This window comes from Oryctolagus cuniculus, chromosome 12 (genome assembly GCF_051225735.1).
Source record: "Oryctolagus cuniculus isolate XC-2025 breed Fujian yellow rabbit chromosome 12, ASM5122573v1, whole genome shotgun sequence".
In the NCBI taxonomy this organism is placed as follows: domain Eukaryota; kingdom Metazoa; phylum Chordata; class Mammalia; order Lagomorpha; family Leporidae; genus Oryctolagus; species Oryctolagus cuniculus.
In genome coordinates this window covers 34,345,762-34,417,850 of record NC_142878.1, presented here as the reverse complement: position 1 = coordinate 34,417,850, position 72,089 = coordinate 34,345,762, and positions in this window count along the sequence as shown.

The following is a 72,089-nucleotide window of genomic DNA, read 5'->3' as shown; positions in this document are numbered from 1 at the left end:
ACTGCTTTGATTTACTTTATTTAAATGTAGAGTTATATATGTATATATATATATAGAGAGAGAGAGAGAGAGAGAGAAGAGACAGAGAGAGAGAGAAAAGAGATCTTCCATCCACTGGTTCACTACCCAAAATAGCCACAATAGCCAGGTCTGGACCAGGCTGAAGTCAGAATTCTGGAGCTTCTTCCAGGTCTCCCATGTGGGCACAATGGCCAAAGAACTTGGACCATCTTTTACTGCCTTCCCAGCTCACTAGCAAAGTGGAGCAGCCAGGCATCAAACCAGCACTCATATGGGATGTCAGCACCACAGAGAACATCTTAACCTCTGCGCCAAACTGCCTGCTCCATTTTCAATTTTCACATGATTTATTTGAATTTAAAAGAGTTCATTTAATGATTATATTTAAATTTGTGCTGTTTTTGTCATTTTTATTCCAGGATTCACACAGGCTGCATCACACAAGTTAATCTGATGAGATATTTAGCAGCAATGAGGTACATCAAAATAATCCCTTTCTTTTATTAAGTTTTTGAGTTATACCTTCATTTTTATTGTAATGAAAAATAATCTTGGCATATTTAATTTAAACTATATTTATAGTCTAATTTCTACAAATGGTTATTACTGCATTGAGCATTAAATAGCTGATTATCAAAAGCATTCGTACATTTTCATTAAATAAAAATTACAAAGTATTCAAGAACTTGAACAAAACATTTTTGAAAATAAGCAGTTCTATTTGGGGAACAGAGATCAAATGTAAGCTCTTAAGGAGGTGGTTAGTGTAGTTTATCTGTGGATGAAACTGCCTTTGTGCTTCAGGCTTCAATACATACCCTGAGGCACTAATCTCATTAGAGAGGGAGAAAATAGTGTCCTATCTCTCAAGTCAGTGCTTTGAAAATAAAGATCTCTGGAACCAAAGTTCAAAGTTTTTTTAGAACAGCTTTGTTTTGTAGTTAGAAAATATTAAATGAAATTTTATAATTCAAAGTTTACTTTCTGGTTGCACACTTTTAAATTTGTGAATGTCTTCAATGAAGTCAAATAAGACCAGACAGTACATGAAGTGTTATAGTTCTGCTGTTTTAAAAGTGCCAGTAATGATAATAGCAAATCTATTACAGCCTTGCTCCTGAATATAAATGCATTACAGACAAATCTAAACAAACAGTCAACTGAAAGCTATTTATCTTATTTTAGCAATTCAAGATTATAATTCAAATTGGTTTGTTAATATGTAAGCCAAATACAAGAACATTTTGATAGTTGAATACTTTAAGGAATATCAACTGCTAAAAATGTTCAGAACTGATATATGAGGTTCATAGTTTCTTGTAAACTTGCAAAAAAGGTGACGTTGGAGACCAGTGTTGTGGCATGGCAGATAAAACCGCAGCCTGCAGCACTGGCATCCCATGTGGGCGCCAGTTCAAGTCTCAGCTGATCTACTTCTGGTCTAGTTCCCTGCTAATGGCCTGGAAAAAGCAGCAGAAGATGGACCCAGTCTTTGGGCCCCTGGTCACTCATGTGGGAGACCCAGATGAAGTTCCAGACTCCTGGCTTCAGCCTGGCCCAGCGCTGACTGTATGGAGATGGAACCAGCAGATGGAAGATGTCTCTCTTTCTCTCCTTGTCTCTCCCTCTCTCTTTCTAACTCTGACTTTCTAAATAAATAGATAAATCTTAAAAAAAAATATGATGCTTGACCACATCTTAAAAAAAATTGCCAAAGTGCTGTTCCTTTGAAATTAAAATCCCAGTTGAACTGCCTTTTGCCTTCCTTTCAGGCTTATAAAAGCCTATCTTTTATGTGTCTGTCACTCCTTTCTCACAGCCCAAACAAATGCAAATGATTGGTCACCTTTGGAATATGTTAAATGTTCCTTACTCAATAACACTTAGTTATCACAATATGCATGCAATCATAATATTGGAAATTTCCATAATGAATGTTAAGCTCCAGGCACTGTGCTAAACTACTATATGTTTATCAATCAATTTTAATACTCACAGTAAACCTGTGAGCCAAATATTTTTCCCTTTAATTTACAAATAAAAATTGAGTAATTTGCTCAAAAATAATAATTGATATATTTGGTATTTAAAGGTGGGTCTGTTCTAATTACTGTGTTAGATTGCCTCTCTTTTATCTAAGAATAAAGCACTTTGCTGAACTGAAATTTATGAAAACTTGAATCTTGTCTGTCTATATCATAAGAGTATTTTTATATTATCAAGCAATGTGTAGTACCCAATAAATGCTTGTAGATTGAATAAGAATATCCAGCATATTAACAATTTTCTGCTTCTCCCTCTCTTGTATGTTTTCCCCTCTTTCTCTTGGATTTTCCCCTCTCTGACTCTGAGGCTGTGTCTCCTCCCATTTACTCTTCAATCTAATATCTTCTCTCTCTCTCTCTCTCTTTTTTTTTTTTTTTACAAATTCCTTCACCATTACCAATATATCACTTCTCAATGCTATAGAATGTAAGCTTAATTTTTTAAACTATACTATGAATCATTTAAATTACCTGTATTTCCCTATCTCTACATCCAGTGCATGATTAGGTTCTTTCAAAAAATATCCTTGAAACATTGTTATTTTGATTCTCTCATTTCAGTTGATTTCCAAGATGACATTAATTTCTGAGTTTCCTACTTTTTCTCTCTCTCTTCACAAGCTTCACCATCATCAATAACCTCTCAAAATGAAATGTTATTTTATATTTATTTGAGAGCAATAAAAATATGTTTATTTTTCAAGGGAGAAGACATGCTGGAGGCAAAAATTAGGAAGCTACTAAATCTGATGATGGATGTTGCATAAATGGGGAAGAATCTCTGTTTTTGAGAAAGCATATTCAAGATAGATTCCCAGAAAATCACTGCTTATGATATGGAAAAAAATGGGCCAATGACACAGATGAAAATATAGCAGGAAGCAGCAAAAAAGAGCACACAGTGTTAAGCAAAATAAGGGAACAGAGTCACAGAAAGAAGGTTATTATTAATACAGATAAAGGTCACAGAAAAATCAATGCATAGAAGATTTTTTTAAAGCCTTTAAATACATAGCTAAGTTAAATAATGTAAGAATGTGTATTTTCCTTCATTTTCAAAGTACATCCATTGATGACCCAAGAGAATGGAGCAGTAACTCTTCCTAAATGAATATTAGCACTGTGGCATGTAAAGGGTGCTCAATATGCACTATACTATGCTTCCTATTTGAAAGATACACAAGGCATTGGAAATAAATTAAGTTTAATGAGTTTAAGGGTATCCTATTTGAGTAGAAAGAACTACTATAATTGTAGGTAGAAATAACTATGTAACTGATTTGATGCACAAAAATGTGCACATACTATGACAAAAGCAGGGATTTTAGAAAGTAAAAGCCTTTATTGATGCAGTTACATTCTACCTGAGCATTAAAAACAAGCAGCAAGAAGTTAGGTAAAGCTTAGGCATGAGGTAAGGGTAGATAAACAGATAAGCATTAGATCATATAAATCACTGTACACTCTGTAATGCAGAATATTGGATTATTTAAAAGAGAAACATCTTGTTGAGTAATATTTTAAAATATTAGCTATTTCTTTTTTTAAAAAAAATTATTTATTTGAGAGGTAGAGTTACAGACAATGAGAGGGAGAGACAGAGAGAAAGGTCTTCCTTCTGTTGGTTCACTCCCCAAATGGCCGCAACAGCTGGAGATACGCCAACCTGAAGCCAGGAGCCAGGAGCTTCTTCCAGGTCTCTCATGCAGGTGCAGGGACCCAAGGACTTGGGCCATCCTCCACTGCCCTCCCAGGCCACAGCAGAGAGCTGAATTGGAAGAGGAGCAGCCGGGTCTAGAACTGGCGCCCATATGAGATCCTGGTGCCACAGACGAAGGATTAACCTACTGTGCAATGGCTATTTCAGCATATGATTTTCTCACTTGCCCATCTTCATTTAAGTAAAAAGAAAAATCTGTACATATTACCAAATTAATGGAGGGTGATTTCACTGCTTAGATAGGAACTGAAGAAGCAGCAGTATTCCAGAAACAAAACTGACTAGGATTTCAAACAGTCTTACTGAGATTCGCTGAACTTCTGCATGACACAGAGATGCAGATGTTTTGACATAGAACAGCAGAATGATTCTGAGTATGCAAGAATAAAACAATGATGTACACAAGGCTAAAAGGACCATGTAGTCAGGATCCTGAAGCAACTCCAATATCATCTAACTAGACATAAGATGTGATGCCTCTACCACTTATCGTTTAGACTTTACATAACTAATGTCAGCTAATGCATTTTAACTTAAAATTTTCAGTCAATGACAAACACCTTCCATACTTTTCAACAGTAAAAATACGACAACAGCTACATCCTCTTTTGACTCTAGATTTTCTTGAAGAATTTCAAAATTCAGTATGATTAGTTCCTAATAATTGCAACTGCTATATTTACTCTCTCACCACTCATTCAATTCACTAATATGTTCATTTGATGTCACTAAAATTAGAAATGAGGAAAAAGTCTCTTACAATGAATTAAATACTTCAGTAGAGCTAAACTATATGACTTTCTAAGTATGATAATTTGGTAGGCTTTTGAAAGGAAGAATGGATATTAAAATATCACTAATTATACAATATGTAGCCTTCTATTATGTTTCTCAATGCAATAACAATGTACTTGTGTAAGGAATTATGTTACAAGATTTCATTGAGTGAAATCCAAATTAAATATCTCAAAATTAATATTGAAGAGGCACTGTCTGTAAAAGATGTCCTAATAGTGAAATGGAAATGTCTTTCATACATTTAAAAAAAAAACCTTTGATCCTCATTTTCCTTTTTATGGCTTCCTTCACATTTGAAGATATATGGTAAGTTGATAATATGTTATAAAGTGACCTTCACTGATCTGTAATAATGACTGTCTAGAACAGATCATGGGATTATGGATTACTCAATGAATAATGATCAGTTTTAATGAAAAGGAATAGTGAAACTTGTTTGACCCTGCCAGTTCTATATGTCCTTCCAAAAAGTCATAGTCATATCTCAATCCATTCATTTTACTACTTGATGATTTCTGATTTTAGCATCTTTATATCTATAGGGGGTGTGGGGTTGAACAAAAAAAGCCTTCAAGAAAATTAATTCCTTTTTTATAAATTAAATATTAAGTCAAAGAAGTAAAATTTTCATGACGATATTTCAGTTAGAACCTGATTTATTTGTAATGCCAACCAAAGGTGAAAAATGATAGCGTAGCTAGGCACTATCTTAACAGAAAATATATATTAAGAAAAAAATGATGTTCACCAAAAAAACACTAAAATAATGGTATTTTCACCCAGAAAACTTCTTTTAAATGTAATTTCAACAGAAAGGAGAAGAAACACCTAGAAAAAGAGTTCCAATATTTTGGAGAAATAGATATGTAGGACTAAATAATTAAAGTTTATTTCAATTTATTAAAGCATCTGTTTGGATGAATTAACTATACTTTTAGATTGCGATGTTTTGTAGGTTTTTACCATAATCAAAGATATTAATGTATTTTAAAATTGTAGTGATTATACCATCAAATTAGAAATAGTCATTCTTTTTATACAGGGTCCTAAAAGTTAATGGACCATGTCAGACAAATTCCATTTGTGTGATTTTCCTAAATAAAAGTAGACTGTGGAGAACTTTTCTCTCTGAAAGGAGATAATATTTTTTCATTTTTGCTACAATAAAGCCCTATTCATATTTTAGCTTTCAATGTCATATTGCCAATACTGAATTTTTATTGTCTCTTCTGCTATAAAACATGTCCTCCTCTTGTCAAGCTCAAAAGGGCACTGTGATGAACCTTACATTGCATCAAATCATGATCATTTTCTGTCAACATCTATCACTACACTTCAGAAAGCGTGTCTTTCTTACAGTTTCCTCAATGAAGTTATTATATAATCAACACACATCATGCATCATGCCATGAAATCCCTGCTCAAAACTGCATTTGTCAGGAAAATACAAAAGAAATGTGCCTACTCTGATAAATGAAATGTAATAAGATATGTGTGTTAAGTAATAATTTTTCAAAAGAATCTCATATTTAAAAGCTGATTTGCTGAGTTATCCAAAAGTATCAATGAATAATGAGGACAGAACAGATGTGGGTCATCTGAAAACCTGAATGTAAATGTTGCTTTATAGTTTCATAAAGCCAGTGGGATTTTAACATCTTCAGAAGAAATTTATGTTTTAAGAGAATAATTGATAGAGAAAACTCAAAGAGATTATGATCTGCAAATGAACCAGATAAACAAATTCTTTGTGATGGAAGTATTAAGCGGGTACATTCTAAAAACAGTGAAATGCAAGTCCAAGAAACATAGCCAATCTGCCTAATGAATATTTTGAGGCAGAAATACAGAAAATCAGGGCTATTCTTTTTCCATCTCATTTTTTAGTTAACCTGCAAATGCTGTCTTGAAATTAGACTGCTCTGAGTTCAGTTTTGTTCTCTGCTGCTTTCTTACCAGTAAAGAGATACCATGACTATAATTTATAGTTTGTCCCTCAGTTTTATTATTCTTCAGATGATACAAGGTTGACAGTGAAGTCAAGTGATTTTTGCAAATATATATACATATATTTCAAATGTATACATATACATATATTGAAAATATAAATATTTAAACTTGCTGAGTTTTAATTTTATTATGATAATATATATGAAGACAGATTAAATAAAATCTTATTTAATGGTATTATCTTAGAAATTCCCATCTCACATGAGAGTCCCATTTTGATCCTAAATATATAGCAAAACCTAAAGAATCATCTGCAGACACTGTCTGAGTTTATTTAAATGGACTCTTTAGAACCATTACTTCAAAAAAGAAAAAGATTAGATAAAAATGCCTCTTATATACATGTAAAAGATATTTTTCTTTTATGCTTATGTAGAGGCTACATTTCCCACTTAGAATTCAGAGGAATTTCAGCCTCATAAAGTAAAGGAAAAGACCAAAGACAGCTAAAAGACAAACAACTCCAACTAAACTAACAGGAGTTAAATTGTCTTATGCAACTAAAATACAGCTTGAAGTAAAAGTACTTAGTCCAGGGACAATTATACTAAAAAGGGACATCTGAGCTCTGCCTCACTTCTATTTCTGTTTGTCCATTTTTCTCTGTTTGTCGAGCTTACATTTTTAATATCATTTTCTCCACAGAACTGGGACTGTGCTCACAAACTGTGGCCCTGTGATAAAATGTGTTTAGCAACATTACTTAGGAGAGATAGCCATTTTCAGGTTTACAATTTCTAAAGAGAGTTTCTAACAGGCCTCGGATGATTTTGCCAATCTTGTGTGATTAACAAGACAAGGTATTTAAAACAACAGGAATGTACCAGTTTTAGATCACTTGCCAAGAGTACTGTGAGTGATTAGGAATCTATTTTTCAGCCTTCAATAGAATAGTTTTGTCTGCAGGAGATTCAGCTGCCCTGAGTATAGGATACCAGTATCAACAAATAGGGGGAAAATACAAACTACATTAGAAGTGCAAAATGCTTTTTACTTAGAGTGGAAATCTTTTTGCTGATAAAAAAATTCATCCTTCAACTCAAATGCATTGAAGAACAATTCTGGCATAACTTACATAAATAAAAAAAAATGATCATGAAAGGGAAGATAGCAGGGGGAATAAGGAATACAAGGTAGGCATAGACAGAAAAAAAACAGGATAGATATATTGACTTTTACATCTAAAATAGACTTAACTCTTTTTGCCTTTTATCTCCATGCATTTATATATGTGTATATGGTTGAAAATGATCTCGATTACTTTTCTTATACATATAAACATATAAGTGATCCATACATCACATTTAATTCATTTTTTCTAATGAACAAAATGAATAATCCTTTTAGAATATTGACCTTCAAGAATGTATCTCTGTATGTGCTTGTCAATGATATGCTATACTCATACCATTGTTTGAGCATGTTCAGTCAAAATATAACAAACAGTAGCTTAGGAAAAATGAAAATTTATCTTAAACAACACGAAGCCTATTTTTCTTGCACAACAGGAATCCATACAGGTGAGTAGGCTTATTCTTGTCCACAGGAAACCAGGACCCTTCCCTTGTCCCCCTCTATCACCTTTAGCTTGTGGCTTTTACTCACATAGTCACAAGATGGCAGTCACAGTTCTACATATCAAGTTTCCATTTCAAAACAAAGAGGGAAAAGGAAAGATCCAAGAACAAACAAAGGGGAGTGAGAAAGATATATTTCTTTACATGGAAAATTTTCTAGATCCCTTATTAAACAACTTCTTCAGTCCTTTGACCAAAACACAACATAATAGTAGTCTCTCCCTGAATATATTGTATGTATTAAATACTTTAATTAGCGTATTTATACTCAAGGAAGATTAGAGTTCTTATTTTTAGGAATAGACTAGTAATTGGGTAGGCAACTACTTATATTGAGAATGTTGACTTGACACATCTACATACCTATAGATATGGGTATCCCTATCTATCCATCTATCTAATCTGCTATTTACATTCCCCATAGGCATTAGGCTGATAAATGATGTTGCAGGTAGGAACAGTATTCAAAAATCATGGCATCTATGGTCATGATTTTTTAGAAAACTCAAACTTTCTAAATATTTCTTTTAATTATCAGTTACCATGACCAATTTAAACTTGGTAAGAAGCATTCAATTTATTAGGAGTACCATGCACTTTTTTCAAATTTTACTAAGCTAACTGATGATTTAGGTATTTTTATAGGTTATACAGACAACTTTCAAAGAGTTTAAATAAAAGTCTCCAAGTCCTATAACTAGAAAATATCAGAATCAATGTTTTAACCCTAGTATTTTTAATATTATCTCTTTGTATACTGAATCTTGATTTATTTTCCATATGTACCTTTTAGGCTGAACTATTTTGTCTTTTTTTCTTCCCTCAATTATACCTTGATGTTCATTTCAACAAAACCCAACCCTTAAAAAAGAAGTACAGAGGCTACTGCTATGGCATAGCCAGCATCCCACATGGGTGCTGGTTTGTGTACTGGCTGCTCCTCTTCTGATCCAGCTCCCTGCTAACATTTCTGGCAAAGTGGCAGAAGAGTGCCCAAGAGCTTGGGCCTCTGCACTCAAGTGGGAGACCCAGAAGAAACTTCTGGTTCCTGTCTTTAGATTGGCCCAGCTCTGGCTATAGAGGCCTTCTGGGAAGTGAACCAGCAGGTGGAAGAATTCCCTCTCTCTCTGTGTAACTCTGCCTTTCAACAAATAAATGAATCTTAAAAAAAAAAAAAAAAGAAATACAATTAGGAAAGATAAATTATAAAATGATCCATTGAGTAATGGGATACTACTTGTTAAATATGGTTATTAAAAAATTTATAGCAATAGCTTCAACAGTTTTATCTTTATTAAAAATTCTTAATATAATGATAAATTGAGTTATGCATAAATGTATCTTATTAACTATGAGAAGCATTTCTGGATGGGAATAACAACTTTTGTAAGGAAATAAAACACAGGAGTTCCTAGAGCAGTTAAAATCCTATTTGACTAAGAGTTTTATATGTAGCTATAATGGTGGAAGTTCTTCAGAAATTTAAACTGGTCAATACAGTGCTTTCCATCAAAAAATAATTTAAAAAGGGACATTTCATGACACCATGAAATAATTAGAAAAGACAGAAAATTCTTCATTTAAAAAGTAAAACAGGAAAAACATTCACTGTGTTTAATATCAGTTACTGGAAACCCTGGCCTTTACTAGAGAATTTATGAGTACATTATGTAGTATTAACACTAACTGTACATCGTTGTTCTTAACATAAAGATGCAAAGGTGCTTGACCCTCCCCACTGTTATTGTGTTTCAGAAGAGACAGTTTACCACACGCATTGTCATATGACAAAAATTAGAAGTCATGTTTTATCTGCCCCAACAAAGATAATTATTTCAAAATTCAGATGTAACTGGACCTATCACCAACTTATGGTTATGGTAGTCTACCTCTACTTTTCATGACCCATCTTGTTTCTTGGTAGCATTATTTTTTTAATTTCTTCTTTGTTATAGTGCTGTTTGTTTTTTAATATTTGTTTATTTTTGGAATTTTATTCTTTTATAAAAATAATATATTTGAATGAGTCAATATGAACAAATTTTTAGAATTATTCTGGCATTAATAATCTTAACTCATTTTTTAAAAAGTATTTAGATAGCTGTTGTTTATTGACACCATCAATATGCATCTCCAGATATCCTTTATTGTCTATAGAACCAGTTTTGTAAGTAATACATCATACCAAAAGATGTTTCATTCCTCTTTTTGAGTATAAGATTTCATACTATAGTCATAGGATAGCCAAATGGTATTTTCTATTTCTATATTCCTTCTTCATAGACAATAAAGAATTGCTTTCACAAGAAAATGTCTTAAGAAGAGTACATTCTTTCATTTTGTAAATATTAATCAAATATAAACTATGTAACCAATATTTGTAACATGAAAAAATATCCCTAAATGAATGCATTCATACCATAACAAGAACATTCTTAGGTTTTGAAATAAGATCACCTAATGCATTTTGGTGACAATAAATTTTGTTCACAGGTTTTTGTATTTCTTTAAGCTGTCACTTATTTTCACCTGAATTTTTAATGTATGCCTCTCATTACAGAGTTCTAACAATGTAATGCTGAGCCAAGCATCATGGCACAGTCAGTTAAGTTGCAATTTGGGAAACCTGAATCCCATATCACAATGCCACTTTGAGTCCCAGCTGCTCAGCTTCCAATGTGGCTCTCAGCTAAGGTACCTGGGAAGCAGCAGGTGATAGCTCAATTTCTTGATTCTCCGCCACCCACGTGGAAGACCCAAAAGGCATTCCAGGCTCTGAGCTTCAAACTGGTTCAATCCAGCTATTGTGGCCATTTGGGGGGTGTTCTCATGGCTAGAAGAACTTTTCTCTACCCTTTCCCCATTTCTCTGTTGCTTTTTCAAATAAATAAATAAATCCTTAAAAATAGTAAAATAAAAAGGGTGATTTTTAGCTAGGTATGATAAATAATTCGGCCCTGTCAAATGTAGTGCCAAAAAAGATGAAATAAACATAAGTTTAAGATGTGTTTATATATCTAATCTACCAAAGCCTGACATGCCTAAAACATGCAAAAGAGAACTTTCATTAACTTACAGTTGGGCAAAATCTTGAATAAGAAGCCTATTACAGAAAAGTCTTGAATAGGTCATATAACTGATTCAGTACAGTGCAGTGTATAGCACAGCACTGGTTCTTACTCAGCTCACTGCTGTGGCCCAGCATCATAAAAGAGAGCACTGCAAGCCCAGGGGAAGAACAAAATTCACAATTTCCTGAACGTGTATCATTTTCACACCAACATAAAGCTAAAAAAATCTTGAATACAATCATACTTGGTAGTGGCCCATCTGTATGTGTATATATATATAATGGGATAGCTATGAGCATTGTTATTTTGAAAAGGTTTTGTTGCTTTGGTAACAATGACGGCAATTTTAGTCCTCCTTCTCCCAGACACAATCAGCTTATTAGTTTTGGATCATTAAAGGGATTGGTTGGAAGATGACATGTGAAAAGTTTGCTGAGTTGTCAGACATCAGGGTAATCGATTAGCACAGTAAGAGAAGCAAAATGTAACAAGTACACTTTTATTCTCTTCCTGTGGTGGTACACATTGCAGTCATCAAAAAAATGAAAATTCTGTATTAAGAATATTCCATCTCCCTTTCCACTATGGCATAACATTGGGCAAAGGTCTCTCAGATAACATACACAGCAGGTATGGGGAGTGTCTACTTGTGGGGAAATCCTGAACAAAACCTGCCTCCTGTTCTTTACACCTGCTGAAGTTGAGAAGGGAGACCTACAACTGGAAAAGAACCAACTCAAAACGGAGAAAATGTGTCCCATCAAGACAGTGCAAAAAGGCCGGAGCTGTGGCTCAATAGGCTAATCCTCCGCCTGTCGCACCAGCATACGGGGTTCTAGTCCCAGTCGGGGCGCCGGATTCTGTCCCGGTTGCCCCTCTTCCAAGCCAGCTCTCTTCTATGGCCCAGGAGTGTAGTGGAGGATGGCCCAAGTGCTTGGGCTCTGTACCCACATGGGAGACCAGGAGAAGCATCTGGCTACAGGCTTCGGATCAGCGCGGTGCACCAGCCACAGCACACCAACCGTGGAGGCCATTGGAGGGTGAACCAACGGCAAAGGAAGACCTTTCTCTCTGTCTCTCTCACTGTCCACTCTGCCAGTCAAAAATAAATTTAAAAAAAAAAAGACAGTGCAAAAGCCTTGGCAATTGCCTAGAAAGGTCCTCAGTGGTGGTAATTAAATAAAGGAGACCTTTGAAGTGAGGCTCTGGAAGTCAGAATCATACACATATACGAGCGTGTCTGGCTTGAGGTAGGGCAGGTAGCTAAGCCCTTGATTGCAGCATCCTGTAGACTGCAGTACACCACCAGCTGAGTACCAAGTCTGCTGCCAGAAAGGCAGTGTCCCTCAAGATGCCTGCCAGGGAAGATCTTCCTAATCAGATGCAGTCAAACCTGAAAGATCATACATATGTGGGATTTTGACCTGCAGCCACATTCCTAAAAGTTCTGGTCACCAAATAGTATGAGATGCCATATAAATGATACTTCAGGTTATAGGAAACCAAGTAAATTATAGATATGGAAGGACTTGTTTTTCCATCTCTGATAGCCTGGTAAACTGTAACATGAAGGATATGGGCTGACCCCATCATATTAGCACTCAAAGAACATTGTTTCTAATGTTCTTAAAGCAGGGGCAGCACACAAGGTGTGATTGGTACACAGGTTATCATAATAACTGTCCAAAACAGCAGCTGAATGAGTTGAGGGACAATGTTTTGCACACATATGAGATCCTGGAAACACAGTAAAACAACTTGGAGGGAAATTTTGTAGAGGTTATGATGATTCCAAGCATGAATAAGATGTTGGTTTAACATACTATTGGGAAGAGTAAATGATCTGTGAAAATAGCTTGCTGGATGAATTGAAGGAACTGTTTCCACAAATAACTTCTGCCCTTCAGGCCACAAGCCTTTTTGTTATGGTGCCTTCCACAAGGATGGGAGCTAGGTGAAAAGAGTGTTCTCATTTCATGGAGTGAGCAATGCCTACTCAAATGAACTAATATGTATTGTTACATTTAAACTGCTGGATATGAGCAAATTGTCCAAAATAGTTTATTTTTTATTGGTGTTGTTTTATTTTTTTTTTCAGTATAAACTATAAAATATTGGAATATAGGGCTCTAAACTTGGCAGATGTCTAGTTCTATTTTTGATGTGACACAAGAAGTAATGCCATCTGAGCGAACTCCCTGCTTGAGCCACAGGTGTCAGGGGTGCTTCACAAGCCCAGATCAACAAATGGGCTGGAACAGATTGAGAAAACTCATTATCAATGTTGACAGAGGGGCAGAAGTAACAGAATCTGCCTTCAAGGATTCATGTCTCATCAGATGTGATTAGCTAACAACAGAGAAATTCCAAAAGAGGTATTAATACTATAGACACTTGTGAATCATAGAAAAAGCCTGGATTTCTTGTTGTTGAAGATGGGAGATTTGCAACATACATTAGAAGAACCTAGAAGATACACTGAGGTAATAAACACCCCACCCCCGATCTTAGGGAGATGATAAAGTAAACGTTTGTTTGGGGTTTATGCATACTCAGTGTAGGCTGTCAGCAACTCTCCATGTCAACTGCTCTCTTTGCAGCAACTCAGCATTCCAGGCTAATGAAGTTTCCACTGCTCTCTGGATGCTCTATCTGGACTTTGTAGTCTCCTCAGTCTATGTTGAACAGCAAAACAGTGCTGGATGGTCTCCCACTAGTAATTAAAGGCTTTGGCCCTGAATGACACATTACTTCCATTCAGAAAGCCTTTGCCAATTCTAGTCACATGGCTGCATCTAACTGCAGTGGGAAGCCATGAGTGAAAAATTGGATCCTCTAATGAAGAGTATCAAGCTGTGAGATATTGTAAATGTGACCTATTTTCTACTCAGGGTGTCAGAGCTAAGAAAGACTTGTGTGTCAGCAAGTAGTCCCTTAAAATTAAAAATATTGGTTGCAAAATGTGTTTCAACTGCCCACAGGACTCCTCTACCAAATACTTTATTACTTGTGGTCACATATATATTATTGCTTTTTTAAAGAAATATTTATCTTCCACTATTTACTCATTTGAAAGGGAGAGTTACAGGGAGGGAGAATCAGAGACAGAGAGAGAGAATCCTCTGGTTCATTTCCCAAATGGTCAGGGCGGCTGGAGCTGGGCCAGTCTGAAGCCAAGAGCCAGGAGCTTCTTTCAAGCACTCGGAACATCTTCCACTGCTTTCCCAGGAGCATTAGCAGGGAGCTGGATTGAAAGTGGAGTAGCCAGGTCTCTGGTGCCCCATATTATGGGATGCTGGTGACTTAACACGTGAGGTCACAGTGCCAACCCTGATTTCTTAAATATACAACACTAAAGATTCTGATTTCATTTCCATTCATTAATCCAACTGATGCCCAATCATTAATTAATCTGAAATATAAATAGATTCATAACTACAGCTAACTTAACTATGGTGAACTCTAGTAAAAGTTGAATTAGATAAGAGATGTTCATTTATCTTCCCAAGAAATCCAAATATTTGTATAGTGTTTAGATTTTAAATGTTAATGAATGTGACTTTTTAAAATTTTTTATAGATGTATTTTATTTATTTGAAAGACAGTTACAGAGAGAGGTAGAGACAGAGAGAGAGGTCTGCCAAACGCTGGTTCACCCGCCAGATGGCCACAATGGCCAGAGCTGCGTCGATCCAAAGCCAGTAGCCAGGAGCTTCTTCTGGGTCTTCCACATGGGTGTAGGGGTCCAAATATTTGGGCCATCTTCTACTGCTATCTCAGGCTATAGCAGAGAGCTGGATCAAAAGACGAGCAGCAGGCCGGCGCCGTGGCTCACTAGGCTAATCCTCCACCCTGCGGCGCCGGCACACCGGGTTCTAGTCCCGGTCGGGGCGCTGGATTCTGTCCCAGTTGCTCCTCTTCCAGGCCAGCTCTCTGCTGTGGCCAAGGAGTGCAGTGGAGGAAGGCCCAAGTGCTTGGGCCCTGCACCCCATGGGAGACCAGGATAAGTACCTGGCTCCTGGCTTCGGATCAGTGCGATGTGCTGACAGCAGCGCGCCAGCCGCGGCGGCCATTGGAGGGTGAACCAATGGAAAGGAAGACCTTTCTCTCTGTCTCTCTCTCTCACTGTCCACTCTGCCTGTCAAAAAAAAAAAAAAAAAAAAAAAAAGAAGAAGACTAGCAGCTGGGACTAGAACCAGTGCCCATATGGGATGCTGGTGCTTCAGGCCAGGGTTTTAACCTGCTGCGCCACGTCAACCCCGACTATGTCTTGAATAATAATCGAATGATCATTTTACATATGGTTTCAACTATTAAACATTTTTACCCCTTTTTTATTAATAAGTGGATAGTAATATACATTGGGAAAAGCTGAAGAAAATTTATGGTCAATGTAAAGAAATATGGGCTCAAGGTTTTTAAAGATGGCATATTTATTAACTTAAATTGATTTTTGAGAAATCATTATTTATCCTACCTTACTTTGTGAAGGAAACTTTTATGGGAGTTATTACTGCACAGCTGTTATTTCCTCTCACTAATAATTAGCTCATTGTAAAATTCAATCTGTTGTTACTTTAAGCTTAGTTATTTCACTAAGTCAGCTGCCAAAAGAATTATGTAACTCACTTGTTCATCTTTATTTTTGAAAATGTTGTGGAATATATACTGTCTGATATCAGCACAATTCATTTCATCATTAATGATCGTTATTTACCTATGTGTTCCCTCAGTCTAATTCCTATTTTGATGATATATCACATTTGTTTAGCATCTGGGGTGGGCACTTAGTTTTGTAACTATAAATATTAAATTCCTTCTTCTACCTCAGCTCACAATCTTCCTTTAGTATTATTATATATATTATATATATATTATATATATTATACCTCAAGCTTGGGCAAAACTAGCACCTAGAGAGGTGGCTGGCATGGTAGAATGGAATAAATGGAGTCCTTCCAGGTAAAAAAAAAAGGGGGGCTTGGGAAATAACTAGACAGGGGGACGCAGGTAAGCATCATTTCAACAGCCAAGGGGAGAGGAAATTAGGTGCTATTTATGTTTAATCTTTGTTGCTAATGTTTCAATCTTTCTCTGATTATAATTATTTTATCTTTCCATCACAGACAGGAAAATATAACAGGACGGTATTTTGTCAAAAGTCAGAACTAGTTTAAGGATCTAAAAAATTAATTTTGAGCCTGTCCGGGAGGAGCGACAGGTGGCTGGGCATCCACATAAGACTGTGAGGTACCCTCAGCCTCCCAGCATACCATTGGCTCCTGGGATCAACATGCCTAGGTGGAGCTGGCTAGGGGAATGTCTGCCTTTCTGTTGAGTAGACAGGCTGGCAGGGCAAAGCGAAACCTCTTCACCCACTGACTGTTGGATCCTTGTGTGCTGAGACCACTGGGTCTTGGTGGTTACAAAAGAGGATGCATGATGAAGCTGGGTCTCTGGGCAGTCACTGGGTGTGGCTCCACATGCTTGGATCTCCTTGGTTGCCTGAGACCAGTCATTGCAGCAGGAACTGCGCTCATAGAAAGGACTGTGTTGACCATTTGTGCAGTTCATACAGTGGCACCATGAATGTTGAACATACTGGGGGCTGACACCTGGGCATTGCTAAGCTTGGAGGAGAGGAGATGAGGAGACAATCACACCAACAGAGGTGACCATTTCCCCCCAGATTTTGTTATCAAGAGGAGATCTACCACCCCCAACATGGGTGTTACCCTGGATACTCACCTCACTATAGAGTGCTGATAAGAACTCCTGGCCACAGCTACCACACACCTCTTGGTATTCACTGAAAGTGAAGACACTCCACTAAGCCACAGAGGTATAGCTCACAGATAAAAGCATTAAAGGAAAAAAAAATTAATTCTGTAAATGCCTAAAAATAAATGCAGAATTTCAAGAAACAAGAATAAGAAAGATACCATGACCCCCTCTCCAAAGCAACACTCAGCATTCCAATATTAGAATGTAAAGATGAAGAGATTCAAGAAATATCAGAAATGGAATTCAAAAAAAATAATCATAGGGTTATTCAAAAGCAATCAGAAGCAAATCCACAAACTAGAGAAAAGCATACATGCCATGAATGAAAAATTTTCCCATGAAATTGAAATTTAAAAAGAAATAGAAATGAAATGTTAGAAATGAATTCACTGGATCAAATAAAAAATGTGGTCGAAAGTCTAAATAACAGACTTGGTGAGGCAGAAGAAAGATTATGCAAGCTAAGAAAGAAATCTTTGGAAATCTTTCAGTGCAAAGCAAAAAAGAAGAAGAAGAAGAAGAAGAAGAAGAAGAAGAAGCAGCAGCAGCAGAAGCAGAAGCAGAAGCAGAAATTAGAAAACTTAAAAACAGTCTTGCAGATTTTTTGGATACTCTCAAATGACCCAGCATACAGGTCTTGGGAGTTTCTGAAGCAGTGGAAAGAAAAAATGAACTAGAAGTCCTACTTAGTGAAATAATCCCAGAAAACTTCCCCAATTTGGAGAAAGTGACCTCCAAGTACAGGAAGCACATAGATTTCCTAACATACATGATCAGAATTAACTGTAAAACTTGTTCTCAAAAAGTACTTTTGAAGTTGTACGTGTGTTTGGGGTGTGGGTGCAAACTGTTAAAATCTTTACATAATATAGAGTTGGTCTTCTGTATATAAAGTTAATTAAAAATGAATCTTAATGAAGAATGGGATGGGAGAGGGAGTAAGAGGTGGGCCAGGAGTCAGGGTGGGAGGATGGGTATTGGGGGAGGGGGGAGCCACTTTATTCCTAAAGTTGTACCTATGATGCATTCATTAAATAAAAGCTTTAAAATAAAAAAAAATAATGTTACCATACTCAAACAAAAACCAAAGGGACTCGGAGATGATAGCAACACTTGCAAAGTTTTCCATAAGCCGATAAAACGAGGTAGAAACTTAGGTAGTTGACTTCCAGTAAAGACGATGTGCTCAAGAAAATTGAGGCATCATGGTGATGATGCTTGTTCAAACTGCTTATAACTCTGTGTTCCAGTTTTCTTCCATTATAGCTAAGCTTTTATGAAAAGTTTGTACCACATAACGCGCTCCTTAATGATGACTTGTAGGATGGCATCCACTCCTTATCCTCAGGAAAATGGACAAGATGGTAGAAGGGACTCCAAAGTGATTGATGAAAGAAACTGAAGCAAATTATTAGAACAAAATGTGATAGGTGATCAATGCAAAAGAGTAAACACTTAAAAACACAGGGAGATGTGAATTCTTGAAACCATTAGTGGGTGCTGGTGCTGTGGCATAGGAGGTAAAGCTGTCACCTGCAATGCCTGCAACCCATATGGGCACTGGCTCAAGTCCCGGCTGCTCCACTTACCATCTAGCTCTCTGCTGTGGCATGGGAAGGCAGTAGAAGATGGCCCAAGTCCTTGGGCCCCTGCACATGCATAGGAGACATGGAAGAAGCTCCTGGCTCCTGGCTTTGGATAGGCTCAGCTCCAGCTGTTGTGGCCATTTGTGGAGTGAACCAATGGATAGAAGATCTCTCTCTCTCTCTCTCTCTCTCTCTCTCTCTCTCTTCCTCTGCATCTCTGTAACTCTGCCTTTCAAATAAATAAATACATCTTTGTTTAAAATAAGCCATTAGGATAAATCTGGATTGCTATCAAGACCATAGGTTTGAAACCAATGTTATTTAATATACACAAATTAAAAGAATGCGCCAATTACCAAGGAGTATATGAAGTCCTTTATGATAGACAGCTATACCATTCAGTGAAATCCATCTCAAATCCCTGTACATATAGGGAAAAATTTCCCAAACTCATTTGCAATTAGGAATGCCTGTATGGAATGCTTTCCCATGGAGTATGATCAGTAATGATGCAAACCAATTTCACACCCATTAAAAGCTTAAGCATTGCTCATCCGTCTTTTGCCTCTTCCACAAGCTTTATGTAAATAATTATATTCTCCTATGGGATGGAATAGTTACAAAATAAAGGATCTTTTCTTCCTAAATTACCCCATGAAGGGAAGCCATGCCTCCATCTTGACTACTCTACAAAGGCTATAGCAATAAAAGAGTTTCCATTGTATCATTATTGAAATATGGGATGTATTTCACTCCTGAATCCAATCAGTCCTGATTAAGAATTGGCATGTTGCTGGAAACTTAAAGAAGATTACAGGGATCTGATAAATAGGTGGTTACTTTGATTTCCTAGGTTTGACACATTTCTTAAATTCCTATATATTTATATTGCCTTTTTTATACCAAAAGAAATAAATAAAATGAACATGATAACCTCTTGATTTGAAGGTAAAACTTCCACCTAACAAAGATGTTGTTCTCAATCTGATTCAATAAATAATTAAACCTGTAAATATATTGTTAAGTCTGTGACACAAAAAGTAATCATAAGGGAAGAGAGAGGTTAGATATGAAGGAGAGGTATGATCAGAGATGAGTGAAGGGCATACATTCCAGACAGCAGGTGAAGCAAATATGAAGGGAAAAATAAAAAATACAAAATAAAGAAAAAAACTTTTGGAAATTGAGAGTAATTAAATAACTTCATATAGGCACCAATTCAATTTCTGACTGCTCACTTCTGTTCCAGCTCCCTGCTAATACTCCTGGGAAAGCAGTGGAAGAAGTCCCAAGTGATTGGGCCCCCGCACCCATGTGGGAGACCTGGAAGAAGCTCCTTGTTCCTGGTCACACCTTGGCCCAGCCCTGGTTGTTGTGGCCATTTAAGGAGTGAACAAGCAGATGGAAGAGCTCTCTCTCTCTCTCATTCTTTCTCTCTCTCTAACTCTTTCAAATAAATAAAACATTAAAAAAATGTGTGTAATTAGATCAGAGAGGCATTGACTGGGGTTGCAATGTGAGGCAGAGAGTGTATAATGTTACTCAGATTCTGGATTTTTATCTTGTAGGCTGTTGGAAGAATTGAGGATTTCAAACAAAGATGTGATATTTTTGCATTTTCTACTTAAGAAAGATCACTTCGGTGTCCAGAAAGAAGGCAGATTGGATGGAGGGACAAAATTAATGACAGAGAATGCCAACTAGGAGGTAGTTGTATTAACCCAGTCAATAGTTACTGACTCTTGAGCTACAGTGTGGCAAGAAAGGTGAGAGTGAAGTAATTTGGCAGAATTCATAATTTGCTTTTCAACTGGACTTATAAGATTTGAGCATCAACAGTTTAATTTTCTATGCCATGCCACATAAAATCTGATGAAAAATCAGATTATTTTGTTTTCAATACTTCTGATAACAAAATGTTTGTTATCAGACTTTTAAATTAAAGACTTTTTTAAATTTGAAAATCATATTTACAGAGAGAGAGAGAGATCTTCTAACCACATGTTCACTTCCCAGATAGGCACAACAACAAAGCCTGGGCCAACCTGAAGCCAGGAGCCCAGAGCTTCATCCGGGTCTCCCATGTGGGTGGCGGGCACCCAAAACTTGGAACATCTTCCGCTGCTTTTCCAGGCCACTAGCAGGGAGCTGGATCAGAAGTGGTGCAGCAAGGATGTGAACCGGCTCCCAAACGGAACGCTGGCATCACAGGTGGCAGCTTTACCTGCCACGCCACAATGCTGGCACCAAGACTTGTGTTTTGATTTTAAAATCAGTTGTATGAGGATGATATATCCAAATCACCAACTAAGCAAACAATTCATTCCCAACCTAACAGCTCAAAAAGTTTGATCTGTGGTTACACCAGAGTTAGATTAGGAATGGTTAGTTTCATTTTTTTGTTTAGTTTTTAGAATATCTGATTCTCATCATCTCCAAATAACATAAAGTCCAAGCAAAATCAGTGTTCTTGCTTTGCCACCCTCAGCTTAAATGAGTCTTATCAACAAATCCATCTTCAAGATATTATTCCCTTGAAATCCCTTCACTAGAGAAATGACACAGAAGATACAGTTATCCTACTGGAAATGATGGCCAGAACTCCTCTCTTGGAAAATTCTATAAAATAACAATATCCATGAGACCCTTGAGAATATAACTCACTTTTCTCTTTCTGCCAATTATCTTCTTCCATGTTTACTTTCTTACATTGTTCAATTGTTATTCCTATGACCTTACCATGCATTTTTTCTGAACTTCAACCCAGGCAAACTATACAGTAAAGGTTCATCTTGAAAGTGAATTTACCAAGAACATACTCTAAATTATCAAAGAAAACTCTGAGTGACACTTGGTATTGCACTATTTCAGGGAAACTAAGTTAGCAATAGCTTATTTAGTAAAAAGGTGGAAAAGAAAAAGCAATAATGTTTCTCATCAGTTTAGAAAGTTACTACCTTTATTGATATTTGAAAGATTCTTTATTTAAATTTAATTGTATACAGTTATGGGTTTCAGTGTGTTAACACAGTGTTCCACAGGCATGAACATCAAATCGGGTTAGTTAGCATTTCCAGCTCCTTAAAAACTGAAAACAAATACTTTTTGACTGATACTCAATAATTGTATATATTTATGTGATACAGAGTCATATTTCAATAAATGTGCACAATATGTGCCAATGAAATTAACCTTTCCTTCTCCTTGTCATTAGTTGATTGGAGAACATATATTAGGATATTGTGAACCACAGACACCCCACTGTGATGTGAAAAAACAAGAATTTATTACCTCTATCTGACTCCAAATTGGTTCCATTATCCAAACTCTATCAACCCCTACTTTGCAGCGTCTGGTAATTATCATTCTGTGTTGAGATTCACTTTCACTTTTCTTTTTTATCTTCTGCATATGAGGGAGGACATTTTTTATCTTTCAGTATCTGAGTTATGTCACTTACCCTTGTTAGTTTTAAAAGTACTTATTACTAAATATTGTGTTTACTTAAAAGTATCTTGAATTGTTAAATAGAAAATAGAAAATGATGAGGAAAAAATTTACCTTGAAAATATCTACTGGTATGAAACATAATTCATAATACAGCAAAGGCAATATGAAGGTACTTCAAAAGTAAGTTTGTGAAAAAATAGACTCAAAAGGTTTATTTTGTTGCCAAACTTTTTGAAATCCCTGCAGTGTTTTTTCATAAAATGCATTTTATGAACCTTTTGAAAACTTCTCATATGAAATCCATGATGGAAAAAAAGTTGTCCACCTGCTGAATGAAACATGTAATAGTCTTTCAATAATCATCAATTTGTTATTGCTGCTGTAACAAGTTATCAAGAATATAATGGCTTTAAACAACATTAATTTATCAATGTGTAATTCTGAGGTCAGAGCAGACTCATAGAATGGCAGATGCCCTAAACAGCAATCTGGCCTCAGAACCAGCCCTTAAGGCATTTGGATCTGGCTAAAAAGCCCATGAGAGTTTCTCAGGCGTGGAAAGCCAAGACACTGTGGAAAAAAAAAATGACCTAAATGAAAGATCTCTGTGAGTGAGATCCCAGCAAAAAGAATGGGCCATCAAAGAAGGTGGTACCTTTCTCTGAAGGGAGAGGGAACTTCCACTTTGACTATGACCTTGTCTAAATAAGGTCAGAGTTGCCAAACTCAAGAGGCTTCCATAGCTTTGGCAACTCATGACAAGAGCCTAGGGTGATTACTGACGTCATAAATAAGAGTTTCAATTGTTAAATCAACAACAAGAGTCACTGTGCACATACTCCTCATGTAGGATCTCTGCCCTTAATGTGTTGTACTATGTGAATCAATGGTAAAACTAGTACTCAAACAGTACTTTATACTTTGTGTGTCTGTGTGGGTGCAAACTGTTGAAATCTTTACTTAGTATATACTAAGTTGATCTTCTGTATATAAAGATAATTAAAAATCAATCTTAATGAAGAATGGGATGGGAGAGGGAGTAGGAGATGGGATGGTTATGGGTGGGAGGAAGGTTATGGGGGGCAGGAACCGCTATAATCCAAAAGTTGTACTTTGGAAATTTATATTTATTAAATAAAAGTTTAAAAAATTCTGAGGTTAGATGTCTAAAATTATTCTCAGTAGGTGAAAAACAAGCTGCCAGCAGAGGTTAGTTTCTGGCTGCAGTTCTAGGGGACAGTTGGATTCCTTGGCTTTTCCAGCTTCTAGACACAACTCCCTATGTTGGCCTCAAGGCTCCCATCCAACTATACTTGCACCAACCTGTGAGTCATCATTACATTCTTGTCTCTGATTCCACTGTTCTCCGTTTCTCACATAAGGGCCCTGATGATTACATTGGATCCACCTGGATAATCTCAAGATCATCGCAAAATCTTAATGCAATCATATCTAAAAAGTCACTTTTGTCACATAAGGCAACATTCATGGGTTCTGAAATATGGACATCCAGCCTACAACAATGATGATTCTAATCATCTAATTAAATGTTAACCAAGAAAAATGAATGTTATGGACTTATTATATTTTAAGAAAATAATCTTAGGTCTGCATGATGGTGCTTTTCAACAATAATTATTACTGAGTTTACATATTAGCCATTGAACACCATAGAGTTAGCTTTTAGTTTGTCTTCATCCTCTAAGCATAGTATGAAAAAAGGGTGAATATGCATTTGACTCACACAATTTCATACCAGTCATCTATTTTCATAAATGACAAACCAAAAGTAAAGTTAACTTACAAACATAAAACATGATATCATCCCATATTTGGTATAAAATAAAATTTGAGGACCAGCACTTCAATATGGGATATGGGTGTTCAAAGTGGCAGCTCTGCCCACTATGCTACACCGACTCCAATTTAAAAATTTTTGATATACATAAGAACTATTCATTTGGGGGCCGGTGCTGTGGTGCAGTGGGTTAATGCCCTGTGCTGAGCACCGGCATCCCATATGGGCACCGGTTTGAGACCTGGCTGCTCCACTTCTGATCCAGTTCTCTGCCATGGCCTGGGAAAGCAGTAGAAGATAGCCCAAATCCTTGGGTCCCTGCACCCACGTGGGAGACCCAGAAGCAGCTCCTGGCTCCAGATTGGCCAGAGTTGCGATCAATTGGAGAGTGAACCTTCCGATAGAAGACCTCTCTCTCTCACTCTCAGCCTCTCCTCTCTCTGTGTAACTCTGACTTTCAAATAAATAAATCTTAAGAAAGAACTAATCATTTCACCACAGCAATTGTACCAATACCCAAATAATTAATAAATTTCAAATAGTATTTGAATTATGTCATAGCTGACAGTTAATTTAGTTTTCAGGAACATGTTCATTTTATAAATAAATTATATTGGGAGAAACAAGAACCATTTTAAAACTCTAATATACTCTAAACATGAATTTGATAAGAAAATCATGTTAAAAACATTTAGAATTATTGATAACTGTCAACATAAATTTAGTTGGAACTGACAATAAAATATACATATTTTGAACCTGATATTTAGAAGATTTGGTATATAAATTCACAGAAAATATAAGGGAGTATTCATGATTCATATTTTATTTCTCAGAATCAGAAGGAATACCTGGAATGTAAGAGAATATCCTATAAAGATACAAAGGAAATGGTCTCAAGATAAAAATGATGATGATGTTGTTAAGGGCAATAACCTATACTTATTTAAGAATGGTTATGGTTAGCTCCTTTAAATAGTATGGCAAAGTAGAAATATCCCATTTAGAAGTTAAGTGTTTTGGTCAAAAACATCATATTTCTATCTTTCTAAAATGTTTGTTGAATAAAATGACTATATGTAATTTAAAAATATAAGAAACTTATCTTAATGTGAAAATGATTTGAATATTTTATTTTATTCCTTTTTCAAGATTTATTTATTTTATTTGAAAGGCATAGTTACAGAGACATGGAGAGACAGAGAGAGGGGGAGAGATAGAGAGACAGATCTTCCATCCACTGGTTCAATCCTCAAGTGGCTGCACAGCCAGCACAGGACCAGGCCGAAGCCAGGAGCCTGGAACACCATCCAGATCTCCTATATGAGTGCAGCGGTATAAGGAGTTGGGCCATCTTCCATTGCTTTCCCTGGTACATTAGCAAGGAGCTAAATCAGAAGTGGTGCAGTTGGGTCGTGAACCAGTGACCAGTACAGGATGCCAGTACAGCAGACAGCAGTTTAACCCACTTGCCACAATGCCAGCCCTGTTTTATTCCTTTAAGCAGTTAGGTTACTATATAATCTGAGCAGAAAAATTACTCCCTTTTACATCTTCACATCTGCATTTACAATAATGTAGAACAAAGCCATACTCTGAAATATTAATAATAGTAAATTTACACCATGGAGTACTATTAAGCTGTAACAATATTCATTCCACGGGTCGCTGCTGTGGTGCAGTAGGTTAATCCTCTGCCTGCAGCGCTGGTATCCCATATGGGTACCGGTTCTAGTCCGGGCTGCTCGACTTCCAATCCAGCTCTCTGCTCTGGCCTGGGAAGGCAGCAGAAGATGGTCTAAGTCCTTGGGCCCCTGCACCTGTGTGGGAGACCCGGAGGAGGCACCTGGCTCCTGGCTTTGGATCAAGGTAGCTCCAGCTGTGCAGCCATTTGGGGAGTGAACCAACGGAAGGAAGACCTTTCTCTCTGTCTCTCTCTCACTATCTGTAACTCTACCTCTCAAATAAATAAATAAATTCTTTAAAAACAAGTATTCATTCCTCTCTTTTGCAACAAGATGGACACAAACCATTTACCTAGTGAAATAAGCCAGTCCCAAACAACAGATATCAAATGTTTCCCTGATCTGAGGTAACTAATAGAGTACCTGGAATGTAATGGATTGGAGTGAAATGGACATTTGGAGATTCGCTGATTCTTTATGGTCATTGTCTCTTCCATTGAGAAACAGTGCTTTTTTTCTCCCTCTTCATACCATCTGTTGAACTCATTTACTTAGAGTAGGGTTAACCATATGATCATTTAGTATACTTAAAATAGATCTTTGTAAAAAGATTGGGAATGCAAAGAGAAGGGGAGGAAGGTTTGGAGTGTGGGCAGGAGGGAGAGTAGGGAGCAGTGTCACTATGCTCTTAAATATGTATATATGAAATATATGAAACTCGCTTAACTTGAATAAAATTAAAATTAAAAAAAAAAAAGAAACAGGGGCCAGCACAGAGGGTTAAAGTCCCAGCCTGCAGTGCCGGCAGCCCATACGGGCATAGGTTTGAGTCCTGGCTGTTCCACTTCTGATCCAGCTCCCTTCTAAAATGTGCCTGGGAATGCAGTAGAAGATGGCCCAAATTCTTGGGCCCCTACACCCATGTGGGAAACCCGGAAGAAGCTCCTGGCTCCTGGCTTCGGATCTGCTCAACTCTGGCAATTGTGGCCATTCAGGGAGTGAACCAGCACATGGAAGACCTCTCTCTGTCTCTACTTCTCTATGTAACCTGTCTTTCAAATAAATGAAATGAATATTTAAAAAAAAAGAAGAAACAATAGTTTTAAACTAATTTGAAATCTTTGAAATGACTTCTCCCTACATTCCCCCATAGATAATATCAAGGTCAATATCTTTTTACTATTTGACCCAATTTTCTTATCTTGACTTAGAAATGGGCTTGATAAAGACTCGGCCTTATAACTAAATTATGTCAGGAAGAATGTTCAAGTGCATTCACTATTCAACTTACCTTTTTGTACATGTGTCCCCAAATTTTATTGTCATGTAGCTAACGTCTCAATAGATAAATCAATGCAAAGAGATTCTGATAAAATATTTGATCATTTTGTATGGAGGTAAGATTCTGGAGAATATAATAAACATTTATAATGAACATTCAATAAAATATATTTTATACAGTTTTTATTACTATTTGGAAAGCTAATATACTTGTTTTAAAATATTTCCAATTTAGGCTTAGTGCAATATGCTAAATTGAATTGACACAGTAAGATCATTCTATACCTTCAGATTTCTTTCTAAAAGGGCCTCATAAAACACTTCTAGAGAGTTAAAGTTTGGATTATGCCCTATCTTTCATTTAGGATATTAAAGAGATATATACTCACTTTTGTTTTTAGTAGAGGTATATTTTGAAGATATCACTACTACAGTAATAATTGTTTAAAGCATCATATCATAATCAAAGTTCAGTTCTTACTAAGTTGCTATTCCAGAAATCTTGGGTTTAACAGCATAACTGTTTTACCTGCACAGTTATAGGTTCATATGTAGCTAATGTGTTTTTTTTTAACTTTTATTTCATAAATATAGATTTCCAAAGTACAGCTTATGGACTACATTGGCTCCCCCACCCCGATGACTTCCCTCCCACCCGCAACCCTCCCCTTTCCTGTTCCCTCTCCCCTTCCATTCACATCAAGATTCATTTTCAATTTTCTATATATATACAGAAGATCAGTTTAGTATACATTAAGTAAAGATTTCAACAGTTTGCACCCACATAGAAACACAAAGTGAAATATATTGTTTGAGTACTCATTATAGCATTAAATCTCAATGTACAGCACATTAAGGACAGAGATCCTACATGAGGAGTAAGTGCACAGTGACTCCTGTTGTTGACTTTACAAGTTGACACTCCTGTTTATGGCATCAGTAATCTCCCTATGCTCCAGTCATGAGTTTCCAATGCTATTGAAGCCTTTTGAGTTCTCTGATTCTTATCTTATTTAGACAAGGTCATAGTCAAAGTGGAGGTTCTCTCCTCCCTTCAGAGACAGGTACCTCCTTCTTTGATGACCTGTTCTTTCCACTGGGATCTCACTCACAGAGATCTTTCATTTAGGTCTTTTTTTGCCAGAGTGTCTTGGCTTTCCATGACTGAAATACTCTCATGGGCTTTTTAGCTGGATCCGAATGACTTTAGGGCTGTTTCTGAGGCCAGAGTGCTGTTTAGGACATCTGCCATTCTATGAGTCTGCTGTGTATCTCGCTTCCCATGTTGGATCGCTCTCCCCTTTATTTATTCTATCGGTTAGTATTAGCAGGCACTAGACTTGTTTATGTGATCCCTTGGACTCTTAGTCCTCTGATTATGATAAATTGTGAACAGAAATTGATCACTGGGACTAGTGAGATGGCATTGGTACATGCCACCTTGATGGGATTGAATTGGAATCCCCTGGTATGTTTCTAACTCTACCATTTGGAGCAAGTCAGCTTGAGCATGTCCCAAATTGTACATCTCTTCCCTCTCTTATTCCCACTCTTATATTTAACAGGGATAACATTTCAGTTAAATTTCAACACTTAAGAATAACTGTGCATTAATTACAGAATTAAACCAGTAGTATTATACAGTATTAGAACAGACAAAAAAATTAATAAGAGGGATAATGTATTAAGTTGTTCATTAACAGTCAGGGCTATGCTGATCAAGTCAGCATTTCCCATAGTGTCCATTTCACTTCAACAGGTTTCCTTTATGGTGTTCAGTCAGTTGTCACTGATCAGGGAGAACATATGGTATTTGTCCCTTTGGGACTGGCTTATTTCACTCGGCATGATGTGTTCCAGATTCCTCCATTTTGTTGCAAATGACTGGATTTCATTGTTTCTTACTGCAGTATAGTATTCTAAAGAGTACATGTCCCATAATTTCTTTATCCAGTCTACTGTTGATGGGCATTTGGGTTGGTTCCAGGTCTTTAGCTATTGTGAATTGAGCTGCAATAAACATTAGGGTGCTGACCTCTTTTTTGTTTGCCAATTTCATTTCCTTTGGGTAAATTCCAAGGAGTTTTATGGCTGGGTTGAATGGTAGGGTTATCTTCAGGTTTCTGAGGAATCTCCAGACTGACTTCCATAGTGGCTTGACCAGTTTGCATTCCCAACAGTAGGTTATGCTCCTTTTTCCCCACATCCTCACCAGCATCTGTTGTTGGTAGATTTGTGTATGTGAGCCATTCTAACCGGGATGAGGTGAAACCTCATTGTGGTTTTGATTTGCATTTCCCTGATTGCTAGTGATCTTGAACATTTTTTCATGTGCCTGTTGGCCATTTGGATTTCCTCTTTTGAAAAATGTCTATTGAGGTCCTTGGCCCATCTCTTAAGTGGGTTGTTGGTTTTGTTTTTGTGGAGTTTCTTGATCTCTTTGTAGATTCTGGTTATTAACCCTTTATCTGTTGCATAGTTTGCAAATATTTTTTCCCATTTTGTCGGTTGTCTCTTCACTCTCCTGACTGTTTCTTTTGCAGTACAGAAATTTCTCAATTTGATGCAATCCCAATAGTTGATTTTGGCTTTGACTGCCTGTGCCTCCTAGGTCTTTTTCAGAAACTCTTTGCCTGTGTCAATATCTTGAAGGGTTTCTCCAATGTTCTCTAATAACTTGATGGTGTCAGGTCATAGATATAGGCCTTTAATCCATGTTGAGGAGATTTTTGTATAAGGTGTAAAGTAGGGGTCTTGGCTTCATGCTTCTGCACATGGAAATCCAGTTTTCCCAGCACCATTTGTTGAATAGACTGTCCTTGCTCCAGGAATTGGTTTTAGATCCTTGATCAAATATAAGTTGCCTGTAGATGTTTGGGTTGATTTCTGGTGTTTCAGTTCTGTTCCAATGGTCTATCCATCTGTTTCTGTACCAGCACCATGCTGTTTTTATTACAACTGCCCTGTAGAATGTCCTGAAATCTGGTATTGTGATGCCTCCTGCTTTGTTTTTGTAGTACAAGATTGCTTTAACTATTCGAGGTCTCTTGTGCCTCCCTATGAATTTTTGCATCATTTTTTATAGATCTGAGAAGAATGTCTTTGGTATCTTGATTGGGATTTCATTGAATCTATAAATTGGTTTTGGGAGAATGGACATTTTGATGATGATGATTCTTCCAATCCATGAGCATGGAAGATTTTTCCATTTCTTGGTATCATCTTCTATTTCTTTCTTTAAGATTTTGTAATTCTCATCCTAGAGAGCTTTAATGTCCTTGGTTAAGTTTATTCCAAGGTATTTGATTGTTTTTGTAGCTATTGTAAATGGGATTGATCTTAGAGGTTCTTTCTCAGCCGTGGCATTGCTTGTGTATACAAAGGCTGTTGATTTTTGTGCATTGATATTATATCCTGCCACTTTGCCAAACTCCTCTATGAGTTCCAATAGTCTCTTAGTAGAGTTCTTTGGGTCCCCTAAGTAAAGAATCATATCATCTGCAAAGAGGGATAGTTTGAATTCTTCCTTCTCAATTTGTATTCCTTTAATTTCTATTTCTTGTCTAATGGCATGGCTAAAACTTCCAGAACTATGTTAATTAGCAGTGGTGAGAGTGGGCATCCCTGTCTGGTGCCAGATCTCAGTGGAAATGCTTCCAACTTTTCCCCATTCAGTAAGATGCTGGCCGTGGGTTTTTCATAAATTGCTTTGATTATATTGAGGAATGTTCCTTCTACACCCAATTTGCTTAGAGTTTCATCATGAACGGGTGTTGAATTTTATCAAATGCTTTGTCTGCATCTACTGAGATAATCATATGGTTTTTCTTCTGCAGTCTGTTAATGTGGTGAATCACATTGATTGATTTGTGAATGTTGAACCATCCCTGCAGACCAGGGATAAATCCCACTTGGTGGGTGGATGATTTTTCTGATGTATTGTTGTATTCTTTTGGCCAGAATTTTACTGATGATTTTTGCATCTATGTTCATCAGGGATATTGGTCTATACTTTTCTTTCAGTGCTGCATCTTTCTCTGGCTTAGGGATTAAGGTGATGCTGGCTTCATAGAAAGAATTTGGGAGGATTCAATTTTTTTCAATTGTCTGAATAATTTGAGAAGAAATGGAATTACTTCTTCATTAAATGTCTGGTAGAATTCAGCAGTGAATCCATCTGGTCCTGGGCTTTTCTTTGTTGGGAGGGCCTTTATTACTGTTTCAATTTCTGTTTCATTTGTGGGACTATTTAGGTTTTCTATGTTTTCATGGTTCAATTTAGGTAGATTGCATGTGTCTAGGAAACTATCCATTTCTGATAGATTTTCCTGTTTGCCGGCATACAAGTCCTTGTAGTAATTTCTGATGATTCTTTTTATTTCTGTGGTGTCTGTTGTTATGTTTCCTTTTTCATCTCTGATTTTATTGATTTGGGTCATTTCTCTTCTTTTTTTTTTAGTTAGTTGGGCCAATGGGGTGTCAATTTTGTTTATTTTTTCAAAAAATCAGCTCCTCGTTTGGCTGATTTTTGTAATTTTTTTTTTGGATTCAATCCTGTTAATTTCTTCTCTTATTTTAATTATTTCTCTTCTCCTACTAGATTTGGGTCTGGTTTGCTGCAGTTTTTCTAGGTCCTTGAGATGCGCTGAAAGCTCATTTATTTGGTACCTTTCCAATTTCTTGATATAGGCACCTATTGCTATAAACTTGCCTCTCAGTACTGCTTTTGCCATATCCCATAAGTTTTGATATGTTGTGTTGTTATCCTCATTTACTTCCACAAAGTTTTTTATTTCTCTTTTGATTTCTGGAATGACCCAGTGTTCATTCAGGAGCATGTTGTTCAGTCTCCATGTGTTTGCATACTTTCTGGGGTTTCCTGAGTTTCTAATTTCCAGCTTCATTCCGCTGTGGTCTGAGAAGCTGCATGGTATGATTCTAGTTCTTTTAAATTTGCTGAGACTTGCTTTATGACCTAGTATGTGATCAATCCTAGAGAAGGTTCCATGCACTGCTGAGAAGAATGTAAAGTCTTTAGATGTAGGATTGAAAGTTCTGTAGATATCTGTTAGATCCATTTGGGCACTAGTGTCGATTAAATCTGCTGTTTCCTTGTTGATCTTCTGTACGGATTATCTGTCTATTTCTGAGTACTATTGTATTGGAATCTAAGTCTCCCTTTAAGTCCCTTAACATATCTTTTAAATAGACCGGTGCCCTGTAATTAGGTGCATATACATTTATAATAGTTACATCTTCCTGTTGAATTGAACCCTTAATCATTATATAGTGCCCCTCTTTGTCTCTCTTAACAGTTTTTGTATTAAAGTTTATTTTGTCTGATATTAATATGGCTACACCTGCTTTTTTTTTTGGTTTCTGTTGGCATGGAATATCTTTTTCCAACCTTTCACTTTCAGTATGCATGCATCTTTGTTAGAGAGATGTGTTTCTTGTAGGCAATAAATAGTTGGGTGTTGTTACTTAAGCCAGTCAGCCAATCGGTGTCTTTTAACTGAAGAGTTAAGTCTAATAACGTTTAATGTGACTATTGATACATAGTGACTTTGCCCTGCCATTTTCCCGGAGATATTTTCTAGTATTTGCTTTCAGCTTCCCATGCTCTTTTCCTGGTAGGTTTTCTTCCTTTACCTTCTTTCATATTGATGACCGTGTTTCTGTGTTTCTGAGTGTAGCACATCTTTAAGTATCTTTTGCAGGGCCAGACGAGTGGCAGCAAACTCTTTCAATTTCTGTTTGCTATGAAAAGTCTTTATTTCACCTTCATTCACAAATGAGAGCTTAGCAGGATATAATATTCTGGGCTGGCGATTTTTCTCTCTTAGCACCTGTGCTATGTCTTGCCATTCCCTCCTAGCCTGTAGTGTTTCTGATGAGAAGTCTGCTGTGAGTCTGATTGGAGATCCTCTGAGAGTAATCTGACGTTTCTCTCTTGCACATTTTAGGATCTTTTCTTTATGCTTCACTGTGGTGCGTTTAATTACAACGTGTCATGGTGAGGATCTCTTTTGGTCATGTTTACTCGCGGTTCCATGAGTTTCCTGTACTAGGATGTCTCTGTCCTTCTCCAGACCCGGAAAGTTCTCTGCTAGTATCTCACTAAAAAGGCCTTCTAATCCTTTCTCTTTCTCCATGCCTTCAGGAACTCCTAGAACTCGAATGTTGGTTTTTTTAATAGTACCCTGTAGATTCCCCACAATATTTTTTAGATTTCTAATTTCCTCTTCTTTTCTTTGGTTTGACTGTATGTTTTCCTGTTCTCTGTCTTCTAAGTCTGATATTCTCTCTTCTGTTTCACTGACTGTTTTTTAGACTTTCTAATGTGTTTGTCATTTGATCTATTGAGCTCTTCATTTCATTTTGATTTCTCTTCACTATCACACTTTCCTGCTCTACTTGTTTCTGCGTTTCATTTTGATTCTTCCTTAAAATTTCATTGTCATGAGAGAGATTTTCAATCCTGTCCAATAAGGATTTCTGTAGTTCAAGGATTTGCTTTTGAAAACTTCTAAATGTTCTTATCATAAATGTTTTGAAATCCGTGTCTTGCATTTCTTCTATCTCATCATCTTCATAATCTTGGCTTGGGGTGTTTTGTTTATTTGGAGGTGTCATAGTGTCATCATTGATCTTGTTCCCTCGATTTTTGTGTTTGTTGCTTGGCATTGTTAATTCTTCTTCCCTCACTGTGAGGGTTTTTTTTTTTTTTTTTTTTTTTTTTTTTTTTTTTTTTTTTACTATGTCTGTGTTAAGTGGACTGTCTGCTGTTGGAGGAGCCTTGGAGGCTTGAGATGGGTGTGGCCTGAGAGCTCTGCTTGGTTCTTCCGGGTTACGGTGTGCAAAGGTGACACCCTCAGGTTATGCGTGGTAAATCTCTCTCTATTTATTTATTTATTTATTTATTTTTTATTCAGGAGGTAAGTAATACCGCACAGCTGAGCAGAATTGATGGTATTTAGCTTCCGATCTCTGGCTTCTACCCAAAGAGTCTGTGCCAGCTCAGTTTCTCCTTCGGACTCCCACTGTGTTGCCTATGCTACTGAATTGTAGCCTTAGCGCTCCCCTGTTGTTATGTAAATCCAGAGAGGGGGCCTGCTCTTTACCTCTTGCTTGCCTTTGCAAGGTTGGCAGAGAGAGAAACTTGTCTGTACCAGTACACCCCACCCCCTTTTTTTTCCCTTCTCTCCTGTAGTCAGTCTGGTGAACTTTCCCGCTTCAAAGCCCGCTTCCCTCTAGATTCTGTCCGCCGTTTCCCCGCCAATGTCTCCAGTTACTGAGCTCACCTCCCCTTCCAGCGCTGATGTGTGGACTCGGAGCCCTGGGCGTCCCTCCTCTCCCCGCTGGTGTCTGTGTCACATCCACTCCCCTTCCCGCACTGGCGCGCAGACTTTGCGGCTCCTGTGGCTCGGCTTCCGCGTAGTGGGCGACCTTGCTCTCCCATTAGGTCCTCCGAGTCACAGCCACTAGATCCGGAAGAGTTTCCTCTGCAATTTTTTCCCGATCCTTTTTCTGAGGCTACCATAACTCCACTTTTATTAAAATAAATTTTCCCAGACAATCGGTGCGCACCTTCACTATTCCGCCATCTTGGCTTCGCCCCGCTAATGTGTATTAAGATACTATTATGGGTAGGCCGGCTCTCGGGCTCAATAGGCTAATCCTCTGCCTGCGGCACCAGAATCCCATATGGGCGCTGGGTTCTAGTCCTGGTTGCTCCTCTTCCAGTCCAGCTCTCTGCTGTGGCCTGGGAAGGCATTGGAGGATGACCCAAGTGATAGAGCACCTGCACCCACGTGGGAGACCAGAAGAAGCACCTGGCTCCTGGCTTCGGATTGGGCAGCACCGGCTGATGGTGAGAGAGAGAGAGAGAGAAAGGTCTTTTTTTTCTGTTGGTTCAGCCCCCAGTGGCTGCTGCAGCAGGTACACTGTGGCCAGCGCACCACGCTGATCCAAAGCCAGGAACCAGGTGCTTCCTCCTGGTCTCCCATGTGGGTGCAGGGCCCAAGCAGTTGGGCCATCCTCCACTGCATTCCCGGGCCACAGCAGAGAGCTGGCCTGGAAGAGGAGCAACTGGGACAGAACCAGCACCCCAACCAGAATTAGAACCTGTGTGCCGGCACCGCAGGCAAATGATTAGCCTATTGAATTGTGGCGTCCGCAGCATATTAGCATTTTACCTGCATTATTGCACTGAATACTTGCTGCTATGCACATGAAAAAATATGATTCAAATATTAGTGTGAATAACAAAAATTTCAGTGTCTAAACTATGCTACTTTTTTAAAAGATTTATTTATTTATTTGAAAGGCAGAGTCACAGATTGAGAGAAAGAGGGACAGAAAGACAAACAGAAAAGATCTTCCATCCATTGCTTCGCTCCCCGAACGGATGCAACAGCCACAGCTAGGCCTATCGGAAGCCAGGAGCCAGGAGCTCCATTTGAGTCTTCCATGAGGGTGCAGGGGCCCAAATATTTGGGCCATTTTATGCTGCTTTCCTAGGCACATTAGCAGGGGAGCTGAAATGGAAGTAGAGCTACTGAGACTCAAATCAAAGCCCAAATGGAATGCTGGTGCCACAAACAGCAACATTGTCTGCTACCCCACAGTGCCGCCTACATGTTTTGTTACTAGTTAAATAAAACATGCAGCAATGGTCTTCAAATAAATCATTAATTACCTGAGCACATGAGTGATTCATTTCATTCTTTGATGGAAGAGTTTCTTTTCAGTAATAAAAATAGTTGTTTTGCGTCAAAAATTCTTACCAGTCAATGCCTTACTTCCCCAAATTTACACTAATAACCTGCATTCTTAATTATTTTGATAATGGATATTTTAGTCCCTAACATAATAACCTTATAATAATTGCAATGCTAATAAAGATAACAGTTTTAAATGGTAGGAATTATTAGGCAAGCAAGTTCTGAAAGCTGTCCTCACCTAACATGTCAGTCTGAAGGACAATGTTGGAAAATTGAATAATACTTGCCTTAGTTTATGGTACCTGAGTCTGGTTAATGAACTAAGAGGTTTGCTCCAGGGCAAATGTGTTTTCTTTACTCTATGCAATCTCCCTAGATAGCTAAGATTCTCTGTCTCATACTACATTTTGATTTTTTGTGCTAAATTCATTATTTCCATGTGATTTAAAGAAAATACACCAAAAAATTACCTCTCACTGTGCACTATATAGAGAGTTAAGATTCTTTACATTTTGGTAAGAATATAACAAGTTTTTTTTTATTACTATTATTAAATAGGAAACCAAGTATGGCTTCTCAGGGACACATGATCCTATCTTAATCTGCTCTCCCCAGTTTTTTTTTAGAGTTTTGCTCTAAACACAGAAAAAGCAAAGTGACATTTTCAGGATGTCCTCTTTTACATAAAACTTCCATTGACATTTTCCTGACGGCTCATGGAAAATCATAAGCATTTGTTCTTTAGCATTATGGTAATAACTGATTGAAATAACTAGATTTGTTTGAATATTTACATGGGAGGAGTTGTTAAGCCAGGAAATATATACAGCCTCTCCTGGGCTTAATTAGGGTGGGTAAAACACTTTCAAAAATATGTCATTGTGACATTATGGCACAGTGGGTTAAACCACCATGTGGGTCTGCCCACCTTTATTGAAGAACCTGGGATCAAGTCCCACCTCCACTTCTGACCCAACTTCTTGCTAATGTGCCTCAGAGGCAAGAGATGATGCTCTAAGTACTTGGGTTCCTAACGCTTGTGTTCCTTTGGCCTGGCTGAGCCCAAGCTGCCACAGCATTTGAGGAGTAAGCAGGAGTATAGGAGGGGTCGGTATTGTGACACAGTGTATTAAGCCTCAGGCTGCAATGATAGCACCCAACATGAATGCTGGTCTGATTCCCATCTGCTGTACTTACTGTTCAGCTTACAAATGTGCTTGGGAAGGCAGCTGCTGCAGCTGGCCCAAGTACATGGACCCTTGCCACCCATGTAGCAAACCCAGATGGAATTTCTGGCTCCTGGCTTCGACCTGTCCTGGCCACATAGTTGCGGCCATTTGAGAAGTTAACCAGTTCTCTCTCTCTTTCTATGGGAAGTCTCTCTTTCTCGCTCTCTTTTTCTATCTCCCTCCTTCTAGGTTTCTCCCATTCTCTATGTATACTACCTTTCAAAGAAATAAATAATCTTTAAAAAATATGTTAAAATGTGTGGGCTTTTGAAAAGTCCCTGGAAGTGTGTCAATCAATGTACACTTGTATTCAGTGTTTTGATACTCAGGAAAAGCACTGGTCATAATTGTCATGAAGTAATTCTGCCAAATTTTCCAATATTTATCAGAATGTCACAATCCTTTTTATGTTTTCTTTTTTAAAAGATTTATTTATTTTCCTGAAAGAATTAAACAGAGGAGAGGCGGGGGGTGGAGAGGGTCTTCCATGCACTGGTTCACTCTCCAGTTTTTTGCAACGGCCGGAGCTGTGCTGATCTGAAGCCAGGAGCCAAGAGCTTCCTCCAAGTCTCCCACGTGGGTGCAGGGGCCCAAGCACTTAGGCCATCTTCTTCTACTGCTTTCCCAGGCTATAGCAGAGAGCTGGATCGGAAGTGGAGAGTAGGCCGGCGCTGTGGCTCAATAGGCTAATCCTCTGCCTGCAGCACTGGCACCTCGTGTTCTAGTCCCAGTCGGGGCGCCGGATTCTGTCCCCGTTGCCCCTCTTCCAGGCCAGCTCTCTGCTGTGGTCTAGGAAGGCAGTGGAGGATGGCCCAAGTCCTTGGGTCCTGCACCTGCATGGGAGACCAGGAGGAAGCACCTGGCTCCTGCCTTCAGATCAGTGCAGCACACCGGCCATGGTGGCCATTGGAGGGTGAACCAATGGTAAAAGGAAGACCTTTCTCTCTGTCTCTCTCTCTCTCACTGTTCACTCTGCCTGTAAAAAAAAAAAAAAAAAAAAAAAAAAAAGAAGAAGTGGAGAGCAGGGAATTGAACCGTTGACCAAATGGGATGCCTGCACTGCAGGCAGCAGCCCCACCCACCACGCCACAGCACCAGCCACTGTGTTTTCTTTGATGATGTTATGTAACAAGAGATATGGATGATGAATTATTACTTAAGTTATTATTTAAGAAAATTTGGTGGGGGGGTACATTGTGGCACAAATGGTTAGCCTCTGCTTGTGATGGTTACATCCCCTATCAAAGCTCCAGTTCAAGATCAAACTACTCTGCTTCTGATCCAGGTTCCAGTGGAAAACGGCCCAAATACTTGGGTCCCTGTCCCCATGTGGGAGACCAGGATGGAGTTCTTGCCTCCTGAATTGGGCTAAGCTCAGTCAGTGAAAGCTCTCTGTTTGTGTAAGTGATATGTGCGTATGTGCATTTGTGTGTGGTTTTGTGTGTGTGTCTTTCTCTGATGTCCTGCCTTTCACATAAATGAATAAATCTTTAATATATATTTGTATCTCTCTCTGTGTGTGTGTGTGTGTGTGTATCTAAATTTGGGAGCTGCTATTGTGGTGCACAAGGATTCCTGCATCCCATATCTAAGTGTGGTTTGATTCTCAGATCCTCTGCTTCCCATCCTGCTTCCTTACTCAAGTACCTGGACTCTTATACCCAAATGAAAGACCCAAATGGAGTTCCAAACTCCTGGATTTAGCCTGGCCTAGCCCTGGCTGGTGCAGGTATTTGAGGGGTGAACTGGCCAATAGAATCTCTCTCTCTCTGTCTTTCTCATTAAGTAAATTAATATCTTAACATAATAATTTGGTAAGTTTTAATTTTTAACTTCAATCTAGTCGCTTCCACGGAGACTTGTTCACAGAATTTTATATAACTACTGAGCTCAACTCCAGGTTTTTCTGTTAATATCATTATTATAATTGTCTCTGGATTACAATAGATAAAAGCTTTTTTTCTATATATAGCATATTATTACTTCATTTTATTAATCAGATTTAACATCCACTTTTTTGAAAATAGACTTAATCATTTTAATTATTATATTTAGAAATAGTTATCATTTTCATTTTTCTGTAAATGCATTTATTGCTTATTTTGAATTCCTCTGGAGGGAAAATTTTCCATGTCAGTTAAATTATTCTTATTATGAACTCTCAACCAGATTTTCACATTTGGTGATATTCAGTAATAAAATAACAATTACCATTACATTTCTGTCATCCACAAATGGTTTTTATTTTATTTTAATGCTTTCCTAAAGACTCTGCTATAGCAATGGTTGGTTTTCAATGAAGAATGATCTCAGGGTTTCAATGGAACAATTGGACAAGATATTTGAAACTATTGGCATTTCTAAAAATAGAATCCTGGATACAGGCAGAGCTGATTTTGCTTGGATGATATTCACCCAATACCAATATGCTCTCATAATTTTCAAGATATATCTTTTAAACCCCAGTAAAAATCAGTTTTATGAGTTTAGCAATCACTTATCAAGTGGAAAATAAAAAATTACTTAGGCCAGAATGAACTGATTAGAGAAATTTTATTGTGGTAATTTGAAATTTTTGTCATTTTAATATTTTATCTTCAAGATTTATCAGGAAACCATTTCTATTTTTCCTAATCTATTCTTTAACTTGACAATTTAGTAGACTCTGCTTTTATACAGTATAATGAAGCATTTTAAAATCATATCCAACTCCAACTGATCCCTCCAAATAAAAAAAGCTCGTCTTGCTTACTGTTAATATAATATAGTTGTTTATATAAATTGAACAAGAATCTGTTTTTCTTTCCTCAAAATATAATTAGGCAAATTGTACAAGATAGATTTGACCTGGAATATCACATTTGAGATAATGCTCCTTAATCAGATGTGAATAACCACTTTTAAGTAACATGGTTGACCTCACTTATAGAATCTAGAAAATTCACCATCAGTATAAGCAGGTGAAATGTGGTGAAAAGAGTATCAGGCTTAGTTTCCTAGTCTAAGGATATCAAAAATTTAACAATCTTGTCTGAGATTCCGTATGAAAATTTGCAAATGGAAGTAAATTTTATAGTATTAATAAATGTTCAGTACTGCATGGCTGTAGGTTCTACAAAGCAAACTGAGAAAGGCCTTACATAATTTTAATAAAGTAACACTTTACACAGCTATGTAACTCATCAGTCTATATTTAATGTGACTAGACTGAGTATGTAGATCAAGCGTTATTCTTTGGGCTTATTATCATCACAAGGCAGTGACTAGGCAATTATGAAAGACTTTAAGAAGAGTACAGGGGCCGGCACTGTGATGCAGTGGGTAAGCCACAGCCTACAGCACCAGCATCACATAGGGGCACCAGTTCGTGTTCTGGTTGCTTCACTTCCACTTGGCTCCCTGCTAATGCACCTGGGAAAGCAGTAGAAAATGGCCCAAGTCCTTGGACCCCTTTACCCATGTGGGAGACTCTGATGAAGCTCCTGGCTCTGAAATGGCCCAGCTTCAGCCATTGTGGCCATTTGAGACGTGAACCAACAGATGAAAAATCTCTTCCTGTCTGTTACTACTTCTCTCTCTGTAACCTGACTTTCAAATAAATAAATAAATCTTTAAAAACAGAAAAAGATGAGTACAAATAAAATTAGTGGGTATGCAGTCCAAGTGAACCTATCATTATTTTTAAATTTCATTGTCATAAGCTGTTATGGATTATAATAATATAAATATTAATAATATAAATTATTATTGATTCTAGAACATTCAATTAATTATGACCTCCAGAATGAAATTATTATCTTGTGATTCTGCAGCTCCATTTTGTAGCTACTTAGAAATTCATTTCTAAATTCCTTACTTCTCATCGTTTCTTCTCTTTGAATTCTCCTTTGTACAAAATGTATGGAAATATTAACCTACAGCTTGCTAATAAATTAGTTAAAGAAAATCTTAGGCATGTGAACATTTATATGAGAATCATGATCATACATAACTTGAAAAGTATTATTTAACCTAATACATACATACAAATAAAAATTACAAATTCAAGACAGGTGTGTGGTGCAGCAGTTAACATAGCAGTCACATCCCATACTGGAGAGCCTGGGTTTGAGTCTGATTCCACTGTAGCTTTCTGAGAATGTATACCCTAGGAGGCAGGCCTGCACTGAATTTCTAGCTCCTGGTTTCATCCTGGCCCAGCCTCAGCTCTTGCAGGCACTTGGAGAGTGAACTAGAGGCATGGAACATTCTCTCTCGCTCGCTCGCTCTTGCTCGCTCTCGCTCTCTCTCTTTGTCTTTCTCTCCTCCTCCTCAAAAAAATAAAATTAATTTAAAACAATTATAAATTATATATAATATAATACAATTAATCATTATTGCTATAGAAATTCCACGTTGCTCACAGTGCTCACAAAAAATAAGCTCAGAGAGAAATAAGCTCTTAAAATATTGAGCATTATATAACCTACCTAGTGAATAATTGTCAGTATTTCAAAACCAGTCACTTTTGCAGCAAAACCCTGTCTCCTAGATCAGATGGATGAAGCATCTGTTGGGGTGATATAATCCTTACTATCATGACAATTCACTTCTGAGTGGAATTCTTAAAAAGCTATGAATGCAATTCTGGATTTTCTCTTCTCTGTAATACCATAAGCATCAGATCAGGCCAGAAAGTCTGAAAGGGTAATTAGATCATTCCACTCACTACAAAACCCGAGTTTCCCTGGAATTACTGCAAAGATGCTTAGAGGTTTCCAGAGCTAATTAAAAATGCTAAGAAGCAAATTAACACTTTCTCTCTAATAAACTGCAAACAGATAGTTAAGTCCCTTTAATAATCCTCGAAGTCCCCCAAACAGCTGGAGCAAGCCCAAACAGATTGAAATCAGCAAAGCAGACAGTGTGAAATAAAGGCAAAATGCCCTTGGTATTTGAATGGCCAAAGACCAAGTGGAAGGAAGATAAAGTCCATCCTGAATGAGAGTATGAAGGAGGTTGATGAAGATAAATGCAAGGTAATAAAAACATTCAGTCACTTTCGCAGTATCATTTTTAGGTCTGCATTGTTACTATTCTTTTCATTGTGAGTGTAACTGATTCTTCATGTTTTTCTCCATCTAAATCAAATCTCTCTTGCATTCTGTTGATTTTCTAGCTTTCAGAATTGTGCAAGACCAGAATACATTTTCAATTTTTTTTGATAAAGGAATGGAAAAGTAGGTAAAAGAAAGAATGAATTGATATTATAGAATGTGCTAGGCAAAGTTTAGAAGTATTAAGAAAATATTTCTGATTTTTATTACAAAATAAATATTTTGTGTGCAGTATTTAAAGCATTCCTTTGTATGAAAATGAATTTTTATAAGTATGCTTTTTCTAATTTGTCATCTACTTTCAACCAAAAAACTACAGTGACATTGTTAAGCAATATTCAGATCACATCCCTCTGCCACACAAAACTCCCCAATGATCTCCATCCCTATGTACCTTGTGCTACAGTCACTCTTTTTTTCTTTTTTCCTTTTTTTTTTGACAGGCAGAGTGGACAAAGAGAGAGAGAGAGAGACAGAGAGAAAGGTCTTCCTTTGCCATTGGTTCACCCTCCAATGGCAGTGCACCGCGCTGATCTGATGGCAGGAGCCGGGTGCTTCTCCTGGTCTCCCATGGGGTATAGGGCCCAACCACTTAGGCCATCCTCCACTGCACTCCCGGGTCACAGCAGAAAGCTGGCCTGGAAGAGGAGCAACCAGGACAGAATCCGGCGCCCCGACCGGGACTAGAACCCGGTGTGACAACGCCGCTATGTGGAGGATTAGCCTAGTGAGCCGCGGCGCCGGCAGTCACTCTAAACTCCACTTCCTTACTAGCTTCTGTCTGTCACCTCATCCATCCTGTGTCTCTAGGTCATGGCACTCTTTCTTGCCTAAAAGTTCTTGATTTTCATCTTTCCTATACACAGACTTCTTCTTCTCTGAGTTTATTCTGAACTTGATCAAATAACAGTCCTCAGTCGCTCATTCTTGATTATCTACCTGACAGTCCTTACAGTGGAAAGACCAGGCTTATCCTGCACTGAGATAAGAGTTTATAAATCCTGACCAGTTCTTTAAAGCTTTCAGTGAAAGAGAAAAGATCACATTCATGCTTGTTTGAATTTTCTGGTCCAGCGTCAAGAGCAGCCCCAGCAGAATAGCGACATGGCTGAAGTAGAGAGCCCTGACACTTAGCTTTGACATCACAGTGAAAATTTTTTTCCTGTGGGACCAGGAGTGAGTTGGGGTGTTCTCTTTCTGTGCCTGGTAGACTTCATTAGAAGTCTGCATTACCAATGTTCTGTGTTTTGCACATTCATCTCAACTAGATTGGGTCATGAATCAGAGAATGCAGTGACCTTTAATCTCATACACTTTCTAAAGTTAACTAGTTCTCCTTTCAAAAGTAACTGACTCCAGAGAACTGTCCCATATTCTGTGTTGGGTTTTCACGTTAGGGAAAATCGCTGAGATTCTGTTAGGCTCTGGTTTCTTCTTAACAGATAGGCAAGCTATTTCTTTACATTTGGAAGATATGTTTAAGTGACCCTTCCTTCATTATGTTCCATTTTTAAAATATGCATGGCTTGAATTGGCCTCTACCAATTTCTGTTTTTCAGTAGGAAAGAAGATATTTCCTGATATTCATATTCAGTTTGCATTCCAGTAGAATTGTTAGGAGAGATGAACACATTTGCACAAATTACCACTACACTCAGAAACCCACTTCCAAAGATATCAGAAAAAAGGTGCTGCTTTATTCTTTCTTTGAAAACTTCTTTGTGAAATTACTTTCTGCCAGAGAACACATGTACCTGTGAATATTTCAGTTGCATAAAAGTCAGTAAGTAATTTCAACTCCAAGCTAATTAACCTGCAACGTTGAACTTAAACTGTCAGCTAATTAGCCTGTACAGCTGAGCCATAGATCACTGCGGAACAGTCTAGAGGCTGATCCTTTCCCAGGTTGAAAGAGAGGCATGCTCCTCCTATTCTTGGCCTGATAAAAATGCAGTCAAACAAGTGGAAGCATAAATGATAACTTTAATTTTGTTTGTGAATACCTTTAGTTAAAACCAAGAGTTAACTATATTCTTATCACATTTCCTTTATTACGAACACTTTATGCATATAACTATGCTTTTTTCCTACTGAGTTCATTTTTTTCTTTGTGGGTCAAAAAATCCATCTCCCCTATGTGAGTTTAAAATTTTCCCAGACTATTGCTTAATTATTAACCTTTTTAAAATATTTTAAAGATTTTTTTATTTATTTGAAAGAGTTACAATGAGAGAAGAGAGACAGAGAGAGAGAAAGAAAGAGATATCTTCCATCTGCTAGTTCATTCCCCAAATGGCTGCAATGGCCAGGGTTAGGCCAGGCCAAAACCAGGATCCTGGAGCTTCTTCTGTGTCTCCCACATGGGTGCAGGGTCACAAGAAATTGGGCCATCTTCTGCTGCTTTTCCAGGCACATTAGCAGGGAGCTGGATTGGAGGTGGAACAGCCGGGTCTCAAACTGGTGTCCATATGGGATGCCAGTGTCATAGGCAGAGGCTAAACTATTACACCACAGCTCCAGCCCCTACTTATTAAGCTTTTTATTGCAATCTTTTCTGTATAATTTTTTTTTAAATTTTATAATAACTGAATTTATTTCCAAGTACTGTTTCCATTATGGCATGTGCTTTCTTTGTCTTCATTAAGAAAAAACTTCAACTCAAGGTCATAAAGTTGTTCTGTTAATATTTTATTTTAATGTTATAACATTTTGTTTTTCATATTCATATGTTTGATCCACTGGAATTTGTTTTGTAGGAAGCAGCTTTCTTAGTTTTTTTTCCACCTAAGGAAAATCATTTTTAACAAATTATATATTGTAAAACAATCTTCCCACAAATGATGCCAATCTGCATAATACCAGCCATCCGCAGATACAAGGGTCTGTTTTAGAATTTGATCAGGTATCAAGGATGAGGGATTTTTGACTAAGTTAATCCTGTAGGATGCTTGCTAACATTGACTGAAATCAGTGGAGGACAAAACCCAAAGTCAAGGACTAGTCAAAAGAGGACCCAGATAAGGCTGGCTAAAGTCTGTTCAAGGACAGTTTTTGTTATTAATTCTAATTAGGGTCTTGAAACTTGCAAATCAATTCAACCTTTTAGATGCCATTTACCATCTATAAACATTGTTGCAAAATTTTGCATTTATACACAGAATATAAATAAGTTACAAAAACAATTGAGTCCTTATTTTTTGACATTAGAAGATAGTAAATAGGTAAACACATAACCATCTAAACTAGTGTCAAGCAATGCATTAGTGAATGCCACGACTACAACAATCAGAAGAAATGGATAGACATTGACAAGGGGAATGAGCCCGTTATGGCTCCTGTCCATGGGTAGGGTCTGCCTAAGAAACTGTTATTTCAATGTAAATTTCAATGTAAATATTAGAGTTACTTCTTTAGGAGAAATTGGAATAATAATTAAAAGATTATTCTGAATCTATAATTTGAGAATGCATTTAATAGAAAAATTAAACGGAGGAAGAAAAATTAAAAAATGTGTTCAGATTTTAGAGAACAGATACTGTTTTGATCTTTACTACAGGTAACTGAATATTTTTGCTTTAAAGTATTTTCATTATTAACTTTATGGAATCACTAGTACAGTAAAATGGAAGTTATACATTCCACATGTGATAGGAAAAATTTATAATTTGTTGGGAAATGTCTATAGTAAAATAAATGTGAAAAGAAGTTTGCAAAAATAATATGCTCCATGTGAGTTCACATTTTGTACTTGTTAGGAAAAGGGGAACAGAACAGAGAGGAGTCAGAACAGGAATCTACAGCCAGACAAAATTTATTCAGAGAAAATAAATACTTAGAGGTGGGTGATCAACTGCTGGCCTGCATGTTGATGGAACAGGCGGAAGGAGGCCTGACCCCAGGGGCCAACCCTTTTTATATCATAGGAGGGCTAGCAATGGGGTTGGAGTAGGGAGCAGCCTGGAACTGGTCTTTCAGGTGGCCATGCCAATGTTTATCTTTAGGGCAATGAGTGAGAATGGCTAAGACTTATGTCTTTGTTTCATCAGAACTTGTTTATTTTCCTTTGCAAATTATCTAAAATAAAAGTGTATCAAATATTGTAGATTACAAAAACAATAAATTTAGACAACAAATAAAACAAATTTAAAACTTCAAAGGGGAAGGAAAAGATGAAGTATATTTTGTTTCATGTAGGACAGTTGAAAATTTAAAAAGAAAAGGCTTAATTCCTCAACTATTCCTATGGAAAAGAAAGTTCCCCGTTTTCTTTTTCTTTTTCTTTTATTTTTCTTTTTTTATTTTTTGAGTGTTTACTCCAGGACACTGATCAGTACTTTATTTTTTTATTTGAAATGTATATAAAGCCTTTCATTTTTTTTTTAACTTTTATTTAATGAATATAAATTCCCAAAGTACAGCTTATGGATTACAATGGCTTCCCCCCATAACGTCCCTCCCACCCACAACCCTCCCCTTTCCCACTCCCTCTCCCCTTCCATTCACATCAAGATTCATTTTCGTTTCTCTTTATATACAGAAGATCAGTTTAGCATACATTAAGTAAAGATTTCAACAGTTTGCTCCCACACAGAAACATAAAGTGAAAAATACTGTTTGAGTACTAGTTATAGCATTAAATCTCAATGTACAGTACACTAAGGACAGAGATCCTACATGAGGAGTAAGTGCACAGTGACTCCTGTTGTTGACTTAACAAATTGACACCCTTGTTTATGGCCTCAGTAATCACCCTAGGCTCTTGCCATGAGCTGCCAAGGCTATGGAAGCCCCCTGAGTTCACAGACTCTGATCATATTTAGACAAGGCCATGGTCAAAGTAGAAGTTCTTTCCTCCCTTCAGAGAAAGGTACCTCCTTCTTTGATGACCCATTCTTTCCACTGGGATCTCACTCACAGAGATCTTTCATTTAGGCTTTTTTTTTTTTCCCCAGAGTGTCTTGGCTTTCCATGCCTGAAATACTCTCATGGGCTTTTCAGCTGGATCCACAACCCTTAAGGGCTGATTCTGAGGCCAGAGTGTGTTTAGGACATCTGCCATTCTATGAGTCTGTTGTGTATCTCACTTCCCATGTTGGATCGTTCTCTCCCTTTTTTATTCTATCAGCTAGTATTTGCAGGCACTATTCTTGTTTATGTGATCCCTTTGGTTCTTAGTCCAATCATTATGATCAGTTGTGAACAGAAATTGATCACTGGGACTAGTGAGATGGCATTGGTACATGCCACCTTGATGGGATTGAATTGGAATCCCCTGGTATGTTTCTAACTCTACCGTTTGAGGTAAGTCAGCTTGAGCATGTCCTAAATTGCACATCTCTTCCCTCTCTTATTCCCACTCTTACATTTAACAGCGATCACTTTTCAGTTAAGTTTAAGCACTTAAGAAGAATTGTGTATTGATTACAGTATTCAACCAAAAGTAATAAGTAGAACAAACAAACAAAAATACTAAGAGGGATAACATATCAAGTCGCTCATCAACAGTCAGGGCAAGGGCTGATCAAATCCCAGTTTCTCATAGTGTTCATTTCACTTTAACAGGTTTCCTTTTTGCTGCTCAGTTAGTTGTCACCTATCAGGGAGAACAAGTGGTATTTGTCCCTTTGGGATTGGCTTATTTCACTCAGCATAATGTTTTCCAAATTTCTAACAGGGATCACTTTTCAGTTAAAATTTAAACAACTAAGAATAATTGTGTGTTAATTACAGAGTTCAACCAATGGTACTAGAAGAAAAAAATACTAAAATGGATAAAGTATTACATTGTACATCAACTGTCAGGACAAGAGCTGATCAAGTCACTGTTTCTCATAGTGTCCATTTCACTTCAACAAGTTTCCCCTTTGGTGCTCAGTTAGTTGTCGCTGATCAGGGAGAACATATGATATTTGTCCCTTTGGGACTGGCTTAATTCACTCGGCATGATGTTTTCCAAATTCCTCCATCTTGTTGCAAATGACTGGGTTCCGTTGTTTTTGACTGCTGTATAGTATTCTATAGAGTACATGTCCCATAATTTCTTTATCCAGTCGGCTGTTGATGAGCATTTGGGTTGGTTCCAGGTCTTAGCTATTGTGAATTGAGCTGCAATAACCATTAGGGTGCAGACAGCTTGTTTGTTTGCCAATTTCATTTGATTTGGGTGAATTCCAAGGAGTGGGATGGCTAGGTTGAATGGTAGGGTTATATTCAGGTTTCTGAGGAATCTCCAGACTGACTTCCATAGTGGCTTAACCAGTTTGCATTCCCACCAACAGTGGGTTAGTGTCCCTTTTTCCCCACATCCTCTCCAGCATCTATTGTTGGTAGATTTCTGAATGTGAGCCACTGTAACCGGGGTGAGGTGAAACCTCATTGTGGTTTTGATTTGCATTTCCCTGATTGCTAGTGATCTTGAACATTTTTTCATGTGTCTGTTGGCCATTTGGATTTCCTCTTTTGAAAAATGTCTATTGAGGTCCTAGGCCCATCTATTAAGTGGGTTGTTTGTTTTGATGTTGTGGAGTTTCTTGATCTCTTCGTAGATTCTGGTTATCAACCCTATATCAGTTGCATAGTTTGCAAATATATTTTCCCATTCTGTTGGTTGCCTCTTCACTCTCCTGGCAGTTTCTTTTGCAGTACAGGAACTTCTCAATTTGATGCAATCCCAAATGTTAATTTTGGCTTTGACTGCCTGTGCTTCTGGAGTGTTTTCCAAGAAGTTGCCAGTACTATATCTTGCAGGGTTTTTCAAATGATCTCTAATAATTTGATGGTGTTGGGTCGAAGATTTAAGTCTTTAATCCATGTTGAGTGAATTTTTGTATAAGGTGAAAGGTAGGGGTCTTGCTTCATGCTTCTGCACGTGGAAATCCAATATTCCAAGCACCATTTATTGAATAGACTGTCTTACTCCAGGGATTGGTTTTGGATCCTTGATCAAATATGAGTTGTCTGTAGATGTTTGGATTGTTTTCTGGTGTTTCAGTTCTGTTCCATTGGTCTATCCATCTGTTTCTGTACCAGTACCATGCTGTTTTGATTACAACTGCCCTGTAGTATGTCCTGAAATCTGGTGTTGTAATCCCTCCAGCTTTGTTTTTGTTGTACAAGATTGCTTTAGCTATTCGAGGTCTCCTGTGTGCCCATATGAATTTCAGCATCATTTTTTCCAGGTCTGAGAAGAAGGTCTTCGGTATCTTCATTGGGATTGCATTGAATCTATAAATTGCTTTTGGGATAATGGACATTTTGATGAAACTGATTCTTCCAATCCATGAGCATGGAAGATTTTTCCATTTCTTGGTATCCTCTTCTATTTCTTTCTTTAAGGTTTTGTAATTTTCTACGTAGATATCCTTAACGTCCTTGTTTAAGTTTATTCCAAGGTATTTGATTGTTTTTGTAGCTATTGTGAATGGGATTGATCTTAGAAGTTCTTCCTCAGCCATGGCATTGCCTGTGTATACAACGGCTGTTGATTTTTGTGCATTGATTTTATACCCTGCTACTTTGCCAAAATCTTCTATGAGTTCCAATAGTCTCTTAGTGGAGTTCTTTGGGTCCCCTAAGTAAAGAATCATATCATCTGCAGAAAGGGATAATTTGAGTTCTTCCTTCCCAATTTGTATCCCTTTAATTTCTGTTTCTTGCCTAATAGCTCTGGCTAGAATATCCAGAACTATATTGAATAGCAGTGGTGAGAGTGGGCATCCCTGTCTGGTACCAGATCTCAGTGGAAATGCTTCCAACTTTTCCCCATTCAATAGGATGTTGGCTGTGGGTTTTTCATAGATTGCTTTGTTTGTATTGAGGAATGTTCCTTCCAAACCCAGTTTGCTTAGAGTTTTCATCATGAACGGGTGTTGTATTTTATCAAATGCTTTCTCGGCATCTATTGAGATAATCATATGGTTTTTCTTCTACAGTCGGTTATGTGGTGTATCACATTGATTGTCTTGCGCACATTAAACCATCCCTGCATACCAGGGATAAATCCCACTTGGTCTGGGTGGATGATCTTTCTGATGTGTTGTTGAATTCTATTAGCCAGAATTTTATTGAGGATTTTTGCATCTATGTTCATTAGGGATATTGGTCTGTAATTTTCTTTCAGTGCTGCATCTTTCTCTGGCTTAGGAATTAAGGTGATGCTGGCTTCATAGAAAGAATTTGGGAGGACTCCCTCTTTTTTGATTGTTCTGAATAGTTTGAGAAGAATTGGAGTTAGTTCTTCTTTAAATGTCTGGTAGAATTCAGCAGTGAATCCATCTGGTCCTGGGCTTTTCTTTGTTGGGAGGGCCTTTATTACTGTTTCAATTTCTGTCTCAGTTATGGGTCTGTTTAGGTTTTCGATGTCTTCCTGGTTCAATTTAGGTAGGTTGCATGTGTCCAGGAATCTATCCATTTCTGATAGGTTTCCCTGTTTGCTGGCATACAAGTCCTTGTAGTAATTTCTGATGATTCTTTTTATTTCTGTGGTGTCTGTTGTTACGTTTCCTTTTTCATCTCTGATTTTATTGATCTTGGTCTTTTCTCTTCTTTTTTTAGTTAGTTGGGCCAATGGGGTGTCAATATTGTTTATTTTTTCAAAAAATCAGCTCCTCGTTTGGCTGATTTTTTGTAATGTTTTTTTTTTTTTGATTCAATCCTGTTGATTTCTTCTCTGATTTTAATTATTTCTCTTCTCCTACTAGATTTGGGTCTGGTTTGCTGCAGATTTTCTAGATCCTTGAGGTGAATTGAAAGCTCATCTATTTGGTGCCTTTACAATTTCTTGATGTAGGCACCTATTGATATAAACTTTCCTCTTAACACTGCTTTTGCTGCGTCCCATAAGTTTTGGTATGTTGTACTGTTATCCTCATTTACTTCCAGAAAATTTTTGATTTCTCTTTTAATTTCTTCTATGTCCCAAGGTTCATTCAGGAACATGTTGTTCAATCTCCATGTGTTTGCCTATGCTCTAGGGATTCCTGAGTTGCTAATTTCCAACTTCATTCCTTTATGGTCTGAGAAGCTGCATGGTATGATTCTAATTCTTTTGAATTTGCTGAGACTTGCTTTATAGCCTAGTATGTGGTCAATCCAAGAGAAGGTTCCATGTACTGCTGAGAAGAATGTGAAATCTTTAGCTGTAGGATTGAAAGTTCTGTAGATATCTGTTAGATCCATTTGGGCTACAGTGTCATTTAAATATACTGTCTCCTTGTTGATCTCTGTCCTGTTGATCTGTCTATTTCTGAGAGTGGAGTATTGAAGTCCCCCAGTACTATTGTATTGGGCTCTAAGTCTCCCTTTAAGTCCCTTAATGAATATTTTAGATAAACCAGTGCCCTGTACTTAGGTGCATATACGTTGATAATTGATATATCTTCTTGTTGTATTGATCCCTTAATCATTATATAGTGTCCCTCTTTGTCTCTCTAACAGTTTTTGTGGTAAACTTTATGTCGTCCGATATTAAGATGGCTACGCCCATTCTTTTTTCATTTCTAATGGCATGGAATATCTTTTTCTAAACTTTCACTTTCAGTCTGTATGCATCTTTGTTGGAAAGATGTGTTTCTTGTAAGCAGCAAATAGATGGGTTTTGTTCCTTAAGCCAATCAGCCAATCTGTGTCTTTTAACTGGACAGTTCAGGCCATTAATGTTCAATATGACTAATGATAAGTGGTTACTTTGCCCTGCCATTTGCCAAAGATAAGTTCTAATATATGCTTTGAATTCCCTGTGATCTTTTGCTGTGAGGTTTCCTTCCTTTACCTTCTTTCATATTGATGAACGTGTTTCTGTGTTTCTGTGTGCAACACATCTTTAAGCATCTTTTGCAGGACTGGAAAAATTCTTTCAATTTCTGTTTGCTATGAAAAGTCTTTATTTCACCTTCATTCACAAATGAGAGCTTTGCAGGATATAATATTCTGGGCTGGCAGTTGTTCTCTCTTAGTACCTGGGCTATATCTCTCCATTCCCTCCTAGCTTGTAGGGTTTCTGATGAGAAGTCAGCTGTGAGTCTGATTGGAGATCCTCTAAGAGTAATCTGACATTTCTCTCTTGCACATTTTAGGATCTTTTCTTTATGTTTCACTGTGGTGAGTTTAATTACAACGTGTCGTGGTGAGGATCTCTTTTGTTCGTGTTTATTAGGGGTTCTATAAGCTTCCTGTATTAGGATGTCTCTGTCCTTCTCCAAACCTGGGAAATTTTCTGCTAATATCTCACTAAAAAGGCCTTCTAATCCTTTCTCCCTCTCCATGCCTTCAGGAACTCCTAGAACCCGAATGTTGGTTTTTTAATAGTATCTTGAAGATTCCCGAGAATATGTTTTAGATTTCTAATTTCCTCTTCTTTTCTTTGGTCTGACTGTATCCTTTCCTGTTCTCTGTCTTCTAAGTCCAATATTCTCTCTTCTGCTTCACCCATTCTGTTTTTAAGGCTCTCTATTGTGTTTGTCATTTGATCTATTGAATTCTTCACTTCATTATGCTTTCTTATCACTATCACAGTTTTCTGTTCTACCAGTTGTTTCATTTCATTTTGATTCCTCCTTAATATTTCATTTTCACGAGAGAGATTTTCTATCTTGTCCATTAAGGATTTCTGTAGTTCAAGAATTTGTTTTTGAGAACTTCTTAATGTTCTTATCAATTTTTTGAGATCTGCTTCTTGCATTTCTTTGATCTCATCATCTTCATAATCTTGAATTGGGGTGTCTTTTTCATTTGGGGGTGTCATAGTGACTTCCTTGCTCTTATTACCATGGTTTTTGCGTTTGTTATTTGGCATATTGGAGGTATTTGGTTTCTTCACTAAGGTGCTTTTTCTTGTTATGCTATGACTCTAGATTAAGTGGACTGTCTGTTTTTGATGGAGCCTTAGAGGCTTGAGATGGGTGCAGCCTGAGAGCTCTGTTTGGTGTGCCAAAGGTGACACTCCCAGGTTAGGCGTGGTGGATCTCTCTTTCTGTCTTTCTTTTTTTGATTCAAAAGGGAAGTAATTCCGCACAGCTGAATGAAGTTGGAGGTAGTTAGCAGGCAAATGATATACCCACAGGAGCCAGAGATCGGAAGCTCTTTCCCAAGTTCCCCACAGGGAATCTGTTCTGCCCTCAGTGTGGGCTCAAATTCTCCTTCAGTCTCCCACTGGGTTGCCAAAGTTACAGAATTGTAGCGTCTCTGGAGAGTACTCATGTGAATTCCATGAGTTCTCTCCCACACCGTCTCTTTTTTTACAGTCTCAGTTCAGTAGCACCACAAATTCACTAGGTCCTAATCTCCTGTTAATTCAACCCCCCCCCCCCCCGAGTCAGGTTTTTCTGTGAGGCTCAGGGCTGGTGCAGACCTGAGGTCACTCTGCTTATGACGTATGTTCAAGATGGCACCTGCTCTTTGTCTTGCTCGCCTTTGAGAGGTGAATGGAGAGAGTGAAACCCATGTTCGTATCGGTCACTTTTTTTTTTCCCTCTCTCTTCTAGTTAGCCTGGTGAACTTTTCCCCCCGGGGTCGTTCCCTCTAGTCTCCTCTTTCCACTTGCCTGCTGGTGTCTCGGGCTATTGAAGTTCAGCTCACCTCGCGTTCCAGTGCTGGTGTGTTGAGTCTGCCGCTGGTGTCCCGAACTGTGGGCTCTCACGCTCTCCACGCAGGTCCACTGTGAATCACTAGTTCTGGAAGAGTTTCTTCTGCTGTTTCTTCCCCTACTCTTCCTTGAACATGCAGTATCTCCACTTTTATTAAACTGTCTCTCCCCGGATTATCAGTGTGCTCCCTTCCTATTCCGCCATCTTTCCACTCCCTGAAATGTATATAAATCCTTGTCATCACTAGGTCTTTTGTCAGCATTGTGACCTGAGGAATGCCTTTTTGAAAGCCCAGAGCCATCTCTTTGAAATGTAAAAATGAAGGACCCTAGGATCACCTGTCCCTAAGTTCCTCTGTGAAAGGGTAGGAGCCTAACTTCAGTGGTCTTACTCTAAATTACAAACCCACTGCCTGTTGCAAAAATATGAGAACATATTTTCATTTCTGGAAGAACTCAGCTTCCAAGAAGAGTGAGGATGAACTATGTGTGACCAATGGTGCTGTCAGGACCTCTCTCTCTTTTTTTTAAGATTTATTTTATTTATTTGAAAGTCAGTTACAGAGAGAGGTAGAGCCAGAGAGAGAGAGAGAAAGAAAGAGAGAGAGAGAGAGAGAGAGAGATTGAGGTCTTCCATTTGCTGGTTCACTCCCAAATGACCACAACAGCCAGAGCTGAGCTGATCTGAAGCCAGGAACCAGGAGCTTCTTCTGGGTCTCTCACGTGGGTACAAAAGCCCAAGGACTTGGGCCATCTTCTACTGCTTTCCCAGGCCATTAGCAGAGATCTGGATTGGAAGTGGAGCAGCCAGAATTGGTGCCCATATGGGATGCCAGTGCTGCAGGCCATGGCTTTAACCTGCTGTGCCACAGCACTGGCCTGTCAGGACTTCTTGTAAGAGGGCTATTAATGTTTGTCTCAGGAAGATGAACACAATAGGCTATTTCTCCTTGGTTATACTAAGGGTGAGATTTCCTCTTGTCTTTGGATTTTCTTAGCAGATCCCCTGTGATGAACACCACATTCTTTTTTAGTGCTTACTCAATAATGAAATATTTTCTTTCCTACTACATTTATGGAGAGGATTTCTAAGTTGAGAGACTATTTCATTTTTAATTGTGTTTTTCCATGGAGCCCAATAATTTATCTGGATTATTCTGTGTGTGAATAATCTATTAAATGTTCTGTAATTGATAAAGATGGAAATTTGCTTATGCACACACACAAACAGATTGAAGGAATGAGAAAATATTGTAGGTTATTGAAGGCTTCACAAACATTGCCCCACAAAGACTTCTGAGAAATCATTAGACAAAAGCCAGCAGTCAGTCTCTCTGTATATAAAAGACTGATGCATGAGCACTTTTGAAATATTGAAAAGGATATGCTTGAGCGTGGGTGAGGTGGTGGTGGAGGTGCTTGTAAATCCTTGAGTCTCAAAGTAATTTCCCTATTTTCAGGAATGTGGGAATACAAGCTCTCTAGCAATCTGGGGGAAACCTTGTCTCTGTCCAATTCTATTGACTTCTCTTATCTTTCTCAGCCTGCTCCTTTCCCCAGACAAGAATCTTTTTATTTTTTCTTGCTTTGGTTCAGAACATGATACTGTTTGACATTCTAGCTGTTTTTCTCTCAACAACATGTATTTATTTTGTTTAGAAACATACATGAGCTTATTTTTGTCAGAAATGAAATACATTAATTCTGTCCTCTCCATGGAAGAACAAAATATTTGGAGGTATTTATTCAAATTCCAACTGCATTTATTGATCATAGGAGGTTTACTTGGTTCTCAGAAATTAATACGTTTGGGGCCAGCGCTGTAGCGTAAAGCCACTGCCAAAATTCCCGGCATTCCATATGGGCACCGGTTTGAGTCCTGGCTGCTCCACTTCAGATTCAGCTCTCTTCTATGGCCTGGGAAAGAAGTATAAGATGACCCAAGTCCTTGGGCTCCTGAACACATGTGGGAGACCCAGCAGAAGGTAATGGCTCCTGGCTTTGGATCAGCGCAGCTCCAGCTGTTGTGGCCATCTGGGGAGTGAACCAGCGAATGGATGAACTCTCTCTCTCTCTCTCTCTCTCTCTGCCTCTCCTTCTTTCTCTGTGTAACTCTGACTTTCACTAAATAAATAAATCTTTAAAAAAGGAAACATGTTGAAGTGAAATGGATACTATGAGAAACAATGTCTTGATCAGTCCTTATCCTGACAGTCAAGGAACAACTTATACTTCATACCACTGGTTGAACTCTTTAATTAACACACAATTATTCTTAGTCATTTAAATTTAACTGAAATGTGATCCCTGTTAAATATAAGAGTGGGAATAAGAGAGGGAAGAGATGTACAGTTGGGCATATGCTCACTTGGACTTACCCCTAATGGTAGAGCTAGAAATATGCCAGGGGATCCCAATTCAATCCCATCAAGGTGGCATGTACCAATGCCATCTTTCCTGTTAAAGTGATCAGTTTAAGTTCATAATTGATCAAAAATGTAGGATTAAGGGCCAAAGGGATTACATAAATAAGACCAGTGTCTGCAAATAATTGATAAAATTAAAAAGGAAAGAATGAGTCTACACGGGAAGCAGGATGCACAGCAGACTTATAAATTGGCAAAAGCCTTAAACAGCACTCTGGACTCAGAATCAGCCCTTAAGGCATTTGGATCTGGCTAAAAAGCCCATGAGAGTTTCAAAGGCATGGAAAGCCAAGACACTGTGGCAAAAAAAAAAGTGACCTAAATGAAAGATCTCTTGAGTAAGATCCCAGCGGAAAGAGGGCCATCAAAGAAGGCAGTACCTTTCTCTAAAGGGAGGAGATTAACTTCCCCTTTGAATATGGCCTTGTCTAAATAAGGTTAGAGTTTGTGAACTCAAGAGGCTTCCATAGCTTTGGCAGCTCATGACAAGAGCCTTGGGTGAATACTGATGTCATAAATAAGAATGTTAACAGTTAAATCAACTACGGGAGTCACTGTCCACCTGCTCTCCATATAGGACCTCTGTCCTTAATGTGTTGTACTATGAGAATTAATGGTAAAACTACTACTCAAACAGTACTCTATACTTTTTGGGTCTTTGTGGTTGCAGTCTTTTGAAATCTTTGCATAGTATATACTAAGTTGATCTTCAGTGTATAAAGATAATTGAAAATGAATCGTGATGAAGAATGGGATGGAAGAGGGGGTGGGAGATGGGATGGTTGCAGGTGGGAGGGAGTTTATGGGGGGAAAAGCTGGTATAATTCAAAAATTGTACTTTGGAAATTTATATTTATTAAATAAAAGTTGAAAAGAAAAAAAAACAATTCCACTGTGTTTATAAAATTATTGATATGCTAAAAGTATTGGAAACAAATAGTGACTAAGAAGCCATTCATGAATGATGATTCTTGAGAAAACTATGCAGGGTAACACTACATACTCTCAAAGTCTGTAGTTCATTTCCATAGGAAATATGAGTTGAAATTCTGACTATCTCACTTTAGAGATCATGTGAACATAAAAAAAGTTTTTAAAATTCTCTGTGCCTTTGTTCCAGCATCTGAAAACTGGGCATTGCATCTAACATACAGTTTTACTCTGAAAATTATATGAAATAACCAACGCAAAATGCTTAGATCAATTCTGCATAAATAAACTCCAATTATTGTTATGTATATAATTACAATTATTATTATTGCCATTATCATTTTGATATTACTGATGTGGTTTGTTGTTAGATGATGTAATTACTCAAAAGTAGAATTTAATGATTGATAAAAATAATTCTCCATTTCAGCATTGTGTCACAGTAGGTTAACCCACCACTTGCTACACTGGCATCGCATAGAGGATTGCTGGTCTGCATTCTGGCTCCTGTGCTTCTGATCCAGCTCCCTGCCTGGGAAGGCAGTAGAAGATGGATTGAGCACTTGGACTTCTGCCACCCACATTGGGGACCCAGGTGGAGTACCATGCTCCTGGCTGTGGTCTGGCCCATGTTTAGCCATTGCAGCCATTAGGAGTGTGAACCAGCAGATAGAAGATCTATCTCCCTCTTTGTAATTTGGCTTTCAAATAAATAAATAAATCTTTAAAAAATAAATGAATATGTTCACCTAAAATATAAGTACTGAAGAAACTCACTTAGAAATATAACTTAATGAAACCATTTATGTTATATTTATTTAGCTACTCCTCAACCCAAATGAGAAGTCAGACTCCAGATTATCATGTTTTTCCACCACCTGCATCTTACCTCGAAGCACCTGCTATTCTTAGAATCTTGATTCTAGATTTGACAGAAATTAATTGTTCTTGGTATTTTTTTCTGGGAACATCAGCATACAAAATGATTGTGAGGATATGGAAAGTTGTGAAAGTGTTGTAGACAGGCATATAGAATAAATTTGATTAGATTTGTGAGCTGGAAGACCACACCTTCATCACACCCTTATGTGACCTCATGCCCCTACCTGGCCACACCCATGCAACCACTGGCCAATCAGGTTAATTAACCATTCCCCTTTGAAAGTGAGTTAAAAGCCTAGGACACAATGTGCTCAGCCCTTTTTTTCCTCTTTGGTTTCTTGCCATTTTGGGCCCACAGGCCCTGTGCCTCCAGGGCACATGGCCTTTGGGCCACTTGCCCCATGCTTTCTGACGTAGATGCTCCTCCATGCGGCTGGCTCCTGGTGCTCGGTATGAATCTAGATTTCCGTCTCTCCTTTGGATAGAGCCGTCACTCTCCCATGCATTTCTCTCACTGAAAAAAAGCCTAAAATATATCATGCTGCCTCGTTTATTTATGCTGGTATTCAGAATTCTCTGAATACCAGGCAAGAACACACACAGGCTTATTAATATTGGAATTTATTAAGACACGGTGATATCGCATGGTACCCCATATTCTGATATCATATGGCACCCCAGATGGGACTTTTTGGGAACTTTTGGGAGACCTTATTTCAATATCATGTGGTACCAAAAGTGGGACTTTTGGGGGGCTGTAAGGGGAGATAGTCTGATTTCAAAAGCTAAATTACAATGAAATACATTCAAGCTTGCTTGTTATTACTGGAAGACTATTGAATATCCTGTTATAGGTGTTTTGCAGGACATATTGCTCCTTACCAATATATAGATTAGAGCACAGATGATATACATAGGTGTAAATGTACTCCTAAAAGCTTATAGGAGATGCGACACAGACACCAGCGGGGAGAGGAGGGACGCCCAGGGCTCCGAGTCCACACATCGGCACTGGAAGCGGAGTGAGCTCAGTAACCGGAGACATTGGCGGGGAAACGGCAGACAGAATTTTAGAGGGCAGCAGGCTTTGAAGCGGGAAAGTTCAACAGACTACAGGAGAGAAGGGGGAAAAAAGAAAAAGGTGAGGGCATACTGGCACAGACAAGTTCCTCTCTCCGCCAACCTTGCAAAGGTGAGCAAGAGACAAAGAGCTGGGATATACATAATAAAAGGGGAGAGTTAAGGCTACAATTCAGTAGCCTAGGCAACCCAGTGGGAGTCCGCAGGAGAAACGGAGCCTGCTCAGACTCTTTGGGTAGAAGCCAGAGATCTGAAGCTAAATAACATCCATTCTGCTCAGCCTTGCAGTATTACTTACCTCCTGAGTAAAAAATAAAATAAAATAAATAAATGAATAAATAAATAGAGATTTACCACACATAACCTTTGCACACCGGTAACCCTGAAGAACCAAGCAGAGCTCTCAGGCCACACCCATCTCAAGCCTCCAAGGCTCCACCAACAGCAGGCAGTCCACTTAACACAGACATAGTATAAAAAAAAAAAAAAAAAAAAAAAAAACCTCACAGTGAGGGAAAAAGAAATAACCATGCCAAGCAATAAACACAGAAATCGAGGGAACAAGATCAACGATGACACTATGACGCCTCCAAATAAACAAAACACCCCAAGCCAAGATAATGAAGATGATGAGATAGAAGAAATGCAAGATACGGATTTCAAAAAATGTATGATAAGAACATTTAGAAATTTTCAAAAAAAAAAATCCTTGAACTACAGAAATCCTTATTGGACAGGATTGAAAATCTCTCTCGTGAAAATGAAATATTAAGGAGGAATCAAAATGAAATGAAACAACTAGTACAACAGGAAACTGTGATAGTGACTGAAGTGAAGAATTCAATAGATCAAATGACAAACACAATAGAGAGCCTTACAAACAGAATGGGTGAAGCAGAAGAGAGAATATCGGACTTAGAAGACAGAGAACAGGAAAATATACAGTCAAACCAAAGAAAAGAAGAGAAAATTAGAAATCTAAAAAATATTGTTGGGAATTTACAGGATACTATTAAAAGAATCAACATTCGGGTTCTAGGAGTTCCTGAAGGCATGGAGAGAGAGAAAGGATTAGAAGGCCTTTTTAGTGAGATACTAGCAGAGAACTTTCCGGGTTTGGAGAAGGACAGAGACATCCTAATACAGGAAGCTCATAGAACCCCGAGTAAACATGACCAAAAGAGATCCTCACCAAAACACGTTGTAATTAAACTCACCACAGTGAAACATAAAGAAAAGATCCTAAAATGTGCAAGAGAGAAAGGTCAGATTACTCTCAGAGGATTTCCAATCAGACTCACAGCAGACTTCTCATCAGAAACCCTACAAGCTAGGAGGGAATGGCGAGACATAGCATAGGTGCTAAGAGAGAATAATTGCCAGCCCAGAATATTATATCCTGCTAAGCCCTCATTTGTGAATGAAGGTGAAATAAAGACCTTTCATAGTGTTGCTCCCCCTCTTCATGGAGGAGCGACACAGGACCCTGCACTGTTCTTCTGTCTGCTCGGCCCTCCCCGGGTTTGCTGCTGGTTCTTCCCGGGTTGGCTACCGACCCTTCCACCTCCGTGGAAGGGCGGTTCCCCCTAGCCACTTTCCCCACTTCCGCGGGGGAGCGGCATACCGCCGGCCGGCTCTCTCAGGGGCTGCACAGGTGTTCCTTCAGATAGATGTTCCTGGTGCATGTTGTCTCTCTCCTCCTTTATAGTCCTCTTCCACCAATCCCAACTCTGCTACCCACACGCCGAGTACGCTGCTCTCCTCCAATCAGGAGTAAGTCCTACAGTTTATTGGTTGAACTGGAGGCAGCTGTGTAGAAGCTGTTTCTCCCTTCTCAGCGCCATATTGTGGGAGAGCAGATGCATAGAATAAGCCTTAATTCCAGTAACTCAGTCTAGTCTGAGTTGCTCCCCACAGATCCCCCTTTCTTTTTATTTTTTTGGCGTTGATATGCGCCTGTCTTCGGTGCCCCACGGCACACACTCTGCTCTGCTTGCTAGAGTTGCCCACAGGTGCTTACAAGCCCTATCAGTCAGGCAAACCGAATCCAAGCCTTCTCATTGCCGTATTGTGGGGAGACTTATTGGTGTTGATTCGTGCCTATCTTCGGTGACCTGCAGCTCATACTCTGGTCGAGCTGTCTACTGGTGCTTATCGCCTTACTAATCAGGCATACCAAATTCAAGCTCTCTCATTGCGGTATTGTGGGGAGACTTATTGATGTTAATTCGTGCCTGTCTTCGGTGACCTGCGGCGCATAAGCTGCTAGCTGCCCACAGGTGCTCACCACCTCCCTAATCAGGCAGACCGAATCCAAGCTCTCTCATTGCCATGTTGAGGGGAGGCCTTATTTTTCTCTATTTCTCTATCTCCGGGCATTCCTATCTCTCACATTTTACTTCTATCTGCCAGCATTCCTATATCTCTCATTTTACTTCTAAACTTCTGTTTCTCTTATCCCTGCGGCTTCCCGGCGCCCGCCCCGAGGCTGCTTCTCGGCGGCTTCCCGGCTCTGAGCCGCTTCAGCCCGCGCTTCTCTCATCTGCGCAGCTTCCCGGCTTCGCACGCCCGCACCACGGCCTCGCACTAGCCCCACGTTCCCTATCTATTCACGCCCCATGCTCTCTCTGCACATGGCGGCTTCCATGAGTCACACAGCATAGCTCACGTTTCCGCCACCGGTATTCAGTCCAAGTTCCCCGGGCTAACTTGGCGAATTCCAACCTGGTGGCCCACGTCTCTGCCTCTGGTTCCAGATTTTTGCCTTTTGCTCCCCGGGCTGACTTGAAGAATTCCAAGATAGCTTACATCTCCGCCTCGGCCTGCACTAGCGGCTTCATCCTCCCTAACATATTTTTCTCTACCCGGTATGTTTCCTAACTTTTCTTCCAACGATATTCCTCCCTCATTTCACCTGGCTTCTCCCCACAGTCCGTGGTGTTCCTTCTAGGTTTCACTTTCGCTTTCAACCTGCAGTCCGTATCTGAGTCTAAGTTTCTTCTTGCTTTCACTTTAAATCCTAACTTCTTTCCCACAGTCCGTATCCGAGTCTATGCCTAGGCTTTCAATAGCTTCTTACGGCACCTTTTCTGTCCGGCTTTTCCCTAGGCTCTTTGCTAGTCTCTCTCTCCGGTATTTTCCCACTTCTTCCCGTTTCTTCCCTCCTAGGTTTCCTATCCGAGTCACGGCACCATTATGTCGCTCCCCCTCTTCATGGAGGAGCGACACAGGACCCTGCACTGTTCTTTTGTCTGCTCGGCCCTCCCCGGGTTTGCTGCTGGTTCTTCCCGGGTTGGCTACCGACCCTTCCACCTCCGTGGAAGGGCGGTTCCCCCTAGCCACTTTCCCCACTTCCGCGGGGGAGCGGCATACCGCCGGCCGGCTCTCTCAGGGGCTGCACAGGTGTTCCTTCAGATAGATGTTCCTGGTGCATGTTGTCTCTCTCCTCCTTTATAGTCCTCTTCCACCAATCCCAACTCTGCTACCCACACGCCGAGTACGCTGCTCTCCTCCAATCAGGAGTAAGTCCTACAGTTTATTGGTTGAACTGGAGGCAGCTGTGTAGAAGCTGTTTCTCCCTTCTCAGCGCCATATTGTGGGAGAGCAGATGCATAGAATAAGTCTTAATTCCAGTAACTTAATCTAGTCCGAGTTGCTCCCCACACATAGCAAACAGAAATTGAAAGACTTTGCTGCCACTCGTCCGGCCCTGCAAAAGATACTTAAAGATGTGCTACACTCAGAAACACAGAAACACGGTCATCAATATGAAAGAAGGTAAAGGAAGAACACCTACCAGGAAAAGAGCATGGGAAGCTGAAAGCATATATTAGAACTTATCTTTGGCAAATGGCAGGGCAAAGTCACTATGTATCAATAGTCACATTAAACGTGAATGGACTTAACTCTTCAGTTAAAAGACACAGACTGGCTGACTGGCTTAAGGAACAACACCCAACTATTTGTTGCCTACAAGAAACACATCTCTCTAAAAAAGATGCATGCAGACTGAAAGTGAAAGGCTGGAAAAAGATATTCCACGCCAACAAAAACCAAAAAAAATCAGGTGTAGCCATATTAATATCAAAGAAAATAAACTTTAATACAAAAACTGTTAAGAGAGACAAAGAGGGGCACTATATAATGATTAAGGGTTCAATTCAACAGGAAGATGTAACTATTATAAATGCATATGCACCTAATTACAGGGCACTGGTCTATTTAAAAGATATGTTAAGGGACTTAAAGGGAGACTTAGATTCCAATACAATAGTACTGGGGGACTTCAATACTCCACTCTCAGAAATAGACAGATAATACGTACAGAAGATCAACAAGGAAACAGCAGATTTAATCAACACTAGTGCCCAAATGGATCTAACAGATATCTACAGAACTTTCAATCCTACATCTAAAGACTTTACATTCTTCTCAGCAGTGCATGGAACCTTCTCTAGGATTGATCACATACTAGGTCATAAAGCAAGTCTCAGCAAATTTAAAAGAATTAGAATCATACCATGCAGATTCTCAGACTACACCGGAATGAACCTGGAAATTAGCAACTCAGGAAACCCCAGAAAGTATGCAAACACATGGAGACTGAACAACATGCTCCTGAATGAACACTGGGTCATTCAAGAAATCAAATAAGAAATCAGAAACTTTCTGGAAGTAAATGAGGATAACAACACAACGTATCAAAACTTATGGGATACAGCAAAAGCAGTATTGAGAGGCAAGTTTATAGCATTAGGGGCCTATACCAAGATATTGGAAAGGTACCAAATAAATGAGCTTTCAGCGCATCTCAAGGACCTAGAAAAACTGCAGCAAACCAGACCCAAATCTAGTAGGAGAAGAGAAATCATTAAAATCAGAGAAGAAATCAACAGTATTGAATCCAAAAAAAAAAAAAAAAACATTACAAAAAATCAGCCAAACGAAGAGCTGGCTTTTTGAAAAAATAAACAAAATTGACACCCCATTTGCCCAACTAACTAAAAAAAGAAGAGAAAAGACCAAGATCAATAAAATCAGAGATGAAAAAGGAAACGTAACAACAGACACCACAGAAATAAAAAGAATCATCAGAAATTACTACAAGGACTTGTATGCCAGCAAACAGGGAAACCTATCAGAAATGGATAGATTCCTGGACATATGCAACCTACATAAAATTGAACCAGGAAGACATAGAAAACCTAAACAGACCCATAACTGAAACAGAAATTGAAACAGTAATAAAGGCCCTCCCAACAAAGAAAAGCCCAGGACCAGATGGATTCACTGCTGAATTCTACCAGACATTTAATGAAGAAGTAATTCCATTTCTTCTCAAACTATTCAGAACAATCAAAAAAGATGGAATCCTCCCAAATTCTTTCTATGAAGCCAGCATCACCTTAATCCCTAAGCCAGAGAAAGATGCAGCACTGAAAGAAAATTATAGACCAATATCCCTGATGAACATAGACGCAAAAATCCTCAATAAAATTCTCGCCAATAGAATACAACAACACATCAGGAAAATAATCCACCCAGACCAAGTGGGATTTATCGCTGTTCTGCAGGGATGGTTCAACATTCACAAATTAATTAATGTGTGCAAGACAATCAATGTGATACACCACATTAACAGACTGCAGAAGAAAAACCATATGATTATCTCAATAGATGCCGAGAAAGCATTCGATAAAATTCAACACCCGTTCATGATGAAAACTCTAAGCAAATTGGGTTTGGAAGGAACATTCCTCAATATAATCAAAGCAATTTATGAAAAACCCACGGCCAGCATCCTATTGAATGGGGAAAAGTTGGAAGCATTTCCACTGAGATCTGGTACCAGACAAGGATGCCCACTCTCACCACTGCTATTTAACATAGTTCTGGAAGTTTTAGCCAGAGCCATCAGACAAAAAAAAAAGAAATTAAAGGAATACAAATTGAGAAGGAAGAAGTCAAATTATCCCTCTTTGCAGACGATATGATTCTTTACCTAGGGGACCCAAAGAACTCTACTAAGAGACTATTGGAACTCATAGAAGATTTTGGCAAAGTGGCAGGATATAAAATCAATGCACAAAAATCAACAGCCTTTGTATACACAAGCAATGCCATGACTGAGAAAGAACTGCTAAGATCAATCCCATTCACAATAGCTACAAAAACAATCAAATACCTTGGAATGAACTTAACCAAGGACATTAAAGATCTCTAGGATGAGAATTACAAAATCTTAAAGAAAGAAATAGAAGAGGATACCAAAAAATGGAAAAATCTGCCATGCTCATGGATTGGAAGAATCATCATCATCAAAATGTCCATTATCCCAAAAGCAATTTATAGATTCAATGCAATCCCAATCAAGATACCAAAGACATTCTTCTCATATCTAGAAAAAATGATGCTGAAATTCATATGGAGGCACAAGAGACCTCGAATAGCTAAAGCAATCTTGTACAACAAAAAAAAAAAAGCCAGAAGCATCACAATACCAGATTTCAGGACATACTACAGGGCAGTTGTAATCAAAACAGCATGGTACTGGTACAGAAACAGATGGATAGACCAATGGAACAGAGGAAAAACACCAGAAATCAGTCTAAACATCTACAGCCAACTTATATTTGATCAAGGATCTAAAACCAATTCCTGGGCAAGGACATGCTATTCAATAAATGGTGTTGGGAAAACTGGATTTCCACGTGCAGAAGCATGAAACAAGACCCCTACCTTACACCTTATACAAAAATCCACTCAACATGGATTAAAGACCTAATACTACGACCTGACACCATCAAGTTACTAGAGAACATTGAAGAAACCCTGCAAGATATTGGCACAGGCAAAGAATTTCTGGAAAAGACCCAGGAGGCACAGGCAGTCAAAGCCAAAATCAACTATTGGGATTGCATCAAATTGAGAAGTTTCTGTACTGCAAAAGAAACAGTCAGGAGAGTGAAGAGACAACCGACAAAATGGGAAAAAATATTTGCAAACTATGCAACAGATAAAGGGTTAATAACCAGAATCTACAAAGAGATCAAGAAACTCCACAAAAACAAAACCAACAACCGACTTAAGAGATGGGCCAAGGACCTCAATAAACATTTTTCAAAAGAGGAAATCCAAATGGCCAACAGGCACATGAAAAAATGTTCAAGGTCCTTAGCAATCAGGGAAATGCAAATCAAAACCACAATGAGGTTTCACCTCACCCCAGTTAGAATGGCTCACATACAGAAATCTACCAACAACAGATGCTGGCGAGGATGTGGGGAAAAAGGGACACTAACCCACTGTTGGTGGGAATGCAAACTGGTCAAGCCACTGTGGAAGTCAGTTTGGAGATTCCTCAGAAACCTGAATATAACCCTATCGTTTGACCCAGCCATCCCACTCCTTGGAATTTACCAAAAGGAATTTAAATTGGCAAAAAAATAGCAGTCTGCACCCTAATGTTTATTGCAGCACAATTCCCAATAGCCAAGACCTGGAACCAACCTAAATGCCCATCAACGGTAGACTGGATATAGAAATTATGGGACATGTACTCTTTAGAATACTATACCGCAGTAAGAAACAACGAAATCCAGTCATTTGCAACAAAATGGAGGAATCTGGAACACATCATGCTGAGTGAAATAAGCCAGTCCCAAAGGGACAAATACCATACGTTCTCCCTGATCGGCGACAACTGACTGAACACCAAAAAGGAAACCTGTTGAAGTGAAATGGACACTATGAGAAACGGTGACTTGATCAGCATAGCCCTGACTGTTAATGAACAACTTAATTCATTATCCCTCTTAGTAGTTTTTTTTGTGTGTTCTACTTAATATGACTGGTTTAATTCTGTAATTAATACACAGTTATCCTTAAGTGTTGAAATTTAACTGAAATGTGATCCCTGTTAAACATAAGAGTGGGAATAAGAAAGGGAAGAGATGTACAATTTGGGACATGCTCAAGCTGACTTGCCCCAAATGGTAGAGTTAGAAACATACCAGGGGACTCCAATTTAACCCCATCAAGGTGGCATGTACCAATGCCATCTCACTAGTCCAAGTGATCAATTTCTGTTCACAATTGATCATAATGAAAGGACTAAGTGTCAAAGGGAGCACATAAACAAGTCTAGTACTTGCTAATACTAACCAATAGAATAAATAAAGGGGAGAGTGATCCAACATGGGAAGCAAGATACTCAGCAGACTCATAGAATGGCGGATGTCCTAAACAGCACTCTGGCCTCAGAATCAGCCCTAAAGGCATTCAGATCTGGCTGAAAAGCCCATGAGAGTATTTCAGGCATGGAAAGACAAGACACTCTGGCAAAAAAACAAACAAACAAACAAACAAACAAACAAACCTAAATGAAAGATCTCTGTGAGTGAGATCCCAGTGGAAAGAACAGGTCTTCAAAGATGGAGGTACCTTTCTCTGAAGGGAGGAGAGAACCTCCACTTTGACTATGACCTTGTCTAAATAAGATAAGAATCAGAGAACTCAAAAGGCTTCCATAGCCTTGGAAACTCATGACTGGAGCATAGGGAGATTACTGATGCCATAAACAGGAGTGTCAATTGGTAAAGTCAACAACAGGAGTCACTGTGCACTTACTCCTCATGTAGGATCTCTGTCCTTATTGTGCTGTACATTGAGACTTAATGCTATAATGAGTACTCAAACAGTATATTTCGCTTTGTGTTTCTATGGGGGTGCAAACTGTTGAAATCTTTACTTAATGTATACTAAACTGATCTTCTGTAAAAAAAAATAAAATAAAATAAAAAATAAAAGAAGAAGAAATTATCAATTCCCAACTTGACTCTCACTGGGATTAAACATGACAATAGGTCTGATCTGATTTCATCATCATTTAAAAAATCATCTATTATTTTTCACTTTATGTTTCTGTGTGGGAGCAAAGTGTTGAAATCTTTACTTAATGTATGCTAAACTGATCTTCTGTATATAAAGAGAATCGAAAATGAATCCTCATGTGAATGGAAGGGGAGAGGGAGTGGGAAAGGGGAGGGATGCGGGTGGGAGAGACGATATGGGGGGAAAGCCATTGTAATCCATAAGCCGTACTTTGGAAATTTATATTCATTAAATAAAAGTAAATAAAATATAAAAGCTTATAGGAAAATCTAATTAAATAGGCTTATTTTGGTGTAGAATTTTTTTAACTTCAAGCATACAAGGGGTCTTCAAAAATATCATGGAAATGTGTATTATTAAAAAAATATGTGAATCTCAATTTTTTACACCACAAGAAATGTGTCATTCCTTTGTTCCACAAGCTATTTGAAGCTCCACTTATACACATGAGATAGAGATAGATATCCTGGTGGATTCCCATATATTTGGCTCCTATAGACATAATATTACTTTCACATGCTTCTAAGATTCCTATAGATCAGGGCTCCCTGGCTGCCATTCATTCTTTCTACTTATTAAGGTAATGACATCCACATTGCTTCTGACAGCTAAGTGCTTCCACTAGGCCCAACAATTGTGGAATGTCAGTATCTCTATTATTACTACAAATATAATATTTTCCATCATCATCACATCTTAAAAAGGAAAAAAAAGCACTGAGCATCTTTTTACCAGGGTATTCCTATCTTGTTAAAGGGACTACCCTCCAGCACTACTCTAGAATAGGATCAACCGACAAGATTATTTCTTTCTTCTGGAGTATACTGATTGTAGTGGGCTACTTTTCTCGGCTTTTTCTCTGTTCTCCCCAAGTCTGTTACAGTGAATCTGTCATGTTGTAATGTGTAGCATCACCCTTATAAAGATGCTGGGATCAACTCAAGTTTTTGAACATTCTTTTGGGTTCTTACCAGAATGTTAAATCCTATATCACAGAAAAGAGCTCCCATAAAGTTACTCAGAGTTTGAAGAAAATCTCAACATAATCTGCCCAGGGAATAAGCTCCCTTTCATCTAGGATGGATGGCTTTTTTCCCCTTTTCCTGTTTGATCCAGATGCTTAAGATCCATTCTAAGACAAGTTCTCCCAGTATTTCTGGTAATGTAAGCTAGGCCCTATAGCTACTGTATGTATCCCCTGTCTTCCTTTAATAGGACTATAACTATCACAGTTGTGATACACTGAAATTTTCCCTGCTTGCAGGAATGTGAATTTCAAGTCTCCCTACCCCAATCCTCACATTTGACCACTCCCCTCTAGTTTTCCAAATGTCTGTAGACTAAATAATATGGTTTCTTGAAATTTTGCCACTCCTGAAATTAATATTCAGCTGCCTTCTTTCCAGATGCAGCCAAGAAGTCTCTTGCAATGCTGCCAAAAAGGGCCCTCTCATTCTGACCCTGTGCATCAAAATGTGCAAACTAAGGCAATGTTGTGTCATTAAGCAAAAAAATATGAGTGAAAATTAAAAAAGCAATGATAATATTTGTTGATTGCACAGGCAAAGAAAACTGGAACACAGACATTTTTTAATGATTTGTTTATTTAGTTGAAAGGTAGAGTCATAAAGAGAGAAAGGGGGAAGAGAGAGAGAGACAGAGAGAAAGAGAGAGAATCTTCCATCTCCTGGTTCACTCCCCAAATGGCCACAATGGCCAGAACTAGGCCAGGCCAAAGCCAGGAAACTGGAGCCTCTTCTAGATCCCCAAGTGGGTGAAGAGGCCCAAGCACCTGGGCCATCTTCTGCTGCTTTCCCATGCACATTTCCCAGGAGCTGGATTGGAAGTGGAACAGCCAGGACTCATACCTGTGCCCATATGGGATGCTAGTGCAGCAGGCAGCAACTTTACTCACTATGCTACAGCACCAGCCCTACTCATAGATGTTTTTGCTAAAAGTAGAATATTGAGAATGTAGATTGACATATCAATGTGAACAAAAACACAGGGCTAACCAGTGCAGTAGATTTGTTTGCCAAATATTTGTTGTCTTTTCTTACAATCTCTGCAGAAAGGGTGTATTTTGTCACCATTTTGGCCTTGAGTTTGGCCAGTGATCTGTTTCAATTAATTAGATTGTAGCAAACAAGACATGAACAGAGCCTTCGAATGTGCTGTCCTCTACCTAATATTACTTCTATTTATCATAAGAACATTCCTTACATAACCATTCATCCTTCCAATGAGGGAAAAAAAAAACATGGAAGTAGAGGAAGGACTTTGATCCAGTCCTTGGCAGAATTTATAAATTGTAAACTACCTTAAAATCCATGACATGTAATTATTTTTAATATCACTGAAATATATAACTCATTAGGCTGAGATGGGATCAAAGAGAATCAAATGCTGGACAGGAAACTGAGTCTAGCACCCATCATCCAGCTTTCAACCTAGTTTTCTTCCTGTGTTTATATAGGCAGTAACTTCTGTAAAGAAAAAGGCAATAATTTTTGCAGGCTGAAAGTAAACAACAATGCTTAACATATAAAGTTAAATGTCCTAAAATGGTTCTTATCCAGAATTTAAAAATATAAGCTGTATATAGAATAACAAATTCCCATATGATCCAGATACATGACATTCAAAAACATCATATGAGTACCTCAGATTCTCACTTAAAAACTGCAGAATGAAAAACATATGAATGTAAATATTTCAGATTCATAGTAATGAATAATAAGTTGAAAATTCTTTGGTAGTTCACCTTGTAGTACATAGCATCTATATATTCATCAGTAACAAAATCTGATTGGGGCAGGCCTTTGTTACACAGTTAAGATATTGAATGTGATGCCCCTAACCCTCACAACAGTGCTTGGGTTCAGGTTCTGGCTTCATTTCGAATTGCGGATTTGTGCCTGTGAGCACTCTGGGAGGTAGCAGGTAATGCCTCAACTACCTGAGTCACCGCCACCCATGTGGGAGACCTGGATTAAGTTCCCAGCGAATGACTTTGGGTTGGCCACCCTCCATGATGCAGGCATTTGAGAAGTGAACCAGCAGATGAAAGATCTCTCTCTCTCTCTCTTTCTCTCTCTCTCTGTCTTTAAATAAAATGAAAGATAAATTAAAATATGTTTAAAAATTTCAATGTGAGGTTTTATCACCACTGAAAAAGTTGCTCAATGATAGAGATGGAACTTAAGTGAAAGTTGGAAAAGTAGGTAATGGTGTTGAAAGCTATATCGTCCAAGGAAACATGGGATTATTTCAAAGAGTTCTTTGCTTTTGTGATAACACAAGAGAGAAGAGATATAATGATGGAAATTGTTCTCAAGGGGAAAATTTACTCAGAGAAGAAGAAGGTAAGCAAGAAAACATGTTCAGCATGGATGAAGCTTGCCTTGTTGTTAGACACGATGCCAATGAAGGAGGCGGTCATGGTCAAAAGCTGCCAAACACAGACTGATTATCTATTGTGACAATGTAGAATTCTTGAGCTCTGCTTTATCATCATGCTCAATACAACTCATTACTGAAAAAAGATGAAATGCTTCCATCAGACAGCCCATTAAAATATGTGCATTGCAGCCCAACTTGTTTTAACATAATCCCATAGCTATATTCATGCTAAAGTCATGATTCATAAATGCAAGTTTTTGAAAAGATTATGAGTAACTTTCCTTCTGAATGTTAGGATTCTGGTCAGGTTGCATTTGCCAAAGCCACCTAAATTAAAATGATTCCTCGTTGACTGACATATCTTCCTCATATCCAGTCTTCAAACAGTTTAATTTCAACAATCTGAGTGAAATCCAACTGGCTCATCTTCAGTTATAATGAAAATCCAAAGTGCTGCTAATTGAATAGAGAAGGAAATTGGAAATTCTGCCAAGAAATATTTCCTCAGCCTTGATTGAAGGAAGCAGTATGCAGATGGCCCAGGTGATGCACATTCTTGGACTCTTCAAAGACTTATTTCTTCCCAATAGAAATAGTGTTTAAAAAATTCATCTTCGACCTGTTGTTAGGTGCCCATAGTTAAATGCTACTATAATTTAGATTTGTAACGGATTCTTTCACCCTAGCCTATAGTTTAGATTACTGCATCACTTCCACTTCGACTGTAAGTAGAGTTTTCATGGCTATTATCATTCTTCCAGAGGACCAGAATACTGAGGTCACATCACATCAGTACTTCCTGCCCTGCACTCATACTGATCACATTCTGAAAATAATTTAAGGTTTTGGTCCTTACCCTTAGGGCACAAAATTTGATAGAATCTAGCAATTTCAAAACCTTATCATGTTCGACACCACATTACTCATAGCAACTATTTTCAACAAGTAGTCTGTGCTATTGATCCTAAAGGAGAAATGGACAAGATTCTAGGTGGAATACTCCTCTAAAAAATCAATGT